The sequence below is a fragment of the Oncorhynchus tshawytscha genome, linkage group LG07, assembly GCF_018296145.1.
Source record: "Oncorhynchus tshawytscha isolate Ot180627B linkage group LG07, Otsh_v2.0, whole genome shotgun sequence".
Lineage (NCBI taxonomy): Eukaryota > Metazoa > Chordata > Actinopteri > Salmoniformes > Salmonidae > Oncorhynchus > Oncorhynchus tshawytscha.
In genome coordinates this window covers 18161146-18233234 of record NC_056435.1, presented here as the reverse complement: position 1 = coordinate 18233234, position 72089 = coordinate 18161146, and the positions used below count along the sequence as shown (strand labels likewise).

General features: G+C 41.9%; 2 protein-coding genes and 1 pseudogene across 2 annotated transcripts; all 3 read right to left on the bottom strand.

Moving 5' to 3' along the window:
- The window catches only part of LOC112255215, a 20312-nt pseudogene extending 16894 nt beyond the window's left edge, over nt 1-3418 (bottom strand).
- Nucleotides 3419-39598: 36180 nt separating this feature from the next.
- Nucleotides 39599-45197, bottom strand: LOC112254097 (gastrula zinc finger protein XlCGF17.1-like). The gene is made up of 2 exons (XM_042325010.1): nt 45110-45197; nt 39599-41636 (listed from the first exon to the last, which is right to left on the bottom strand). Exons 1-2 carry the CDS (start codon nt 45195-45197, stop codon nt 40678-40680), a joined length of 1047 nt encoding a protein of 348 aa, XP_042180944.1. The 3' UTR covers nt 39599-40677.
- Nucleotides 45198-47427: 2230 nt separating this feature from the next.
- Nucleotides 47428-53098, bottom strand: LOC112254078 (zinc finger protein 501-like). The gene is made up of 2 exons (XM_024426312.2): nt 52159-53098; nt 47428-48992 (listed from the first exon to the last, which is right to left on the bottom strand). The coding sequence occupies exons 1-2, from the start codon at nt 52580-52582 to the stop codon at nt 47857-47859; spliced, it is 1560 nt and encodes a 519-aa protein (XP_024282080.1). The 5' UTR covers nt 52583-53098; the 3' UTR covers nt 47428-47856.
- Between the last annotated feature and the right edge of the window lie 18991 nt (nt 53099-72089).

The window sequence follows — 72089 nt, the reverse complement described above, 5'->3', positions numbered from 1 at the left end:
TGCAGACACAGTGCATTCATAATGTTTTCAGACCCCTTCACTTTTTCCACATGTTGTTACGTTACAGCCTTATTCTAAAATTGAATATTTTCCCCCTCATCAAATCTACACACAAAACCACATAATGACAAACCAAAAACAAGTTTTTAGACATTTTTGCACATTTATTTACTTAAGTATTCAAACCCTTCACAATGAGACTCGAAATGGAGCGCAGATGCATCTTGATTTCACGAATCATCCTTGAGATGTTTCTACAACTTGATTGGAGTCCACCTGTGGTAAATTCAATTGATTGAACATGACTTGGAAAGGCACACACCTGTCTATATATACACAGGTAGCAGTGGATGTCAGAGCAAAAACCAATGAATGAGGTCAATTCAATTATCTGTTGAGCTCTGAGACAGGATTACGTCGAGGCACAGATGTGAGGAAGGGTACCAAAACATTTCTGCGGCATTGAAGGTCCCCAAGAACACAGTGGCCTCCATCATTCTTAAATGGAAGAAGTTTGGAACCACCAAGACTCTTCCAAGAGCTGGCCGCCCAGCAGAACTGAGCAATCGGTGGAGAAGGGCCTTCATCAGGGAAGGGAGCAAGAACCCGATGGTCACTCTGACAGAGCTACAGATTTCCTCTGTGGAGATGGGAGAACCTTCCGGAAGGACAACCATCCCTGCAGCACTCCACCGATCAGGTCTTTATGCAAGAGTGGGCAGACGGAATCCACTCCACAGTAAAAGGCACATGACAGCCTGCTTCAAACAAAATGAGAAAGGTAAAGCCCCATATTCTACCCACCACTTGTATGCTCTCGTTGGCTGGCCCTCACTACATATTCGTCATCAATCCCACTGGCTCCAGGTCATCCTTAAGTCTTTGCAAGGTAAAGCCCTGCCTTATCTCAGCTCACTGGTCACCATAGCAACACCCACCCGTAGCACGCGCTCCATATATATATTTCACTGGTCACCCTCAAAGCCAATTCCCCCTTTGGCCGCCTTTCCTTCCAGTTCTCTGCTACCAATGACTGGAACAAATTGCAAAAATCCCTGAAGCTGAAGTCTTATATCTCCCTCTCTAACTTTAAGCATCAGCTGTCAGAGCAGCTTACCGATCACTGTACCTGTACACAGCCAATCTGTAAATAGCACACCCAACTACCTCATCCCCATAGTGTTATTTATCCTCTTGCTCTTTTGCAGCCCATTATCTCTACTTGTACATCATCATCTGCACATCTATCACTCCAGTATTAATGCAAAATTTTAATTATTTCACCTCTAGGGCCTATTTATTGCCTACCTCCCCACATTTGCACACACTACATAGATTTTTCTATTTTTTATTTTGTATTGTGTTATTGACTGTTTGTTTGTGTGTAACTCTGTTGTTGTTTTGTCGCACTACGTTGCTTTATCTTGGCCAGGTCGCAGTTGTAAATGACAACCTGTTCTTAACTGGCCTACCTGGTTAAATAAAAGTGAAATAAATAAATTAAAAAATGACTAATTAATACATGCATTAACAAATTAATGTAACCAAATAACAGGAAGTAACGGTGCATTTACTCCTGGTGACATTTGCAATGGGTCATTTATATGATAAACTCAATCTAAAAGGCAATCAATTCACACAATGAAACAACGAAGGAGCAAGAATTGGTGGAAGCCAGGAGGAGGACATTCTGAAGAGAGACTCACATATCTTCACCACACAACCCTCCCCTTCTCCTTGTCTCAACATTCTAAATTATACTCAAGAGACATTATCTTCACACCTATTTGAGATGCTTTTCACTGACAGCCTCAACTCAATAATCAGCGAGGCCGATTGCCACACGCACTGCCCAAATAGGCATAAGTCTACAAGCTTGTGATTTGAAACCAAACACAGGTATTATTGTAAGGAAGCCAATGATCCCCGATTCCTCTGTGGCAACGTCATGCTTTCTGGTATCTTACATATTTCTGTATAGACAGGGGGAATCATATCATTGGGGACAAATGATTTACCTGTAGGACCCACCACTATGTAATTTCTCTCCTGTTCTATTAGACCCACCACTATGTAATTTCTCTCCTGTTCTATTGGGTTTCATATCAACTTAAGTTAGTTGTCCAGAAGCCAAAAGGCACAATCCTAGTTGTTGCAGCTTTAGACTCCCCCTTTTTAATTTTTTAACAGAGACTTTCATCTCTGTCAGATATGAACCTCTACCAGGTGGACTGTATAGAACGGTGTGTTCTAATAAAAACACTATAGGAGTTGTCTCGAGATGGTTATGCATATTCATGCCATGAGTAGTGGCTTAGCATCTCTCTCCATTGAATACAGGCGGTTGATGTCAACAACCCTCATAGAATATGTAAAAAATAGATTACAATAATAATGTGTCCACCAATCCAAAGAAAGAGTAGGCGAGAGCTAAAGAACCAGCAGTGCCGCTTGTGGACAACGACTCCACTTGTTAGGGCAGAGAGACATCTTGTCAGTATATCCATAATCTTTGGTGTAGCCAACCCAACTCTCATATGACACTATTGGGGGGCACTGTGTGTAGTAAATCATCACTACACGAAAATCACTACATGCCGTGCCCCCCAGTCTGCAGTCAGCAGATAGACCCTTCTCAAATATATATGTTAAGTCACTTTTTGGAAACGGAAAGGGGTAGCTTGCTCTCTACGTTGTCTGATTCTAGACATATCAGTCATCATCCCAGGACCCTCCGTTGAAGATGTATTGACGAGCCAACCCCGAACATCCAAAGTTAAAAACAAATTTAAGGCGGTACTTACTGGTGTTACTCAGATCTACTATCTCCCCTTCATCTTTCAATGTGACAGTAATCTCTCCTTCCTTCTTCACTCCAAAAACGGCATCCTCCTCTTCCTTCACAGTAACATCCTCCTCCTCTTCTTTCACTCTGAACGCGTCTTCCTCTTCTTTCACTGAAACGTCTTTCTCTTCTTCTTTCACTGTAACAGCCTCACCCTCTACTTGTTTTTTAACTGTGACATCCTCTTCTTCCTTCTCCTCTTTCACGACAATGTTCAGCCCCAGAGCTTCTTTCTCGGTCCAGCAGACCGCCTCTTCTTTAGCAGGAGGAGAGAAGTTTAGGAAGCTCATGTTCGGGGATGTTAGCTAGCTAGCTAGCTATCATTAGCGACTAGGCTAGTGCTAACTTAACCAGCCAGCTACTATAGCTGACTAATACAAAATAACGTAATATTAAATTAAATAGGTTAACATGTAGATACGACAGAGTTGTGTCTAAAACACGGTAGCTAATATAGACCGAAAGCTTGAATCTTTCGGCTATGTTGGCTAGCAAGCTGCGGAGGTGGTTGACGAGCTGTTTATGAAGAACCGTCCACTAGATTATACGTCACGCTGGCAGCATCGCCTGAAAGACTCACATTGCCGTCAGCTGACTGGAGTGGAAACGCAGTTGAGAGAAATATTTTATTATCAGACAAATATTATTTTAAATGGATTTAATTAAATAATACTATTATATTGAGACATACAAAGACAGGAATGTGTTGATTGATTAGTGCTATTTTTTTTTTTTTACTACAGCACATTTAAGGCAGTTTCATTCAGTCAAACTAAATCTAAATAAGTAGCCAGCCACTGTCGGTCTATACTGCTCCTACATGGTGTAACAATACATCATGTAGATGCATATAATGAACAGACTAGGTCTATACTGCTCCTACATGGTGTAACAAAAGTTTGGGGTCACTTAGAAATGTCCTTATTTTTGAAAGAAAATCCCCAGAAATTGTCCATTAAAATAACATCAAATTGATCAGAAATACAGTGTAGACATTGTTAATGTTGTAAATGACTATTGTAGCTGGAAAAGGCTGCATTTTTATGGAATATCTACATAGGTGTAGAGAGGCCCATTATCAGCAACCACTACTCCTGTGTTCCAATGGCACATTGTGTTAGCTATTCCAAGTTGATCATTTTAAAAGGCTGATTGATCAATAGAAAACCCTTTTGCAATTATGTTATCACTGCTGAAAACTGTTGTGCTGATTTAACAAAAGCGTTTGTAAACAGTGGTGTTGCATAACAATCAGGCAGTAGAACAACAATAATCATCACCCTCTTGACCAATCTTCCCTCCCCCTAACATTGAGTTTGATTCGAACCCTGTCAGTGTGCCATGTGGACATTGGGTTTGATTCAGATTCTGCCAGTGTGCCAGGTGGTCATTGGGTTTGATTCAGACCCTGTCAGTGTGGCAGGTGGTCATTGGGTTTGATTCAGACCCTGTCCGTGTGCCAGGTGGACATTTGATTTGATTCAGACCCTGCCAGTGTGCCAGGTGGACATTGGGTTTAATTCAGGTCCTGCCAGTGTACCAGGTGTATATTGGGTTTGACCCATACCCTGCCAGTGTACCAGGTGGACATAGGGTTTGATTCAGACCCTTCCAGCATGGCCAGAGATGTATTCCAAGGTCAGTAACTTATAACCACAGAACCACCCCAGACCTTTCAAGCGTGACTAAAAACACCTAAGTATTAGATTTACTGCCATGGTTTAGTATGTCACCGCCTCAGACACCATTCACAATGCTGGCTGATGTACAAGTAAAACATGACATATTATTTCCTAACCATTCACAATGATGGCTGAGGTACGAGTAAAACATGACATATTATTTCCTAACCATTCACAACGCTGGCTTAGGAACGAGTAAAACATGACATATTATTTCTTAACCATTCACAATGCTGGCTGAGGTACGAGTAAAACATGAAATATTATATCCTAATTGTAAAAAAATCCCCACTCCTTTATCAACTAGTCTCTCACTGTTTAACCAGAATAACATGTTGTGTCCTCCTTCAAACTGTTAGACTGTCAGTCCATAATCATATTCAGCTACTTAGATGCCATGTATTGTCATGTTATGTTCTCTATAATGAAACATCACAAAGTGAAATAAAGTTGATAAGAAATTCTTAATAGATATTAAATAAAACATGGTTGTTCAGAAAATATTACTTATCATGTTGCTCTCATGAAATGATCAAAATATTTCACAATCAATACCACTGCTGAAATTCCCAGATAATAATTGCAAGGATCATATCTCAGCATAGTCTAGTTCGATGCTGTTACTATAGTCTAGTTCCGTGCTGTTGCTATAGTCTAGTTCCCTGTTGTTACTATAATCTAGTTCCATGCTGTTACTATAGTCTAGTTCCATACTGTTACTATAGTCAAGTTCCATGCTGTTACTATAGTCTAGTTCCATGTTATTACTATAGTCTAGTTCCATGCTGTTACTATAGTCTAGTTCCATACTGTTACTATAGGCTAGTTCCATGCTGTTACTATAGTCTAGTTCCATACTGTTACTATAGGCTAGTTCCATGTTGTTACTATAGTCTAGTTCCATGCTGTTACTATAGTCTAGTTCCATGCTGTTACTATAGTCTAGTTCCATGCTGTTACTGTAGTTGAGTTCCATGCTGTTACTATAGTCTACTTCCATGCTGTTACTATCGTCTAGTTCCATGCTGTTACTATAGTCTAGTTCCATGCTGTTACTACAGTCTAGTTCCATGCATCTGCTTTTGTCTAGTACCATGCTGTTACTATATTTAATATAGTCTAGTTCCAAGTTGTTACTATAGTCTAGTACCATGATGTTACTATAGTCTAGTTCTATGGTACTATAGTCTAGGTCCATGTTACTATAGTCTAGTTCCATGCTGTTACTATAGTCTAGTCTAGTTCCATACTGTTACTATCGTCTAGTTCCATGCTGTTACTGTTACTATCGTCTAGTTCCATGCTGTTACTATAGTCTAGTTCCATACTGTTACTATAGGCTAGTTCCATGCTGTTACTACAGTCTAGTTCCATGCATCTGCTTTTGTCTAGTTCTATGGTCCTATTGTCTAGGTCCATGTTACTATAGTCTAGTTCCATGTTACTATAGTCTAGTTCCATGTTGTTACTATAGTCTAGTTCCATGCTGTTACTATAGTCTCGTTCCATAGTGTTACTATAGTCTAGTTCCATGCTGTTACTATAGTCTAGTTCCATGCAGTTACTATAGTCTAGTTCCATGCATCTGCTTTGGTCTAGTTCCATGCTGTTACTATAGTCTAGTTACATGTTACTTTTGTCTAATTCCATGTTACTATGGTTACTGTCGGCAAGATACATGTTACTATAGTCTAGTTCCATGCTGTTACTATAGTCTAGTTCCATACTGTTACTATAGTCTAGTTCCATGCTGTTACTATAGTCTAGTTCCATGCTGTTACTATTGTCTAGTTCCATGCTGTTACTATAGTCTAGTTCCATGCAGTTACTATAGTCTAGTTCCATGCATCTGCTTTTGTCTAGTTCCATGCTGTTACTATAGTCTAGTTCCATGTTACTATAGTCTAATTCCATGTTACTATGGTTACTGTCAGCAAGATACATGTTACTGTAGTCTAGTTCCATACTGTTACTATAGTCTAGTTGCATACTGTTACTATAGGCTAGTTCCATGTTGTTACTATAGTCTAGTTCCATGCTGTTACTATAGTCTAGTTCCATGCTGTTACTATAGTCTAGTTCCATGCTGTTACTGTAGTTGAGTTCCATGCTGTTACTATAGTCTACTTCCATGCTGTTACTATCGTCTAGTTCCATGCTGTTACTATAGTCTAGTTCCATGCTGTTACTACAGTCTAGTTCCATGCATCTGCTTTTGTCTAGTACCATGCTGTTACTATATTTAATATAGTCTAGTTCCAAGTTGTTACTATAGTCTAGTACCATGATGTTACTATAGTCTAGTTCTATGGTACTATAGTCTAGGTCCATGTTACTATAGTCTAGTTCCATGCTGTTACTATAGTCTAGTTCCATACTGTTACTATCGTCTAGTTCCATGCTGTTACTATAGTCTAGTTCCATACTGTTACTATAGGCTAGTTCCATGCTGTTACTACAGTCTAGTTCCATGCATCTGCTTTTGTCTAGTTCTATGGTCCTATTGTCTAGGTCCATGTTACTATAGTCTAGTTCCATGTTACTATAGTCTAGTTCCATGCTGTTACTATAGTCTAGTTCCATGCTGTTACTATAGTCTAGTTCCATGCTGTTACTATAGTCTAGTTCCATGCTGTTACTATAGTCTACTTCCATGCTGTTACTATCGTCTAGTTCCATGCTGTTACTATAGTCTAGTTCCATGCTATTACTACAGTCTAGTTCCATGCATCTGCTTTTGTCTAGTACCATGCTGTTACTATATTTAATATAGTCTAGTTCCAAGTTGTTACTATAGTCTAGTTCCATGATGTTACTATAGTCTAGTTCCATGGTTACTATAGTCTAGTTCCATGTTACTATAGTCTAGTTCCATGCTGTTACTATAGTCTAGTTCCATGCTGTTACTATAGTCTAGTTCCATGCTGTTACTACTTAGTTCTAGTTCCATGCTGTTACTATAGTCTAGTTCCATGCAGTTACTATAGTCTAGTTCCATGCATCTGCTTTTGTCTAGTTCCATGCTGTTACTATAGTCTAGTTCCATGTTACTATAGTCTAATTCCATGTTACTATGGTTACTGTCGGCAAGATACATGTTACTGTAGTCTAGTTCCATACTGTTACTATAGTCTAGTTCCATACTGTTACTATAGGCTAGTTCCATGTTGTTACTATAGTCTAGTTCCATGCTGTTACTATAGTCTAGTTCCATGCTGTTACTATAGTCTAGTTCCATGCTGTTACTATAGTCTAGTTCCATGCTGTTACTGTAGTTGAGTTCCATGCTGTTACTATAGTCTACTTCCATGCTGTTACTATCGTCTAGTTCCATGCTGTTACTATAGTCTAGTTCCATGCTGTTACTACAGTCTAGTTCCATGCATCTGCTTTTGTCTAGTACCATGCTGTTACTATATTTAATATAGTCTAGTTCCAAGTTGTTACTATAGTCTAGTACCATGATGTTACTATAGTCTAGTTCTATGGTACTATAGTCTAGGTCCATGTTACTATAGTCTAGTTCCATGCTGTTACTATAGTCTAGTTCCATACTGTTACTATAGTCTAGTTCCATGCTGTTACTATAGTCTAGTTCCATGCTGTTACTATAGTCTAGTTCCATGCAGTTACTATAGTCTAGTTCCATGCATAGTTCTGCTTTTGTCTAGTTCCATGCTGTTACTATAGTCTAGTTCCATGTTACTATAGTCTAATTCCATGTTACTATGGTTACTGTCGGCAAGATACATGTTACTGTAGTCTAGTTCCATACTGTTACTATAGTCTAGTTCCATACTGTTACTATAGGCTAGTTCCATGTTGTTACTATAGTCTAGTTCCATGCTGTTACTATAGTCTAGTTCCATGCTGTTACTATAGTCTAGTTCCATGCTGTTACTATAGTCTAGTTCCATGCTGTTACTGTAGTTGAGTTCCATGCTGTTACTATAGTCTACTTCCATGCTGTTACTATCGTCTAGTTCCATGCTGTTACTATAGTCTAGTTCCATGCTGTTACTACAGTCTAGTTCCATGCATCTGCTTTTGTCTAGTACCATGCTGTTACTATATTTAATATAGTCTAGTTCCAAGTTGTTACTATAGTCTAGTACCATGATGTTACTATAGTCTAGTTCTATGGTACTATAGTCTAGGTCCATGTTACTATAGTCTAGTTCCATGCTGTTACTATAGTCTAGTTCCATACTGTTACTATAGTCTAGTTCCATGCATCTGCTTTTGTCTAGTTCTATGGTCCTATTGTCTAGGTCCATGTTACTATAGTCTAGTTCCATGTTACTATAGTCTAGTTCCATGTTGTTACTATAGTCTAGTTCCATGCTGTTACTATAGTCTCGTTCCATAGTGTTACTATAGTCTAGTTCCATGCTGTTACTATAGTCTAGTTCCATGCAGTTACTATAGTCTAGTTCCATGCATCTGCTTTGGTCTAGTTCCATGCTGTTACTATAGTCTAGTTACATGTTACTTTTGTCTAATTCCATGTTACTATGGTTACTGTCGGCAAGATACATGTTACTATAGTCTAGTTCCATGCTGTTACTATAGTCTAGTTCTATGGTACTATAGTCTAGGTCCATGTTACTATAGTCTAGTTCCATGCTGTTACTATAGTCTAGTTCCATACTGTTACTATAGGCTAGTTCCATGCTGTTACTACAGTCTAGTTCCATGCATCTGCTTTTGTCTAGTTCTATGGTCCTATTGTCTAGGTCCATGTTACTATAGTCTAGTTCCATGTTGTTACTATAGTCTAGTTCCATGCTGTTACTATAGTCTCGTTCCATAGTGTTACTATAGTCTAGTTCCATGCTGTTACTATAGTCTAGTTCCATGCTGTTACTATAGTCTAGTTCCATGCTGTTACTATAGTCTAGTTCCATACTGTTACTATAGTCTAGTTCCATGCTGTTACTATAGTCTAGTTCCATGCTGTTACTATAGTCTAGTTCCATGCTGTTACTATAGTCTAGTTCCATGCAGTTACTATAGTCTAGTTCCATGCATCTGCTTTTGTCTAGTTCCATGCTGTTACTATAGTCTAGTTCCATGTTACTATAGTCTAATTCCATGTTACTATGGTTACTATCGTCAAGATACATGTTACTGTAGTCTAGTTCCATACTGTTACTATAGTCTAGTTGCATACTGTTACTATAGGCTAGTTCCATGTTGTTACTATAGTCTAGTTCCATGCTGTTACTATAGTCTAGTTCCATGCTGTTACTATAGTCTAGTTCCATGCTGTTACTATAGTCTAGTTCCATGCTGTTACTATAGTCTAGTTCCATGCTGTTACTATAGTCTAGTTCCATGCTGTTACTATAGTCTCGTTCCATAGTGTTACTATAGTCTAGTTCCATGCTGTTACTATAGTCTAGTTCCTTGCAGTTACTATAGTCTAGTTACATGTTACTTTTGTCTAATTCCATGTTACTATGGTTACTATGGGCAAGATCTATGTTACTATTGTCTAGTTCAATGTTGTTACTATAGTCTAGTTCCATGCTGTTACTATAGTCTAGTTCCATACTGTTACTATAGTCTAGTTCCATGCTGTTACTATAGTCTAGTTCCATGCTGTTACTATAGTCTAGTTCCATGCTGTTACTATTGACTAGTTCCATGCTGTTACTATAGTCTAATTCCATGCTGTTACTATAGTCTAGTTCCATGCTGTTACTATAGTCTAGTTCCATGCTGTTACTATAGTCTAGTTCCATGCTGTTACTATAGTCTAGTTCTAGGCTGTTACTATAGTCTAGTTCCATGCTGTTACTATAGTCTAGTTCCATGCTGTTACTATAGTTACTAGAGTCTAGTTCCATGTTACTATAGTCTAGTTCCATGATGTTACTGTAGTCTAGTTCTATGGTACTATAGTCTAGTTCCATGTTGATTCTATATTCTAGTTCCATGTTGTTACTATAGTCTAGTTCCATGATGTTACTATAGTCTAGTTCCAGACTGTTACTATAGTCTAGTTCCATGCTGTTAGAATAGTCTAGTTCCATGCTGTTACTGTAGTCTAGTTCCATGCTGTTACTATAGTCTAGTTCCATGCTGTTACTATAGTCTAGTTCCATGTTGATTCTATATTCTAGTTCCATACTGTTACTATAGTCTAGTTCCATACTGTTACTATAGTCCACTTCCATACTGTTACAATAGTCTAGTTCCATGCTGTTACTATAGTCTAGTTCCATGTTGTTACTATAGTATAGTGTCATGCTGTTACTAGAGTCTAGTTCCATGTTACTATAGTCTAGTTCCATGCTGTTACTATAGTCTAGTTCCATGCTGTTACTATAGTCTAGTTCCATGCTGTTACTATAGTCTAGTTCCATGTTGATTCTATATTCTAGTTCCATACTGTTACTATAGTCTAGTTCCATACTGTTACTATAGTCCACTTCCATACTGTTACAATAGTCTAGTTCCATGCTGTTACTATAGTCTAGTTCCATGTTGTTACTATAGTATAGTGTCATGCTGTTACTATAGTCTAGTTCCATTCTGTGACTATAGTCTCCTTCAATGCTGTTACTATAGTCTTGTTCCATACTGTTACTATAGTCTAGTTCCATGCTGTTACTATAGTTACTATAGTCTAGTTCCATGTTGTTACTAAAGTCGAGTTCTATGTTGTTACTATAGTATAGTACCATGATGTTACTATAGTCTAGTTCTATGGTCCTATTGTCTAGGTCCATGTTATTATAGTCTAGTTCCATGTTACTATAGTCTAGTTCCATGTTGTTACTATAGTCTAGTTCCATGCTGTTACTATAGTCTAGTTCCATGCATCTGCTTTGGTCTAGTTCCATGCTGTTACTATAGTCTAGTTCCATGTTACTTTTGTCTAATTCCATGTTACTATGGGCAAGATCTATGTTACTATTGTCTAGATCCATGTTGTTACTATAGTCTAGTTCCATGCTTTTACTATAGTCTAGTTCCATGCTGTTACTATAGTCTAGTTCCATGCTGTTACTATAGTCTAGTTCCATGCTGTTACTATAGTCTAGTTCCATGCTGTTACTATAGTCTAGTTCCATGCATCTGATTTTGTCTAGTTCCATGCTGTTACTATAGTCTCGTTCCATGTTACTATAGTCTAATTCCATGGTACTATGGTTACTATCGGCAAGATACATGTTACTATAGTCTAGTTCCATGCTGTTACTATAGTCTAGTTCCATACTGTTACTATATTCTAGTTCCATGCTGTTACTATAGTATAGTTCCACGCTGTTACTGTAGTTGAGTTCCATGCTGTTACATTAGTCTAGTTCCATGCTGTTACTATAGTCTAGTACCATGATGTTACAGTAGTCTACTTCCATGTTACTATAGTCTAGTTCCATGCTGTTACTATAGTCTAGTTCCATGCTGTTACTATAGTCTAGTTCCATGCTGTTACTATAGTCTAGTTCCATGCTGTTACAATAGTCTAGTTCCATGCTGTTACTATAGTTACTATAGTCTAGTTCCATGTTACTATAGTCTAGTTCCATGCCGTTACTATAGTCTAGTTCCATGTTGTTACTATAGTATAGTGTCATGCTGTTACTATAGTCTAGTTCCATTCTGTGACTATAGTCTCCTTCAATGCTGTTACTATAGTCTAGTTCCATGCTGTTACTATAGTCTAGTTCCATACTGTTACTTTAGTTACTATAGTCTAGTTCCATGCTGTTACTAAAGTCGCGTTCTATGTTGTTACTATAGTCTAGTACCATGATGTTACTATAGTCAAGTTCTATGGTCCTATCGTCTAGGTCCATGTTACTATAGTCTAGTTTCATGTTACTATAGTCTAGTTCCATGTTGTTACTATAGTCTCGTTCCATAGTGTTACTATAGTCTAGTTCCATGCTTTTACTATAGTCTAGTTCCATGCATCTGCTTTGGTCTAGTTCCATGCTGTTACTATAGTCTAGTTACATGTTACTTTTGTCTAATTCCATGTTACTATGGTTACTATGGGCAAGATCTATGTTACTATTGTCTAGTTCAATGTTGTTACTATAGTCTAGTTCCATGCTGTTACTATAGTCTAGTTCCATACTGTTACTATTGACTAGTTCCATGCTGTTACTATAGTATATTTCCAGACTGTTACAATAGTCTAGTTCCATGCTGTTACTGTAGTCTAGTTCCATGCTGTTACTATAGTTACTATAGTCTAGTTCCAGACTGTTACTATAGTCTAGTTCCATACTGTTACTGTAGTCTAGTTCCATGCTGTTACTATAGTCTAGTTCCATGCTGTTACTATCATCTAGTTCCATGCTGTTATTATAGTCTAGGTAGGTCTATGTTGTTGTTTGGTGATATTATGGGTCCTAAAGTAGATCTATGTTGTTGTTAGGTGAAGTTGTGGGTCCTACAGTAGGTTTATGTTGTTTTTTGGTGAAGTAATGGGTCCTACAGTAGGTCTATGTTCTTTTAGGTGAAGTTCTGGGTCCCTTACTAGGTCTTCGTTCTTGTTTTGTGATATTATGGGTCCTACAGTAGGTCTATGTTATTGTTAGGTGAAGTTATGGGTCCTACAGTAGGTCTATGTTGTTTTTAGGTGAAGTTATGGGTCCTACAGAAGGTTTATGTTATTGTAAGGTGAAGTTATGCATCCTACAGTAGGTCTATGTTGTTGTTAGGTGATATTATGGGCCCTACAGTAGATCTATGTTGTTGTTAGGCGAAGCTATGGGTCCTACAGAAGGTCTATGGTAGGTGAAGTTATTGGTCCTATTTTGTTAGGTGATGTTATGGGTCCTACAGTAGGTCTTTGTTGTTGTTAGGTGAAGTTATGCATCCTACAGTAGGTCTATGTTGTTGTTAGGTGAAGTTATGGGTCCTACAGCAGGTCTATGTTGTTGTTAAGTGAATTTATGGGTCCAACAGTAGATTTATGGTGGTGTTTGGTGAAGTTATGGGTCCTACAGCAGGTCTGTGTTGTTGTTAGGTGAAGTTATGGGTCCTACAGTAGGTCTATGTTGTTGTTAGGTGAAGTTATGGGTCCTAAAGTAGGTCTATGTTCTTGTTAGGTGAAGTTCTGGGTCCCTTACTAGGTCTTCGTTCTTGTTTTGTGATATTATGGGTCCTACAGTAGGTCTATGTTATTGTTAGGTGAAGTTGTGAGTCTCTTACTAGGTCTTCTTTATTTTTTTGGTGAAGTTATGGGTCCTACAGTAGGTGTATATTGTTGTTAGGTGAAGTTATGGGTCCTACAGTAGGTCTATGTTGTTGTAAGGTGAAGTTATGGGTCCTACAGGAGGTCTATGTTATTGTAAGGTGAAGTTGTGAGTCCCAAACTAGGTAGGTCTATGTTGTTGTTTGGTGATATTATGTGTCCTACAGTAGTTCTATGTTAGATGAAGTTATTGGTCCTATGTTGTTAGGTGAAGATATGGGTCCTACAGTAGGTCTATGTTGTTGTTAGGTGAAGTTATGGGTCCTACAGTAGGTCTATGTTATTGTTAGGTGAAGTTGTGAGTCTCTTACTAGGTAGGTCTATGTTGTTGTTAGGTGAATTTATTGGTCCAACAGTAGATTTATGGTGTTGTTTGGTGAAGTTATGGGTCCTAAGGTAGGTGTGTGTTGTTGTTAGATGAAGTTATGGGTCTTACAGTAGGTCTATGTTGTTGTTAGGTGAAGTTATGGGTCCTACAGTAGGTCTATGTTGTTGTTAGGTGAAGTTGTGAGTCTCTTACTAGGTAGGTCTATGTTGTTGTTAGGTGAAGTTATGGGTCCTACAGTAGGTCTATGTTATTAGGTGATGTTATGGGTCCTAAAGTAGGTGTATGTTGTTGTTTGGTGAAGTTATGGGTCCTACAGTAGGTGTGTGTTGTTAGGTGAAGTTATGAGTCCTACAGTAGGTATATGTTGTTTGGGGGAGTTATGGGTCCTACAGTAGGTATTTGTTGTTGTTTGGTTAAGTTCTGGGTCCTACAGTAGGTGAAGTTATGTCATGGAAATGTCCTGTATTACCAAATCATGAGTCCATCTTTAATTATATGAGCTTTTCCATAGCCCTGTGACTCTCAGATCAATTCAGTGTCTATAAATGAATTCTCTGAGAGTGCTTACATATTGGCAACTGAGATCCTTTATAGCAAAGACACACATAGCCAGACAGCATTGGCTATAAATGATCATTCAGTTTGGTCTCCTAAACTAAGTTCCTATCTCGTTCTTGGTACCACTTGGGACCAACGCCTTCAACGCCTTTGTCACATTACCTCATCCAATTGCATATATCAAATACACCCCCACCTGGACAAGATCACAGAGAGACGTGACTGGCACACAGACATTGTGGAGCCACCTAACTGGTTCCCCATTAATCACCCCATCCCTTCACATGGTTTAGGAATAGTTTAGACACATTCACAGATAAGATTAACCTGACCTCTCCCCTCTCTGGGCCCAAGTAACATTTTTCCCACATAAGCATGCTTATGAAAATGAATAAAACATCTTATTTATAAATGTTACCTAAAGAATTCTGATTCTGCCACGACATTCCCCTCTCAGGGACATTGTCCCTTCTAAAGAATCAGAACATTAATTACATACTCAATATTTAAAAGAAAAAATCAAATCCATTCAATGTCTAATACCTTAGCTTTTTGTAAGCTTTCTCCCTTCTGAAACTAAGTTTACAACCTTTATTCTACAAGACAAACTTGCACATGTTTAATAACACAGAATAATCCATTTGAGGAAAATAAAAACATAACATAGAAATGCTCCCTAAATTACATGAGAACCAGTATCTAAACACAGACCCCATCAAAACATATAGGACAGGCATCCCTCTAAGTCCTCATGCTCAGAGATGTCAGAAATAGAGAATGGGTCAGGGAAATCGTTCATATTCCAAATCATAATTAACAACCCAACTATTTATCCAACCAAAATGTAGAATGACATTCCTCAGTGATTCAAATTGGTCTTATCACTCAAAGTAAAAACCTCACTTTAACACACATCAATATTAGCTGAATTTACATTCAGTATAATTACCCTTTAATTCTACTATTAACTTTTTTAATCATTATATTTGTTATAATACAGATCAGTATCTCAATGCATTTTTTATCTAAATGACTAAAATGTACATGGTGTAGACCTCTACAATACCACAAAAGTATGAAACTATTTTATTGGCACAATTGACCGACCAACCCCCCTCCCAATTTCAATGTCTCATCTTTACCACTCATGTCTTGTCCATTCGTCAACCAATATACCATCATCATGAGAAAAGGTTAGAACAGATCTCCCTCCATGTGGACTGTTCTCTCACACTCCTGAGAGAAGCATGAAAGAAAAGCAGTTGATAGCTTAGATCGGATACTACACTGATTTCTGGCTTGGTTCCTTTCTCTCAGTACAAGTGGTTCAGAAGGCCTTCTTCAACGCCTTTGTCACTCTTCTTCAGCCAGTTAGAGGGGGTTTTGAGGTACACACACTATTTGGTCCAATCCTGTTTGGTATCTCTTCCATGCATTAAGATACCGTCTGATGTCACTTTTCATGATAACCTCGAAAGAACAGATCAGAACAACAGTTTAGTTCAGTTCATTAACTAAATGATAAATTATTACTTTTACCAATTATTCTTAATACACATATCTAAACATATTTCAAAGAAAATATCAACACATTCTATTGAAACTATTCTTTCAAATTGGCTTATACTTCCCATCTCATTGTCAACTCCATTGTAGAGCCAAGGATCAAGACGTTAGACCTATATCCCCTCCGGAATAGAACAAAACAAACAACAATACAATACACTCAACAATACAATACACTCCTTCACATATCATTCAAGGTGTATAACTTCAATTCAAACTGAATCATCCCCCATTTTTTACACATATCTCTCTGTATGAGAGTAATGTAAAAAAAAAAATTTAAAAAAATACTACTGGAAAAAAAAATTCTAATAACCTAATCAAATTAAAATCACTAAACTGAAAAAACCCCACAAAGAAAAATTATTTAACCCATGTGGTCATAGGAAAATAGACTTAAAGCAGCATACCCTTAGTTAAAAGCAATGCCCTCTCCTTCTTCGCAGTGGTCCAAATTACAAATATGGCTAAGAACTATAAAAATCAAACATATTTACCAATTACACAAATTATCTTGAAAGCAGTATTACAAATGACCATACATTCATTATCCTTTTCAATGCGGGTGATCAAGCCACAACAGAAGGTCATCAGAGATCATAGGTCATACAAAAGCCTTCAAATAAGTTTTTTTTTTACCATATTAGACAAATTATAAACAATAGTCAAATAGTTCCTACATGTTGAATCCCAGGTTCCCAGAACATTCCTTTATCAAAATAATTAACGTGTGTAATTAAAACTCAGAAATAAAAACATTTTAAAAAATCCCATGTGCGTGCGTGCCCCTTTAAGATACCTTTGCACTAAAACAAATGGAAAACTCAAATCAAACATGGTATTTTAAAAACACCAACAAATAGTCATAACAAATGTTTTATGTGTGTGTATTTGCAAAACTTAAGGTAAAAACAAAAACTACCAAGACCTTTTCAATTTTGGTCGTTTATGGCCTCAATCTCACTCACTCTCCCCAAGATTATAGTCCCAGGAAACATTCCAAAGAGAGACAATGAAACACCCATTCTCGCAGAAAAAAACACAAAACACTTTGTTAGTATTCATTACACTACATCGATTCAAACTCAAAAGTGAACTATAAACCAAACCTAATGATAATTCCACTGTACCTCAAATCATTAGTCATACGTTTTAATCAACATCAATGTATATGTATGCTTAATTGAACATGTTATCCTTAGATACAATTATCCTTACTATCTAAATGTAATACTTTTTCCTCTGTCGCAAATGTAGTACATTTCTCAGCGTAAGAAATCAGTATTTAATCCCAGGCATTTAATAAAAATGTAGACGTGTTCTCCCAAGGCTCCTTCAACTTACATATTTAGATAACTTCCATCCATCCCGGAAGAAAGAATCCTACTCAAACGCATCAAATAATACAATGTTTAATTAAGTAAAATCAACACCTAAAATCAAAAATAAACAGCATACAAATAAACAAACCACTTTAATCAGCGATCTAATAATTTCAAAATGTTGATATAAATTTAGCAAAAACTATCCTGATTTTTAACAAATCTAAAATCTTTCAAAAGTTGGCGCTATCTCATCAGCGTAAAAATCAAAACAAACTTTTTTCCACTCATATCGACAAAGTTTTCATTCCCCAAATGTCAATACTGTTAAACTTCTTGCGACTAGCAATCCCGTATCTGGGAGCGTAATCATAGCCTCAAGCGCATTACCATAACGCAACTTTTCCTATTCATGAAAATCGTAAATTAAATTAAATAAATATATTCAAACACAAGCTTAGCCTTTTGTTAACAACACTGTCATCTCAGATTTTCAAAATATGCGTTACAGCCAACGCTAGACAAGCATTTGTGTAAGATTATCATGGCATAATGCTATGCTAGGCTCTGCTGGCAGCAGGCAACATTTTCACGAAAATAAGCAACCAAATTAAATAATTTACCTTTGAAGAACTTCAGATGCTTTCACTCAGGAGACTCCCAGTTAGATAGCAAATGTTCCTTTTTTCAAAAAATATTATTTTTGTAGGCGAAATAGCTCCCGTTTGTTCATCCTGCTTGGCTGAGAAATCGACCGAAAAATACTTCAACTATAACGCCAAACTTTTTTCAAAATTTGCTACATAATAATTGACAGAAACACAGCAAACGTTGTTTAGGATCCATCCTCAAGGTGTTTTTAACATATGTATTCGATAATATATCCGTCGAGGCAGTTGGTTTCTCAGTATTTAACGCAAGGTTTTCTGCGGGAGACACCATGTGACCACATGCCATTCTTCAAGGGAAATGCCTAAAAAGATGTCACAATGCTGTAGACACCTTGGGGAAAACGTAAGCTCATTCGTAGCTCATTCACAGCCATATAAAGGAGTCATTGAGGCGGTTTCAAAAAATGCAGCACTTCCTGATTGGATTTTTATCTGGGTTTCGCCTGTAACATCAGTTCTGTGGCACTCACAGACAATATCTTTGCAGTTTTGGAAACGTCAGTGTCTTCTTTCCAAAGCTGTCAATTATATGCATAGTCAAGCATCTTTTCGTGACAAAATATCTTGTTTAAAACAGGAAAGTTTTTCATCCAAAAAGTTTAATAGCGCCCCCTATATCAAAGAGGTTAAGCACGTACATTAATGATCCTCATTCTGTCTGTACAGGGTCTGAAGTTCCAATGTATGCAGATGATACAGTGATAAATTCATGCAAATAACAAACAAACTACACAAGAACTCACTATTATAATTGCTCAGACTCATGTTTACATCTCAATAAAATAAAACAGTCTGCATATTAAAAGAAACTGATGCCCCTGAGACAGATGTCTATGTATCAGGGGAAAAGCTCTAGGTGGTATCTGATTTTAAGTACCAAGGCATCGTACTTGATTCCAACCTCTCTTTTAAAAAGCAAATAAAAAAGGAACTCAAATAACCAAATTCAACCTAGCTAATTTCCCAAAACATCTGAAATTGTTTTCAACTATAGGTAACAAAACTATAATTAAAATCTATGATACTCCCCCACTTAACATACTAGTTTGGCCCAAGCTTGCTTTTCAACATAAATACCCTGACCTTGTTCCACATAATGGAAACAGATTATAATGTTAGACTACATGAACTTTCCTGCTCAAATGCACTGGTGTTACCTAAACAATCAAACCAAGAATCAATAACCATCGGAATACATGATCACAATGTTTCCTTACACCTAAATCACTTTCAACTTAACATATGCTATTCCTTTTTTCCCAGTGGGCAAAAATATACACTGCTCAAAAAAATAAAGGGAACACTAAAATAACACATCCTAGATCTGAATGAATGAAATATTCTTATTAAATACTTTTTTCTTTAAATAGTTGAAAGTGCTGACAACAAAATCACACAAAAATGATCAATGGAAATGAAATTTATCAACCCATGGAGGTCTGGATTTGGAGTCACACTCAAAATTAAAGTGGAAAACCACACTACAGGCTGATCCAACTTTGATGTAATGTCCTTAAAACAAGTCAAAATGAGGCTCAGTAGTGTGTGTGGCCTCCATGTGCCTGTATGACCTCCCTACAACGCCTGGGCATGCTCCTGATGACCTGGACTAAAGCATCTGCCAAATCCTGGACAGTCTGTGGTGCAACGTGGCATTTTTATTTCACCTTTATTTAACCAGGTAGGCTAGTTGAGAACAAGTTCTCATTTGCAACTGCGACCTGGCCAAGATAAAGCACAGCAGTGTGAACAGACAACACAGAGTTACACATGGAGTAAACAATTAACAAGTCAATAACACAGTAGAAAAAAAGAGAGTCTATATATACATTGTGTGCAAAAGGCATGAGGAGGTAGGTGAATAATTACAATTTTGCAGATTAACACTGGAGTGATAAATGATCAGATGGTCATGCACAGGTAGAGATATTGGTGTGCAAAAGAGCAGAAAAGTTAAAAAAATATATATAAACAGTATGGGGATGCGGTAGGTAAAATTGGGTGGGCTATTTACCGATAGACTATGTACAGCTGCAGCGATCGGTTAGCTGCTCAGATAGCAGATGTTTGAAATTGGTGAGGGAGATAAAAGTCTCCAACTTCAGCGATTTTTGCAATTCGTTCCAGTCACAGGCAGCAGAGAACTGGAACGAAAGGCGGCCAAATGAGGTGTTGGCTTTAGGGATGATCAGTGAGATACACCTGCTGGAGCGCGTGCTACGGGTGGGTGTTGCCATCGTGACCAGTGAACTGAGATAAGGCGGAGCTTTACCTAGCATGGACTTGTAGATGACCTGGAGCCAGTGGGTCTGGCGACAAATATATAGCGAGGGCCAGCCGACTAGAGCGTACAGGTCGCAGTGGTGGGTGGTATAAGGTGCTTTAGTAACAAAACGGATGGCACTGTGATAAACTGCATCCAGTTTGCTGAGTAGAGTATTTGAAGCTATTTTGTAGATGACATCGCCGAAGTCGAGGATCGGTAGAATAGTCAGTTTTACTAGGGTAAGTTTGGCGGCGTGAGTGAAGGAGGCTTTGTTGCGGAATAGAAAGCCGACTCTAGATTTGATTTTAGATTGGAGATGTTTAATATGAGTCTGGAAGGAGAGTTTACAGTCTAGCCAGACACCTAGGTACCTATAGATGTCCACATATTCTAGGTCGGAACCATCCAGGGTGGTGATGCTAGTCGGGCGTGCGGGTGCAGGCAGCGAACGGTTGAAAAGCATGCATTTGGTTTTACTAGCGTTTAAGAGCAGTTGGAGGCCCTGGAAGGAGTGTTGTATGGCATTGAAGCTCGTTTGGAGGTTAGAAAGCACAGTGTCCAAGGACGGGCCGGAAGTATACAGAATGGTGTCGTCTGCGTAGAGGTGGATCAGGGAATCGCCCGCAGCAAGAGCAACATTATTAATATATGCAGAGAAAAGAGTCGGCCCGAGAATTTAACCCTGTGGCACCCCCATAGAGACTGCCAGAGGACCGGAGAGCATGCCCTCCGATTTGACACACTGAACTCTGTCTGCAAAGTAGTTGGTGAACCAGGCAAGGCAGTCATCAGAAAAACCAAGGCTACTGAGTCTGCCGATAAGAATATGGTGACTGACAGAGTCGAAAGCCTTGGCAAGGTCGATGAAGACGGCTGCACAGTACTGTCTTTTATCGATGGCGGTTATGATATCGTTTAGTACCTTGAGCGTGGCTGAGGTGCACCCGTGACCGGCTCGGAAACCAGATTGCACAGCGGAGAAGGTACGGTGGGATTCTAGATGGTCAGTGACCTGTTTGTTGACTTGGCTTTCGAAGACCTTAGATAGGCAGGGCAGGATAGATATAGGTCTGTAACAGTTTGGGTCCAGGGTGTCTCCCCCTTTGAAGAGGGGGATGACTGCGGCAGCTTTCCAATCCTTGGGGATCTCAGACGATATGAAAGAGAGGTTGAACAGGCTGGTAATAGGGGTTGCGACAATGGCGGCGGATAGTTTCAGAAATAGAGGGTCCAGATTGTCAAGCCCAGCTGATTTGTACAGGTCCAGGTTTTGCAGCTCTTTCAGAACATCTTCTATCTGGATTTGGGTAAAGGAGAAGCTGGAGAGGCTTGGGCGAGTAGCTGCGGGGGGGCGGAGCTGTTGGCCGAGGTTGGGGTAGCCAGGAGGAAGGCATGGCCAGCCGTCGAGAAATGCTTGTTGAAGTTTTCGATAATCATGGATTTATCGGTGGTGATCGTGTTACCTAGCCTCAGTGCAGTGGGCAGCTGGGAGGAGGTGCTCTTGTTCTCCATGGACTTCACAGTGTCCCAGAACTTTTTGGAGTTAGAGCTACAGGATGCAAATTCCTGCCTGAAGACGCTGGCCTTTGCTTTCCTGACTGACTGCGTGTATTGGTTCCTGACTTCCCTGAACCGTTGCATATCGCGGGGACTATTCGATGCTATTGCAGTCCGCTACAGGATGTTTTTGAGCTGGTCGAGGGCAGTCAGGTCTGGACTGAACCAAGGGCTATATCTGTTCTTAGTTCGGCATTTTTTTGAACGGAGCATGCTTATCTAAAATGGTGAGCAAGTTACTTTTAAAGAATGACCAGGCATCCTCAACTGACGGGATGAGGTCAATATCCTTCCAGGATACCCGGGCCAGGTCGATTAGAAAGGCCTACTCACAGAAGTGTTTTAGGGAGCTTTTTACAGTGATGAGGGGTGGTCGTTTGACTGCGGATCCGTAGCGGATACAGGCAATGAGGCAGTGATCCTGATTGAAAACAGCGGTGGTGTATTTGGAGGGCCAGTTGGTCAGGATGACGTCTATAAGGGTGCCCTTGTTTACAGATTTAGGGTTGTACCTGGTGGGTTCCTTGTTGATTTGTGTGAGATTGAGGGCATCTAGCTTAGATTGTAGGACTGCCGGGTGTTAAGCATATCCCAGTTTAGGTCACCTAACAGAACAAACTCTGAAGCTAGATGGGGGGCGATCCATTCACAAATGGTGTCCAGGGCACAGCTGGGAGCTGAGGGGGGTCGGTAGCAGGCAGCAACAGTGAGAGACTTATTTTTAAAATTAGTAGTTCGAACTGTTTGGGTATGGACCTGGAAAGTATGACATTACTTTGCAGGGTATGTCTGCAGTAGACTGCAACTCCTCCCCCTTTGGCAGTTCTATCTTGACAGAAAATGTTATAGTTGGGTATGGAAATCTCAGAATTTTTGGTGGCCTTCCTGAGCCAGGATTCAGACACTGCAAGGACATCAGGGTTAGCAGAGTGTGCTAAAGCAGTGAGTAAAACAAACTTAGGGAGGAGGCTTCTGATGTTGACATGCATGAAACCAAGGCTTTTTCGATCACAGAAGTCAACAAATGAGGGTGCCTGGGGACATGCAGGGCCTGGGTTTACCTCCACATCACCCACAGAACAGAGGAGGAGTAGAATGAGGGTGCGGCTAAAGGCTAGATAAAACATAAGCAAAAAGAATGGAGTACCGTGATTATTATTAAAATAATAGCAATTCCATATCACATTGGGTGAGGCAGGTTACCGGAAGGTATAATCGAATTAAACATTGAAAAGAGATTGAAAGTAAATATGGGTCCAGTGAGTGGTTGGGCTGGCTGGGGACGCGGCGATTCAGACAGTTAGCAGGCCTGTGCTAACAAGCTAACAGTTAGTAGGCCGGGGCTAAACAAGCTAGCAGTTAGCAGACCGGGGCTAAACAAGCTAGCAGTTAGCAGGCCGGGGCTAAACAAGCTAGCAGTTAGCAGGCCGAATTAGCAAGCAAGCAGATAGCAAGGGCTAGAAAGTTAGCCTTTGGGGGATGTCGCGATGGGGTTAAGTCTGTTTATGCCTCTTCATGCGGTGACATCGATAGACCGGTCGTGGGTCCGGATATTGTAGCCCAGGAGTAAGCTTCGGTGGTAGTACAGGAGCTCTGGCCGGGCTAGCTTCAAGCTAAGTGGATGGAAATGCTAGCCAGGAGTAGTCATCCGGGGTTGCGGTTAGCTAGTTAGCTAGTTGTGAAGATTCAGATGAAAATGTTCCGTTTGCGGTGGGAATCCGGGGATAAAAATAATAGGTCCGTTATGCATTGGTGGATGGAGCGAGACATGATGTCCCAGATATGCTCAATTGGATTCAGGTCTGGGGAATGGGCGGGCCAGTCCATAGCATCAATGCCTTCCTCTTGCAGGAACTGCTGACACACTCCAGCCACATGAGTTCTAGCATTGTCTTGCATTAGGAGGAACCCAGGGCCAACCGCACCAGCATATGATCTCACAAGAGGTCTGAGGATCTCATCTCGGTACCTAATGGCAGTCAGGCTACCTCTGGCGAGCACATGGAGGGATGTGCGGCCCCCCAAAGAAATGCCACCCCACACCATGACTGACCCACCGCCAAACCGGTCATGCTGGAGGATGTTGCAGGCAGCAGAACGTGCTCCACGGCGTCTCCAGACTCTGTCACGTGTGCTCAGTGTGAACCTGCTTTCATCTGTGAAGAGCACAGGGCGCCAGTGGCCAATTTGCCAATCTTGGTGTTCTCTGGCAAATGCCAAACGTCCTGCACGTTGTTGGGCTGTAAGCCCAACCCCCACCTGTGGACGTCGGGCCCTCATACCACCCTCATGGAGTCTGTTTCTGACCGTTTGAGCAGACACATGCACATTTGTGGCCTGCTGGAGGTCATTTTGCAGGGCTCTGGCAGTGCTCCTCCTGCTCCTCCTTGCACAAAGGCGGAGGTAGCGGTTCTGCTGCTGGGTTGTTGCCTTCCTACGGCCTCCTCCACGTCTCCTGATGTACTCGCCTTTCTCCTGGTAGCGCCTCCATGCTCTGGACACTACGCTGACAGACACAGCAAACCTTCTTGCCACAGCTCACATTGATGTGCCATCCTGGATGAGCTGCACTACCTGAGCCACGTGTGTGGGTTGTAGACTCCATCTCATGCTACCACTAGAGTGAAAGCACCACCAGCATTCAAAAGTGATCAAAACATCAGCCAGGAAGCATAGGAACTGAGAAGTGGTCTGTGTTTACCCCTGCAGAACCACTCCTTTATTGGGGGTGTCTTGCTAATTGCCTATAATTTCCACCTGTTGTCTATTCCATTTGCACAACAGCATGTGAAATGTATTGTCAATCAGTGTTGCTTCCTAAGTGGACAGTTTGATTTCACAGAAGTGTGATTGACTTGGAGTTACATTGTGTTGTTTAAGTGTTCCCTTTATTTTTTGAGCAGTGTATAACCCCTCTCATTTCAACGTTTTTCCTTACCGCTATGTAAGATTTAAAACCAAACTTTATAACTTCCTCTTCTCTTTGCTCTTCACACTTATGAAATGTATCCTATTTCTTTAAAAATAACACACGTAGCGCCAAAATTATAACATCAAGTCAATCTATAAGAATGAAAAACATTTCAGTAATCACTTTCTATCGCCATTATCTCTCCGCTATTATTCTGAATTTCTTTAACTCAGGTAACTGTCTTCTCTATTGATACAGTAATTTAAATATGACTCAATTCTCAATACATTATTCCAGCAGATAATTTAGTGAACAGACATCGTCTTGCATCAAATTTCGCTTTGTTATTATTTTAAGTTGAATTAGTCTATCAATTTAACTTAAACAATCTATTAAAAGTTCAATTTATATCTTATACAAACTAGCGACCATAACTTTCCAGGCAAAATATACAAATAGCTTAATTACAATCAAAAACTCAGATTTCAGTTTGCGCATTGGCTGGGAATGGAACCCGGGACTCCAGCTTGGAAGGCAGCTATGCTTACCACTATATCACTAAAGCTATGTAAATGACTAATATTCTCTGCAAATAAACCCCCTTTACAAATAAAATCAAGACACGTTACTATCGGCAATTCCCAGAAAAATAATAGCCCTGGTTTAAAAGTACAAGCGTTACTCCGGCTATGATTCTCATATGCCAAATGAATAGATTAGCAATCAAAGAATAACATCGACATTTATTACACTAGGAAACAGATCTTGCGCCGTTTAATAAAAGTAGATTATTTTACTTATACAACGTATTTCAATTACTTTACTACATCACATTAATCGCGCAATGATAATTAGTTTGATGGAAAACCTTAGGCTTTGTACGACATTATAAATTACGTTGAGATTCCTCTTAATTCTCTCTTAACTTTATGGAAAACAGTTTGTTCAATAAATCCCGCAACTTCTCTCATACTGGGAAGAAAAAATATAACATTTCCAGACCTTAATATATATAACATGATAGCAGACCTAATAAATGATATACAGCCTCGATCTCCTTTAATATATAAATATATATAACATGATAGTAGACCTAATAAATGACATACAGCCTAGATCTCCTTTAATACACACTAAAAGTTTTAGAACACCTACTCATTCAAGGATTTCTTTATTTTACTATTTTCCACATAGTAGAATAATAGTGAAGACATCAAAACTCTGAAACAACACATATGGAATCACATAGTGACCAAAAAAAGTGTTAAACAAATAAAAATATATTTGAGATTTTTCAAAATAGCCACCTTTTGCCTTGACAGCTTTGCACACTCTTGGCATTCTCTTAACCAGCATCATGAGGTAGTCACCTGGAATGCATTTCAATTAACAGGTGGGCCTTGTTAAAATTTCTTTTGTGGAATTTCTTTATTTCTTAATGCGTTTGAGCCAATCAGTTGTTTTGTGACAAGGTAGGGTTGGTATACAGAAGATAGACCTAAATGTTAAAAGAACAAGTCCATATTATGGCCCAAACAGCTCAAATAAGCCAAGAGAAACGACAGTCCATCATTACTTTGAGACATGAAGGTCAGTCAATCCGGAAAATGTCAAGAACTTTGAAAGTGTCTTCAAGTGCAGTTGCAAAAACCATCAAGCGCTATGATGAAACTGGCCCTCATGAGGAATGAGGCCTCCACAACCACCTGACCTCAACCCAATTGAGATGGTTTGGGATTAGTTGGACCGCAGAGTGAAGGAAAAGCAGCTAACACACGCTAAGCATATGTGGGAAAGTCCTTCAAGACTGTTGGAAAAGCATTCCAGGTGAATGCAAAAAAAGTTTAAGCTTCTGATGGCTTAAACTTAGACAGCCAATAAGAACAAAAATAACTTCTAATTCAGCTGATTATTTGACAAGAGCTAGGTAGGCAATATAGATGCTTCTACACCTGCATTGCTTGCTGTTTGGGGTTTTAGGCTGGGTTTCTGTACAGCACTTTGAGATATCATCTGATGTACAAAGGGCTATATAAATACATTTGATTTGATTTGAGGTGAAGGTTGAGAGAATGCCAAGAGTGTGCAAAGCTGTCATCAAGGCAAAGGGTGGCTATTTTGAAGAACCTAAAATATATTTTGATTTGTTTAACACTTTTTTGATTACTACATGATTCCATATGTGTTATTTCATAGTTTTGATGTCTTCACTATTATTCTACAATTTAGAAAATAGTAAAAATAAAGAAAAACCCTTGAATGAGTAGTTGTGTCCAAACTGTTGACTGGTACTGTATAGTTAAATGCACTAAAGGGGAACAATGGGTACATATTGAAGATGGGCTTGCTCATCCACAGAATAATTGTACGTTTCTACTTTCAAAGGATGAAAAATAGAGAGCATTAACAACTTCATACTGTCCGTGATTTAGAAGAACAGTAGAACAATATGGAAGAACACGAGAACAATGTGGAAGAAAATGGAACGTATTCTACAGGAATCAATATGAATCTCTAAAAACACAACCTTCTGGAACAATCCATGGAGAGCTTTTCACAATTCAACCATAAATTGGTCCACAAGGAAAACTAAAAGGCATAGAAACTGTAAATTACTTGGTAACAGGAAATACATTTATTTCGGTGACAGAATTCTAAAGTAACTTTGGACTACAGTAGATACACTACATTACCAAAAATATGTGGACACCTGCTCGTCGAAAATCATATTCCAAAATCATGGGCATTAAAAGGGAGTTGGTCCCCCCTTCGCTGCTATAATAGCCTCCACTCTTCTGGGAAGGCTTTCCACTAGATGTTGGAACATTACTGTGCTTCCATTCAACCACAAGAGCATTAGTGAGGTCAGGCTCTGATGTTGGGCAATTAGGCCTGGCTCGCAGTCGGCGTACCAATCCATCCCAAAGGTGTTCGATGGGGTGGAGGTCAGGGCTCTGTGCAGGCCAGTCAAGTTCTTCTACACCAATCTCGACAAACCACTTGTGTATGGACCTAGGTCCAGGAGCATTGTCATGCTGAAACAGGAAAGGGTCTTCCCCAAATTGTTGCCACAAAGTTGGAAGCACAGAATCATCTAGAATGTCATTGTATGCTGTAGCGTTTACACCACTCCAGCTGACGGTTGGCATTGCACATGGTGATCTTTGGCTTGTATGTGGTTGCCATGGTAACCCATTTCATTTAGATCCTGACATGGCGTTGCTTCCAGAGGCAGTTTTGAACTTGGTAGTGAGTGTTGCAACCAAGGACAGAGAATTTTTACACGCTTCAGCACTTGGCGGTCCCATTCTATGAGTTTGTGTGGCCCACCACTAAGCGGTTGTTGCTCCTATATGTTACCACTTCACAATAACAGCACTTACAGTTGATTGGGGAAGCTCTAGCAAGGCAGAAATTCGACAAACTGACTTATTGGAATGGTGGCATCGGTGCCACGTTGACAGTCACTGAGCGCTTCAGTAAGGCCATTCTACTGCCAATGTTTGTCTATGGAGAATGCATGGCTGTGGGCTCGATTTCATACACCTGTCAGTGTAGGCTGTGTGTTTCAGCCAGGTGTGGCTGAAATAGCCGAATCCACTCATTTGAAGGGCTGTCCACATACTTTTGCATAGTGTATGTCATGACTGTAAACACAACTTGCTTTAACAATTCAACATTTGCTAAACAGCACCCTGTTAGACTACTGCAGCCTCATTCTAGCAATGATATTAAAATCATTTTTGATAACGCGAAAACTAAACGATTTTGTAATATGGAAGATTGAATAAGTGTGCGTCAAACAGTTATTGGAATAATTTGTAGCCATGTCTCGACTATCTGTGCTTGAGCGTAAATCCAACTCAGTTTCCATATCTGAAAAAACGTGATTCCGTCAAGTCTATTTGCGTACGCAAATTCAGGAAGAAACTGAAGAGCAGATGGCCTGACTGTGTTTTGCGACTGTCGGCTCACTTGACCGCAGTCAACATTGGACTAGGAGTCGCAGTCCAGTGTAGTACAATGGAATTCCAGTGTAAATGAGGGCAAGTCCATTCTGTGAGACATTTAAGTTGTCATTTTGCGTGCAAATCCATTGTTAAAGTTGCTGTTGTTGGCCAGCTTGTTGATGGTATTCACATCTTACAGTGTAGCTTCATCAATTCCTACATTAAAAACGGCATTTAAGCTCAGAACATCAGTAGAATGCTGTTTTAAAACCACGCATCAGTTCAACAACTCCTCTTTTCAAGACAGTACTCACTGGTGATCAGATCTTCTGTCTCCTCCTCCTCTTCTTCACCCTCCTTCAATATGACAGTGATCTCTCCTTTCTTCACTCCAAAAAAACATAATCTTTCTCTTCTTCTTTCTCTGTAACAGCCTCACCCTCAACTTCTTGTTTTACTGTGACATCCTCCTCTTCCTTATCCTCTTTCACGACAATGTTCAGCCCCAGAGCTTCTTTCTCTGTCCAGCAGACCTCCTCTTCTTTAACAGGAGGAGAGTAGCTTAGTGAACTCATGTTCGGGGATGTTAGCCAGCTAACCTAGCTAGTTAGCGACTAGCCAAGTGATAGGCTAATTTATCAAGCCAGCTACCGTTACCTGACGAAACGGAAATATGACATTAAATGGGGAAACTAGTTATATGATAGAATTTTGCTTAAAATACAGAGGCAAATATACACCGAAGCAGTCCGAACAGCTTGAATATTTCGGCTAGGATGCTAAAGAGGTGGCTGACTAGATGTTGCTGAAGAAGCGTCCACTAGATTATACGTCTGAAAGACGCACATCGCCATCTGCTGACTGGAGGGGGAAACGCAGATAAATGTTCATTTTACTTCCAGACAAAAAGTCAATTTTGACATTTATTTCATTAAGTTATAATATAATATTCAGACAACTGCATATTTGTAATAAGTATGAATTTAAAACATACTTCTACATTCTACCAACCCAACAGATGTTTCTACTACAGGGAATATTAACCAATGAGGTGGATCTTTCCACATGCTACCAACCCAACAGATATTTCTACTATGAAGCAACCCTTTCAGGTTGATTAAAGTTGAATTCCCAAATAGCCTATACACAGGTTTGATCATTATCAGGTATTGGAGCGTTGAAAGATGATGCACAACAACGGTTTCTTCCAGGAAACCACGACTCCAATAACCACCACGGTCAAAATAATTGTAAAGTACGTCACCATCGAAACGACTACCGCTACAATCGACCTGTTCGCAATACATGGGCATTGGGATCTGACCTCATTGATCTGTCAGTAAGCTATGTTTACATAGGTATTGGGATCTGACCTCATTGATCTGTCAGTAAGTTATGTTTACATGGGTATTGGGATCTGACCTTATTGATCTGTCAGTAAGCTATGTTTACATGAGTATTGGGATCTGACCTCATTGATCTGTCAGTAAGCTATGTCTACATGGGTATTGGTATCTTACCTCACTTCCGGTGCCGACAGAGATGGCCGCCTCGCTTCGCGTTCCTAGGAAACTATGCAGTTTTTTGTTTTTTTCCACAGACGATGCAAGCCCTAACCCATCTGGACAAGAGGAATACCTATGTGAGAATGCTGTTCATCGACTACAGCTCAGCATTTAACACTATTGTACCCTCCAAACTCGTCATCAAGCTCGAGACCCTGGGTCTCGACCCCGCCCTGTGTAACTGGGTACTGGACTTCCTGACGGGCCGCCCCCAGGTGGTAAGGGTAGGCAACAAAATTTCCACCCCGCTGATCCTCAACACTGGGGCCCCACAAGGGTGCGTTCTGAGCCCTCTCCTGTACTCCCTGTTCACCCACGACTGCGTGCCCACGCACGCCTCCAACTCAATCATCAAGTTTGCGGACAACACAACAGTGGTAGGCTTGATTACCAACAACGACGAGACGGCCTACAGGGAGGAGGTGAGGGTCCTCGGAGTGTGGTGTCAGGAAAATAACCAACGTCAACAAAACTAAGGAGATGATTGTGGACGTCAGGAAACAGCAGCGGGAACACCCCCCTATCCACATCGATGGAACAGTAGTGGAGAGGGTAGTAAGTTTCAAGTTCCTCGGCATACACATCACAGACAAACTGAATTGGTCCACCCACACAGACAGCATCGTCAAGAAGGCGCAGCAGCGCCTCTTCAACCTCAGGAGGCTGAAGAAATTTGGCTTGTCACCAAAAGCACTCACAAACTTCTACAGATGCACAATCGAGAGCATCCTGTCGGGCTGTATCACCGCCTGGTACGGCAACTGCTCCGCCCACAACCGTAAGGCTCTCCAGAGGGTAGTGAGGTCTGCACAACGCATCACCGGGGGGGCAAACTACCTGCCCTCCAGGACTCCTACACCACCCGATATCACAGGAAGGCCATAAAGATCATGAAGGACAACAACCACCCGAGCCACTGCCTATTCACCCCGCTATCATCCAGAAGGCGAGGTCAGTACAGGTGCATCAAAGCTGGGACCGAGAGACTGAAAAACAGCTTCTATCTCAAGGCCATCAGACTGTTAAACAGCCACCACTAACATTGAATGGCTGCTGCCAACACACTGACTCAACTCCAGCCACTTTAATAATGGGAATTGATGTAAAATATATCACTAGCCACTTTAAACAATGCTACTTAATATAATGTTTACATACCCTACATTATTAATCTCATATGTCTACGTATATACTTTACTCTATATCATCTACTGCATCTTTATGTAATACATGTATCACTAGCCACTTTAAACTATGCCACTTTGTTTACATACTCATCTCATATGTATATACTGTACTCGATACCATCTACTGCATCTTGCCTATGCCGTTCTGTACCATCACTCATTCATATATCTTTATGTACATATTCTTTATCCCCTTACACTGTGTATAAGACAGTAGTTTTGGAATTGTTAGTTAGATTACTTGTTGGTTATTACTGCATTGTCGGAACTAGAAGCACAAGCATTTCGCTACACTCGCATTAACATCTGCTAACCATGTGTATGTGACAAATTAAATTTGATTTGATTTTGACTGGTCTGTCAGTAAGCTATGTTTAAATGCGTATTGGGATCTCAGCTATAGTATAATCCAGCAAAGCAGTCCTACCAGCTAGAAGTGTAATGAACCCTGAGCCTGTCGCCTGCAGTCCGTGGAGAAAAGTTGGGTCTTTTATCTCGTAAAGTTACACTGGGTACACAGGCCACATAAATAATGATCATCCAGCACATTGTCTCGGAAGCTACTGTTCCTAGTGGTGCTAGAATGGATTATAAGGGCTGACAATCACATTGTTCCTAGGCCTTCATTGTAAATAAGAATGTGTTCTTAACTGACAATTTAACTGACTTGTCAATTTAAATAAAGGAAGAAAATAAGGAAATATGTTCCATCATCCACTGCGTGTCTACTTGTCTTGTCTATTTACTTTACACCTGCTATGTAAAAGAGACAGAAGAATGCACAATGGTCAATGCTATCTGGGATCCTTGAGACATTCCTACCCTAGACCATAACCTTAACCACTTTTAAATGTCAACTTCAATGGGCTTGGGACGTCCCAAGGATGTATCTCTACCTAAAAATACATTATCTAAGTGATTGATAGTTGGTATTCAGCAGTCATAAAGCCTGATTTACTTTAATGAACTACTAAAATAGTGATTTTGTCAGACAGCATAGACAGCTCCACACTTTATTGACTGACTGATCCATTCATCCTTCCATCCCACCTCAGCCTTCCTCTCCTCTGAAGACCCAGTGAGGGTGGAGCTCAGTCAGAGAGCTGTTGAGGGACTGGTTAGGAAGAACACTTCTACAGCCAGAGAGCTCATATGGTTAAGATGGTAAATATTTATGTCCCCTTAGCGGTTCATCACAAAAGCAAAAGGGAATATGTTCCATCATCTATGTTTATTTACATTAGTGCAAATTGTCCACTGATATTGGTGCAATTTCTCACCCTTTTTGGATGTATGAAAGTTAATTTCCCCTCAAGAACATTTGTTCTTTGATATTTTGAAGGTCATCTGTGTCAAATTTTCTTTCCCCCACTCATTCACCCCATCTCTTTACATTGCTTATTTATATTCAGTGGCCTGGCTACATCCAAACTGTCAAAGGTCCGTCCCGGTATATCTGAACCTAATGCAGCTTGGGAGTGATCAGATGACAGAAGTCACATTTAGGTGTAACTGAGGCTGTAGATGCGCCATATCCATTACTTTGAGTGTTTTATATAATTTGACTAAATGTGTTTCTGTGTTGCAGAAACAAATGGAACAGCAAGGCCAGAAAACATGACATAAGCAGAGTTGTGGGAGACCACCTCAAGCCCCTGTTAGAGCCGGGGGTGGTGTTTACCACTCCTTCAGCAGGCTTGAACAATGGGATTGATCTGTTTGATCCATTTGTTTGTTTCAGTAGTTGAATCCTTTGATGTAATTGTTGATTTCAACATTTTTCATTTTCAACAAATGAACTGGGTTGGTTGAAAAGTGATACTAAACATACATACCATGCACTATATTGACATAGTGGAAGAATTAATACTATTTTTCATACTAAGATGGACCAAGATATGTGTTGCTTTTGCACATATTTGTTCATTTTTCATTGGGTTAATTTTTTCACAATATGTTCAAAACAAGCTTTATTTATACAGCACATTTCAGACATGGATGCAATGCAATGGCTTCACAGGAAAAAAATGTTTTTTAAATAACCAAATGTTTTCCACACAAATGCCATCGATTAAAATAGTAAGAATTGGATACAACATCCAACCCAAAATAGCAGCTTGTTTTCCCACATTGTTTGTTGTTACATTCCCCAGCAGGAAAATCAGAAATGTCCCTTAAAAGGGAACTAACAAAGTCACTGACAACAACCACAACCAAACAGGTGGGGTTTTAGGTGGGGTTCTGATACACTATGGGAGTGTCCACTGAATATTGACTAGTAACAACAACTGGGACCTTAAAGACACCCACCATGAGACCCACTAAATCTGCCCAAGAAGAGGAAAACAAAAGAATAACCAACATCAAACTTAAAGACAGGAAGCAAACCAAAAAGGTGGTGGTTAAAATAATTTATTACAATCAATACCATTCATACTATTACAAAATCATAATTCTCATTCATTCTTAATTAATTCTATTTACAAAAACATCAAACAAAAACAAACCTCAGGGGAGCATCGTCCCTCCCCGTCATACCTAACCAATACCTAACCCTTTCCTATCTCCCCTTCCCTAATCTATCCCCTTACCAAACTCACTCTAACACTCCCAGCCCTAAACCCCCTTTCCACCTCTCCTGTGCCGCATGCTTCCCCCACTTCCTCTCCTCCCTCTTCATCTTCCCCCTCAAATCACCTTCCACCCTTCTCACTATCCCTTCCACCCCCCAATCTCTCCCTGTCTTGACTAAATTCTGCCTGGCTTCCCACAGTCCCTTTTTAAAGAGACTCATGAGAAGCCAGAGCAGAAACCTGTCCCTATCCGTTCCCTTTGCTCTCCCTACGCCTCTCTCTAGCCTAGCCCATGTCAAAACAAAATCACTCCTAACCACACCTAGCATCACCCGTGCCCTAGCCCAGACTAGTCCGGCAAAGGCACAGTCCCAGAAGGCATGGCGCACAGTCTCCCCCCTGCAAAAGAGGATCTTGGACAGGTGGGGGATTGCACCAAACTATACCGGTACAAGATGGCACGTACCGGCAAGCACTTATGGAGGCCCAACCAATTCAGGTCCTTGAGCCTGTTGTCCAGGCCCCGCGCCTGCACTCCCACCCAGACCACTGACGAGATGCCCGCTACAGGCGCAGGACTCCCTGCCTGCCTGACCTCCTCGTACAGGTGCCTGTGGTCTAAACCTACTCGGGCAACTTCAACCTCGGGGTGCGCACGCAGCCACTTGGCCGCATGGCCAAAGTGCCACGGCATCTGTTCCGCCCGAGGACCCGCGTTAGACCACACCATTACGCTTCTCGCCTTATACGAGAAGAACACCCGCAGGAGGTAACCGGACGGGTGTATAACCGGACGAGCAAGCTCCGTCAACAAGAAAGAAACAAAAATGGCGTCCAGCTTGAGGGGGAAATGTGGTACCCCCCTACCTCCCTCCCCGATGGGACAGATCATGCGTGCACTGTCGACCCACTCGCACCTGCCACTCCACATAAACTGAAACACAAGCCTCACTAGAGGCCTCCTCAGACAAGCCGGCAATGGGTAGATGTATGCCAAATACAAAAGAGACGGCAACACATCCACCTTTAGGACCAGGACTTTGCCCATAAAAGACAAATACCTAGCCTTCCACATTGCTAGCTTCCTCTGTACCACTGCGATACGCATGTTCCAGTTTAGCGTCGCTGAGCCGGAGGTCTCAAAATGAACCCCGAGAATCCTCAGGGCCCCTTCACAGAGAGATAACCCCCCAGGCACATCCGTTCTACCGCGCCATCTTCCGAAAAACTTGACGGAAGACTTTGCATGGTTCAGAACTGCTCCCGACGCTCGGGTGAAATCCCCAAAGATGGCAAGGGACCTTGTCAGGCACGAGTCCTTGCACAACAGCAAGGAAGTGTCGTCGGCGTACTGCGTCATCTTAACACGCAGCCCACCGCTTCCAGGGATCAACAAGCCTTCCACCCCTGTGTCTGCCCTAATGGCAGCCCCCAGAGGCTCCATGTACAGAACGAAGAGGAGAGCCGAGAGTGGGCATCCCTGCCTGACCCCAGACGAGAGGTCAAAAACGTCACCTAAGTGACTCTATTTACACTAACTCGACACCCCGCTCCGACATATAAAGTACGGATCCATCCTATAAACTTCTCCCCAAATCCTAATCTACCTAACACCCTGAATAGAAAAGATCTATTCACGCGATCAAAAGCTTTCGCCTGATCTAACGCTGCTACCATTAAAGGCAGCCCTCTATCTTCAACCCAAGCGATGGAATCCCTGATCAACTGTAGGTTCCATCTTATAGAGCGGCCCTCTACCCCGCACGTCTGATCCTCGTGGACGAAGTAGGGAAGGGCTGTGCGCAACCGGTCTGCTAAAACCTTTGCAAGAATCTTGTGATCTACGCACAGCATGGTCAATGGCTGCCAGTTGCCAAGGTCAGTTGCTTCCCCCTTCTTATAAAGAAGTGACAGCACACCAACAGCCATTGATCCCCCCGGGACCCCCGTCTCAAGGATGGCCTTCAAGACTTCGAGAACCACTGGTCCAAGTATACCCCAAAACTTGAGGTAAAACTCAGCCGGCAGCCCATCCATCCCAGGCACCTTCCCTTTTCCCATCCTCCTAAAAGCGCTCTCAACCTCTTCTAGTGAGATCTGGGCTTCCATCACGTCTCTAATGTCCTCTGGCAACCGCCGGGACAAGTGTTCTAAAAACACGTTTCCCTGCTCTACATCTATTTCCCTTTCCTTAAATAAACCTTGGAAATGATCAGTTGTCACCCTGACCATTTCCTCTGGTTTACTTACTATACTACCATTTTCTTCCCTAACTCCCTGCATTACCTTCCTACTCTGTCTGGCCCTAACCGACTTAAAGAACATAGCGGAACAAGTCTCATTATGTTCTAGAAAGCCACTATGCGCACGCTCCAGGAAAGCTCGAGCCTTCTGCTCCTGCAGCTCCCTGAGCTGCGCCTTTAGGGCTGCGAATCTCTCCCAGTCAATCGACCCGCCGAGGTTGCCTGCCTCGTACTCGAGTTCAATTAACCTTTGGATACGATCCACCTCCCTCCTTTCCTCCTTTTTTTTTTCCTTCTACAATATCCTATTATAAAAGCCATTATCCTCCCCTTGACTAAATCCCACCACTCTAACACCCCCTCGCACATGGACCGGAGGCCGTCAAGCCTCCGAAAGAAACAAAAAAATGCGTCAACGAAAGCCTGCTCCTCCAGTATATCCCGATCTAACTTCCAGTACCCCCTACCGAAGAGGCAGACTGGCGACCCCACCTGCAGGAACACCCCGTCGTGATCCGTGAAGAAAACAGGCAACAGCCGCCCAGACAACTGACCCAAAGACCTGGATACAAAAATGTAGTCGAGCCTCCGCGCAACCCCCCTGGAGTTGCGCCATGTAGGACCGACCATTGCCGGAGTAGTGTGCAGGCCACCATCAACCAGACCATGGCAAGCCATTAGCCCAGAGATGGCACCTGCACTGCTATCACCGCCTACCCCTAAATCTATATTAAAGTCTCCTCCTATCACCAAGTGCCTGTTTGTAACACACAGGGGCGCCAGACAGTCCACCATCTCCCTCCTGTCTGCCGCCACCTGTGGCCCATACACCCCAATTAACCTATATCTAGCTTCTCTAAACTTAACATCTATCCCCAAAACTCTACCCTGCATTATTACAAAAGTGTTCTCTATTTTAACCTCTCTATGCCCACACAAAATCCCTACTCCTGTTGAGTGCACCCCTCCTATGCCCCAAAAGATTCCCCTTATCCCACTCCCTCTTAAATCTACACACATCCCCACCATCCCTCAGGTGAACCTCCTGTAAAAAACAGAAATCAAACCCCACACCCTCTAAATAACAAAAAACCGCCCTCCTTTTAACATTATTCCTTAACCCCTAACATTTAGACTAAAAAAGAAACAGAACTATTCATTTAATTATTAACAACAAATAAAACCCCCAAAAACCAAAAAAAAAAAACAGGAGACTCACCCGATGCTCCCCTGGTCCATCTCCACCGGCGGGGACGTCCTCTCCTCTCCTGACGCCCCCGTCCTCCATCCCAACCCATGACCCAGGCAGTGTGTTGGGTCCTCCCTCCCCACCCACCATCCCCCCTCCCTGTTTGCCTCGGGGCTGCATGTAGGGGACCCCATCTCCTCAAACAGGAGTTGGGATCCCTCTAGCAAACAGCCCACCGACCCCTCACTGGAGTCATCCACTAAAATGCAAGGGGCTGAGGCAAACCGGGAGGACAAATTACCAAACCCTCCCCCCCCCCGCCACTCTCTTAGCCCCCCTCCCCCTCCACACCCCCTCCCTCTCACTTCCTGCCAAGCTCCCCCTCTTCATCCCTTTCTTCTTTGGTGAAGGAGGTAGCGGGGAGACACAACGTCCCATCCCCGCTAACTCCTCCACCAAATCCCTCATTTCGACCTCGAGGAAGCCTGGCAGGCTGTCCCCCACTCCTTCCCCCATCTCCCCCCCTCCCCCCCCTCCCCTCCCACCTCCACTCCTCCCTCCTTCTCCGTCACTGTCCCTGTCACTGTCCCAGTTCCCTCCTCCACTCCTTCTTGCAACACTGTCCCACCCTCTCTCTTCTCCGCTCCTTTCCGTTCTTCTGCCTTCTTCTCCTCTTCTTTTCCCTTCTTTCCTTCTTCCCTCTTCTTTTCCCCTGTGCCATCCGTACAATCCGCACGCGTCCTTTCTTTCCTCCCCCCATCCCCCGTTCCCCCCCCAGCTGCAGACGCGTATGACCTGTGACGAGCCAGGCAATCACGCCACAGGTGTTCTTTGGATCCACACCCGTGGCAAGCCTTGGGCTCGTCACATTCCCTGGCCTCGTGCCCCTCCGAACCACAGAACCGACACTTCTTGATGCTGCACAAGGCCAGGGTATGTCCGTAGGCCATACAACGCCTGCAGAACGGGGGCTGACGTGCATAGTAGAGGGTTCCCCTGTCAGCCCCCAGGGAGAACATCGCCGGAGGATGGAGGTAGCCATCCACACTCTTCGGGGACTCCCTGAGTAACGCCTGGAAACCTCTCTTTCCGTTCCAGAAACCCAGGGAGTCCCTGAGGTACCTTGCTGAGGAGACATTGTCCATGTACCTCCCCAGAAAGGCCCTCACTTCTTCATCCTTTACGTGCGGATTGTACATGGTTACGGTGACCACCCTGAAGTTGTTTCTTGCCAGGCTGGTCACCGTGTAATGACACAGGGGACCTTCTTCTTTCCCTTCCGTCACCGTCTTCATAATCTCATTGTGTTTTTCTTCCAAATATAGGGTTACATCAAACCCCTTCTCCATTGGGTTCCCCTGAAGGCATAGCACATCTTTAACCTTCAATTTTAGGTGCCCCATTAGGATGTTCCTCCCGAAGGTTTCTCTCCCCCAAGGCTCCATCTCTTTTCCCCGCCAAGAAAAGCGCACCGTGTTGGCCAGTCCAATTCCCGGAACCGACGGTCCAGATGTACTTTGCGCCATCTCCTCACGGACGATGGCGCACCCGTCCCACCACCTCAAACTTATAAACAGGAAGCAAAATAACCAAAAAGGTGGATCGACTAAAGGTGTTGACTCTCCACATCTATCAAGACAACTGGAGCACTGGGCCAGACACTCTTAAATAGAACCTGGACCAGCTCAGGTGAAACACCTTCCCACTAACGAGAAGGACAAGCCAGCACAGGTGTAACACATACTGACTAACGAGGTGACACCAATCAGTGTGTCCTATGTGCTAACGAGCTATACGTGCTAAAGTCCAACCTCCAAAAATACATGGAAAAACCAAAACCTGTAACACCATCCCCCTTAAGACAACAAATATAGCCTATATTTTTGTTGGCCAAGTTTGCTCACCACCAACAGAAAACAACTTGCTGTCAACAATTAAAAACAAGAAAAAACACATACTTCCAAATGATAATATACAACCATTTAATTTTTGTTCTTTTTCTTTCTATAGAATCCTAAAACTCACTAGCTTCTAGAACTCTTGTCTTCCTGAAACTCACTCTCGTCCCCTTGGAAGGAGCACAAACAAAACACAAATCAAATTGTATTAGTCATGTCTGATTTCAAGAGCAAACTCCTGCAATATCTCGACAGGCATGTTGTTGGATCGGGGCCCAGTCCCCAATGTCATGCTACAGAACATTTGGGTTGGCACATCTGAGAATGAATCCTGATAATCTAAAAGCAGGATCACAATTTCAATATAATTGTACCCATAAATTGTCAGTTGGTTGCATAAATAATGACTAAATGTTACATGAATTGTAACTATGAAATATCAAAAGCAAATGTACACCCCTTTGTTAATATGTATTGGCAATAATTAACTTAAGGGTGAGGCATGGAATGATAAAAAATGTATATTTTGTCAGGCTGAATGTTTGAAATATGAGTAGGTGATTTGATTCATGCCACTTCAGTAGTGGAATAAAGACAATTAGTGCTTGGATGTTGTAAAGAAATGCTGGAGTGATGTAAGATTGTTAATAAAACTGATTATAGACCAATTTATTATACTGCGTATGTGTATAGGCTGCAAGTACCTTGAAATCAAGTTGTTTTCAAGTCATTGAAAAAACGACCAGAAAATACATCTTCTCAACTTTGACTTTCAACCGAACATATATTGGTCATCAGGCATAGTGTTATTTTCAACGTCTTTTCAATTACATTTTGCTCATGGGAATAGTGCAATGTCAAAACACAATAACCAATATGTAGAAACAGCTTGGGATATATTGTAAACCTAAACATTTTGAAGTGTTGCATTTTGATTCAAGTGGGTCACCAAAGTCGTAAGTGTAACACAACTCTATTCTTGTTAAATCTCATAAATAGTACTCTTTCAATTTAGAGCAAACGTTTAGGGTTCTACATTCTGACATTCCTTAAAATACTGCTCCTACAATGTTAAACCATTCTTTATTGTGACGTGACTAAAATACTTCCACAATATTAGAAACATTCTACATTATTTCATTGATATCATGAAACAACTACATGTATTTTCTGATGTTTAGTCAGAGATCTTTTATCAGAGTATCTCTTCCCACATTGATTACAGCTGTGAGGTTTCTCTCCTGTGTGTGTTCTCTGGTGAGATACCAGGCTGCTTAGCTGAGTAAAACTCCTCCCACATTGATCACAGCTATAAGGTTTCTCGCCTGTGTGTATTCTCTGGTGTACAGTCAAAATGCCAGATGAAGCAAAACTCTTCCCACATTGATTACAGCTATACGATTTCTCTCCTGTGTGTGATATCAGGCTGCTTAGCTGAGTAAAACTCTTCCCACATTCATCACAGCTACAAGATTTCTCTCCTGTGTGTGTTCTCTGGTGTGATGTCAGACTGGTTGACTGAGTGAAACTCTTCCCACATTGACCACAGCTATAAGATTTCTCTCCTGTGTGTGTTCTCTGGTGTGATATCAGGCTGGTTGAATGAGTGAAACTCTTCCCACATTGAGTACAGCTATAAGGTTTCTCTCCTGTGTGTGTTCTCTGATGTGTTGCCAGACAGCCAGATGTACCAAAACTCTTCCCACATTGACCACAGCTATAAGGTTTCTCTCCTGTGTGTGTTCTCTGGTGTGATATCAGGCTGGTTGAATGAGTAAAACTCTTCCCACACTGACTACAGCTATACAATTTTTCTCCTGTGTGTGTTCTCTGGTGTATAGTTAGATAGCTAGATGTCGTAAAACTCTTCCCACATTGATCACACCTAGAAAGTTTCTCTCCAGTGTGAATTATTTGATGTATCTTAAGGTCTACTGAAGAGTTTAATATTTTCCCACAGTCAGAGCAGCAGAAAGATTTCTCTTCTGTGTGTACTCGCTGGTGTTTCTTGAGGAGTTCTGATCTGGAGAGACTTTTCTCTGCCTCATCAGCATCATGATGTTGTTGAGGCTCCCCTGAGGATCCACGATTGTCCCGTCTCTCTCCTGTGTGAATGACAAAGTCAGACAGCAGAAATCCACTTTTTATGAGGTAAAAAGTGATGCCCAGAGCATATCCATGAAGTTGTACAATTGATGTCTGTCAAATTATTTGACAATTAAGACAGTCAAGTTAGGAACAAGCCATATTGTCTTGTTTTCACATTAGTAGTAACTAGAAATAAGTTATTAAAGTTGTTGCAATCCTAAGCAGTGTGCCTGACAACTATTGGTCTCCAATATAGGCCTTTTTCTGTGTTTGCTAAAATTGCAGCATGAGGGCAATGCACACACAACTTGGTTGCAGAAACTCCGCCATGCTAATGAGGAAACCACTAGTTATACCAATACTATAGAACAGTGGTTCCCAAACTTTTTATAGTCCCTTACCCTTTCAAACATTCAACCTGCAGCTTCGTACCCCCTCTTGCACCAGGGTCAGCGCAATCTCAAATGTTGTTTTTTTGCCATCATTGTAAGCCTGCCACACACACACACACACACACACACACACACTATACAATACATTTATTAAACATACGTTTGTCACAACTGTGATCTGTGCCTGTATTTAGTTGTCATGCTAGTGAGGGAATCCACTCTCACATAGGTACGTGGTAGCAAAGGGTATCAGTGTCTTAACAGCGCAATTTGCCAAGGCAGGATACTCTGAACCCAGACCTATCCAGAAATTTGGCAGTGGCTTCTGAATAAATAAAATGTTCACAGAACTGCTTGTTGCTATTTCGATGAGGTTTTCTTGTTCAGATTGTGGTAAGTGGACTGGAGGCAGGGCATGAAAGGGATAATGAATCCAGTTGTTTGTGTCATCCGTTTCGGGAAAGTACCTGCAAAATTGCACAGCCAACTCACTCAGGTGTTTCGCTACATCACATTTGACATTGTCCGTAAGCTTGAGTTAATTTGCACACAAAAAAAATCATACAATAATGGAAAGACCTGTGTATTATCCTTGTTAACGGAGACAGAAGAGCTCCTACTTCTTTAATCATAGCCTCAATTTTGTCCTGCACATTGAATATTGTTGCGGAGAGTCCCTGTAATCCTAGGTTCAGATCATTCAGGTGAGAAAAAACATCACCCAGATAGGCCAGTTGTGTGAGAAACTCGTCATCATGCAAGTGGTCAGACAAGTGAAAATTATGCTCAGTAAAGAAAACTTTAAGCTCGTCTCTCAATTCAAAAAAACGTGTCAATACTTTGCCCCTTGATAACCAGCGCACTTCTGTATGTTGTAAAAGCGTAACATGGTCACTGCCCATATCATTGCACAGTGCATAAAATACAAGCGAGTTCAGGGGCCCTGCTTTAACAAAGTTAACCATTTTCACTGTTGTGTCCAAAATGTCTTTCAAGCTGTCAGGCATTCCCTTGGCAGCAAGAGCATCTCGGTGGATGCTGCAGTGTACCCAAGTGGCGTCGGGAGAAACATCTTGTACGTGCGTTACCACTCCACTATGTTCCCCTGTCATGGCTTTTGCGCCATCAGTACAGATACCAACACGAGCAGCAGCTACGTTTGGCTACATTATGGACCGTTAGTGGAATTCCCGCGAGAGAGTAACAGTTAATGTGATTGGATGTTAATTATTTGACTAGGCTACCTGTATTTGACATTGTGTTGTTATAGCACTGAACACTAGATGGTTTAATTTTATTTGCGGCAGTGAAATGAGGCCTCTCAGGTGTTGGAAAATAAAAATGGACTGTTTGAAAATGTGAAGAAAATGTTTTATTTTTTATTTTTTTTAAATGTGTATCACATTTTTATTTGGCGTATCCCTGACGGCATTGCGTACACCCCAGTTTGGTAATACTTGCCATAGACCCATAACTTCACCTTAAAAATAACATAGACCTAGGACCATAAATCATTTAATATTTCAGATGAAACATGGAAACTAAAATGTATTTTTCATGACATTTCATAACCTGATCACCAGATAATTTTGTGAATAATCCCACTAGGCTACTCTGTAATGTGTTGTCATTCTAAATGTCCTGAATAAGAAAATAGCTCTGTGTTGTACAATAGCCTATACATCAAGGAACAGTTCTCTACACATTATGAGCTAAGTATCTATGTGTGCAAACAGACTAACGAGACCCTACAGTAAATCAAGCAGACAATAACATTATAAACATCAATTTGTTAGGGATGTTGGATCCAACGTGGAGCACAGCATAACTGTCTTTACCAGAGTAATGAATGAAGAAGCACTTTGATTGTTGTTGCATGTCGTGATGTTTGTCATGTGACTGTCATTTGAAAATGATTTCCTGGTTCAGCCGATGATAGTTGAACATGTGACTGTAACTAAACAGCTACAGTATTAAGAATTATGTGTAATTATTGAAGAACCGCGCTAATGACAGTATCCATTTGGGTGTTGTCAATAAAGTTAAGGGGACTCTTTTTTAGAGGGTGGATCAGCTTAATATTGCGGAAAGAATGTTGCTTCCAATGCAATTGTCTGCATCATTTCCAATCCCCCATATTTTTTGGGTAAATATATATATCCATACTCACATGCATATATATACACCTATATACATACACATACCTATATAGACATACATACTTTTTTAAAGAATATACCTTTATCATTATTCCCCGCAAATCCTACTGCCGATCCCCCAATTGAAGTAAACTAATAAACGTCTGCTTCTACCTTCAATCCATACATCTTATACACATTCTACAGACACAGTCTACTTTAAGGTGACTCTCAGTTAAAACCATTGGATTTTGCATACTCTGAAATGATTTAGGATTTCTGTGCCCATGAAAACTGTTTCCCAGCGTAATATAAGGAAACACTAAATGTTACGTAGGTAGAGTGCATTTCCGATATCTGAACACAAAAAACTGTTCTAACAGGACAATAACCTAAACCACAAGGCCAAATCTACACTGGAGGAGCTTACCAAGATGAGGAGCTTAGAAGATTGAATGTTCCTGAGTGGCCTAGTTAGTTTGGACTTAAATCCTCTTGAAAGTCTATGGCAAGACTTGAAGCCATAGCTTTCTAGCTCTGATCAACAACCAACTTGACAGAACAGGAAGAATTTTAAAAAGAATAATGAATACTCACATGAAGATCAGTCGCCTATTGGATGACATCACAACTTCCCATCAAGCCAACTCCTTGACCGCCTTAATATGACATCACTCACTCCTTCAAGTTTGCAGTGGTCTAAAAATAAAAAACTATTTTGTATTTATATATCTTTAATGTATTTATATCTCTCTTTTCAACAGGAAGTTTTTTTTTTAAATCACTGGAGGACATCATGAACAATTTCGACAGTACAAAAACATATTCAGGTGTAGAATGCCCTTTTAAAAATCACACATTAGTTCAACAAGTTTGAGTCCTAGAGTTTGTGTCCTTGATTTATAAGACAGTACTCACTGTATGTAGATCAATGTCCCTGTTTTATAAGATAGTACTCACTGTATTTTCTGGTGTTGATCAGTTCTCCAGTCTTCTCTTCTTCGTCCTCCTCTAGTGTGACAGTAATCTCCCCCTCTTCATCCTTCATTCCAAAAAACGCGTCTTCCTCTTCTTCTTTCACGGTAACAGCCTCACCCTCTACTTGTTTTTGTATTGTAACATCCTTCTCTTCCTTCTCCTCTTTCACAAGAGCTTCTTTCTCCGTCCAGCAGACCTCTTCTTTATCAGGAGGAATAGTTTAGTGAACTCATGGTCGGGAATAACCGCTTGTTAGCATTAGCGACTAGACTAGTGCTAACTTAACCAGCCAGCTAGCTGACTTACAACGTAAATATTAAATGAAATGGGGTAGCTAGTTGTTTACACATAAGTATGTTTAAATCACAGTGGCAAATAAACCACGAAATTGTCTAAAGAACTTGAATGTTCCGACTTTGTTGGCTAGCGAGCTACCGAGGTGGCTGCAGTTGTTGAAGAAGCGTTCCGTCCACTAGATTATACGTCACACTAGAAACATCGCCTGAAATACACATATCGCTATCTGCTGTCTGGGGGGAGTAAACGCAGTTGAGGAGGGAAAACTTTTTGTCTTTTTCATTAAATTATAATATTATAAAGCAGTTTAGGGAAACGTTTTTTTTCCCTCTCCATTAAATAATAATATTATTTCAACACGTACAAAGAGCAACAAGTGTTTGATTAGTTCAGATTTTTTATGAGAATTTAAAACAGACTCTACATCAACTCCACATCTGTATTTATGATTCAGTCAAATAACTAGATATCAAAATAAGCTCCTACTTATTGATACCCTTGATAAAGATGAGCAAAAATGTATGTATAAAATAAATCAACTTCATCCACTACCAGGATATTTTAGCCCACAACCTGGTTACCTCTCTGCTAGGAGGCTGATACTTGGCCATAAGTTGATATTCTAGCAAGACACATCAACATCCACGAAGAAATGGTTAATCGGGCACAAAATCAACACTTTCTATGGCCATCTCAGTCTTCGGACTTGAACTCCATTGAAAACCTGTGGTTTGAATTGAACAGGGCAGTCCATAAGCGCAGACAAAATAAATCAAGGACCTGGAGAGATTCTGTTTGGAAGAATGGTATTGCTATAAAATAATATAATTTCCTTTATTTTTTACATACACTATAGCTCAGTATTTTAATTCTTTATTTTATAGAGTCATTGTTGCTCATCTTTATCAAGGGTGTCAACAATTTGTCCATCAATTTTAACCTCCATACTGCTGTTACATGGTGTAACAATACATCATGTAGATGTATATATTGAACAGACTAGGTCTATACTGCTCCTACATGGTGTAACAATACATCATTTAGATGTATATAATGAACAGACAAGGTCTATACTGTTCTACATGGTGTAACAATACATCATGTAGATGTATATAATGAACAGACTAGGTCTATACTGCGCCTACATGGTGTAACAATACAGTGCATTCAGAAAGTATTCAGACCCCTTCACTTTTTCCACATTTTGTTACGCCTTATTCTAAAAATATATATTTTTAGATACTCAATCGACACACAATACCCAAAAATGACAAAGCAAAAACACTATTTTCCTTCTAATTTATTAAAATAATAAACTGAAAAATCTACATAAGTATTCAGACCTTTTACTGCGTATTTTGTTGAAACACCTTAGACGGCGATTACAGCCTCCAGTCTTCATGGGTATGACACTACAAACTTGGCATCCTATATTTGGGGAGTTTCTACCATTCTTCTCTCAAACTGTCAGATTGGATGGGGGAGCTATTTTCAGGTCTCACCAGAGATGTTAGATTGGGTTCAAGTCCAGGCTCTGGCTGGGCCACTCAAGGTTATTCAGCGACTTGTCCCAAAGCCACTCCTGCGCTGTCTTGGATGTGTGGTTAGGGTCGTTGTCCTGCTGGAAGGTGAACCTTCGTCCCAGTCTGAGGTCCTGAGTGCTCTGGAGCAGGTTTTCACCATAGAGCTCTCTGCACTTTGCTCCGTCCATCTTTCCCTCGATCCTGACTAGCATCCCAGTTCCTGCCGTTGAAAAACATCCTCACAGCCTGATGCTGTGCCAGGTTTATATCAGATATGATGCATTCAGGCCAAAGAGTTCAATATTGGTTTCATCAGACCAGGGAATCTTGTTTCTCATGGTCTGAGAGTCTTTCGGTGTCTTTTTGCAAACTCCAATCGGGCTGTAATGTACCTTTTACTGAGGAGTGGCTTCCGTCTGGCCACCCTACCATAAAGGCTTGATTGGTGGAGTGCTACAGAGATGGTTGTCCTTCTGGAAGGTTCTCCCATCCCCACAGAGGAACTCTGTAGCTCTATCAGAGTGACCATCGGGTTCTTGGTCACCTCCCTGACTAAGGCCCTTCTCCCCCAATTGCTCAGTTTGGCCGTGCGAGTCTTGGTGGTACCAAACTTCTTCAATCAAAGAATGATGGTGACCACTGTGTTCTTGGGGACATCCAATGCTACAGATATGTTTTGGTACCCTTCCCCATATCTGTGCCTCAACACAATCCTGTCTTGGAGCTCTACGGACAATTTCTTTGACCTCATTGCTTGGCGTTTGCTCTGACGTGCATTGTCAACTGTAGGACCTTATATAGACAGGTATAATCGTAAACAATATGATTTCATGTGGCATAAACAAAAACACAAATTCTCAGTCAAAAAAAAAAAGTCAGAACACAGCACCTTTATTGTCTCATGTGATTTCAGGTTCTGTGACTGGGAAAATGTCCTTCCACACAGAGAGAGAGCAGTGGTAGGGCTTTTTTGGTGTGTGTCTTCTTATGCTCCTTCAGGCTCCTTAACCAGGGAAAACTCTTTCCACACTGGGGGCATTGGAAAGGCTTTTCTCCTGTGTGTATTCTCTCGTGCTCTTTTAACGGCCCTTTCTTAGTAAAACTCTTTCTACACTGGGAACAATGGAATGGCTTTTCTCCTGTGTGTATCCTCTCATGAGCTTTTAGGTGCCCTGTCTGAGTAAAACTCATTCCACAGTGGGAACAGTGATAAGGCTTTTCTCCAGTGTGTATTCTCTCATGCCTTTTCAGGTTAGCTAAAATGGTAAAAGTCTTTTCACAATGGGAACATTGGAACGGCTTTTCTCCTGTGTGTGTCTTCTCATGAGCTTTTAGGTACCCTAAATGAATAAAACTCTTTTCACAGTGGGAACAGTGATAAGGCTTTTCTCCTGTGTGTATCCTCTCATGAGCTTTTAGGTCCCCTAACTGAATAAACCTCTTTTCACAGTGGGAACAGTGGTAAGGCTTTTCTCCTGTGTGTATTCTCTCGTGCCTTTTCAGGTTAGCTAACACGGCAAAACTCTTTTCACACTGGGAACATTGGAAAGGCATTTCTCCGGTGTGTAGTCTCGCATGCTTTTTTAGGTTTCCTATTAGAGTAAAACTCTTTCCACAATGGGAACATTGGAATGGCTTTTCTCCTTTGTGTATTCTCTCATGCTCTTTTAATTGCCCTTTCTTAGTAAAACTTTTTCCACACTGGGAACATTGGAAAGGCTTTTCTCCTGTGTGTATCCTCTCATGAGCTTTTAGGTGCCCTGTCTGAGTAAAACTCATTCCACAGTGGGAACAGTGATAAGGCTTTTCTCCTGTGTGTATTCTCTCATGCCTTTTCAGGTTAGCTAACATGGTAAAACTCTTTCCACACTGGGAACATTGGAAAGGCTTTTCTCCTGTGTGTGTTCTTTCATGCAGTTTTAGGTTCCCTGACCAGCAAAAACTCTTAACACAGTGGGAGCAGTGGTGTTGTCTTGCTGGTTTGGGCGTCTCTGGGTCTGGTTCCCCTGAAGGACTCTCCCCGCTGTCAGAGTCTGATTTCTCTCCTGCCAAAGACAAACATCTCATTAAACAGAGACCTGAATGAAACCTGCACATGATAAAACTGTCTTCCTATGAGGTTTAATCTAGACTTGATCCCTCAATAAAAGAGGAGAACTGGTCATCACAGAGTGGCTGTAGTGCTTTGTAGGCTGGGTAAATCCATTTGAATTCAATACATTATTGACAGCATCCCTTTTGATTAAAAAAAGCTTTCCTTACAATTTTATCTATGGAAGAAGTGGTAAGAAAGTGACCTTTTGGAACTGAATGCAAAAACATTTGTGAGATATACAGTACCAGTTACAGGTTGACACAACTTATCATTCAAGGGTTATTCTTATTTAAAAACATAAAGTAGCCACCCTTTGCCTTGATGACAGCTTTACATACTCTTGGCAATCTCTCAACCAGCTTCACCTGGTATGCTTTTCCAACAGTTTTGAAGGAGTTCCCACATATGCTGAGCACTTTTTGGCTCCTTTTCCTTCACTCTGTGGTCCAACTTATCCCAAACCATCTCAATTGGGTTGAGGTCGGGTGATTGTGAAGGCCAGGTCATCTGATGCAGCCCTCCATCACTCTCCTTTTTGGTCAAATAGCCCTTACACAGCCTAGAGGTGTGTTGGGTCATTGTCCTGTTGAAAAACAAATGATAGTCCCACTAAGCGCAAACCAGATGGGATGGCGTACTGCTTCAAAGTGCTGTGGTAGTCAGACAGGTGTGAGCCTTTCCAAATCATGTCCAATCAATTGAATTTACCACAGGTGCACTCCAATCAAATTGTAGAAACATCTCAACAATGACCAATGGAAACAGTATGCACCTGAGGTCAATTTCAAGTCTCATAGCAAAGGGTCTGAATACTTATGTAAATATGGTATTTCTGTTTTTTATTTTTAATAAATGTGATTTTTTTTCTCCAAACCTATTTTCTCTTTGTCATTACGGAGCATTGTGTGTAGATTGATGAGGATTTTTATTTATTTAATCCATTGTAGAAAAAGGATGTAATGTAACAAAATGTGGAAAAACTTAAGTGACAAAAAAAATGGGGTTAAAGACATAAAAAATTATATCTATATTTTTTACATCTCTCAGATACAGGACAAACACTTAAGAACAAACTCCCTTTAGATGTTTTGGGGAACTGTTGTTCCATGTTGTGAATGTTATGCAATGCATTAGTATGGGTTATAGCAGTATGGCCAAATATTTTTTGTTGATACTTCCATGGGTCTTACAGTTCAAAATCAAATAGCAAAATTTTCCTTGGTATAACATTCTTAAAACAGTACTGTACTGGGGAAGCCCTTCATGTTGTTTAAACCTTCTTAAAACAATTCCAAATAGCTTAGAATAACCCCCCCCTTTTAAGCATTCTAGTACAGTCACATAGTTAACACACACATGGACGCAGTGGTCGAAGCCACTGCATCTCAGTGTAAGAGGCGTCACTACAGGCAGTATCACATCCAGCTGTGATTGGCAGTATCACATCCAGCTGTGATTGGGAGTCCCACAGTAGTTGTCTGTTATTGGGGTCGAGAGGGATCCCAAATGTGGATAGGAAGATACAAATAATCATTATTACTGGAAAATATTAATTTAAAATCCAGGAATTGTAAAACTTTATCTCTCTAGGTCAAGCCAGTAGGTTGTATCCAAGTGGTTTTATCTCTCTAGGTCATGCCAGTAGGCTACAGTAGGTTGTATCCAAGTGGTTTTTATCTCTCTAGGTCATGCCAGTAGGCTACAGTAGGTTGTATCCAAGTAGTGTTCTCTCTCTGGGTCATGCCAGTAGGCTACAGTAGGTTGTATTTCTCTAGGTCATGCCAGTAGGCTACAGTAGGTTGTAACTCTCTAGGTCATGCCAGAAGGTTACAGTAGGTTGTATCCAAGTGGTTTTATCTCTCTAGGTCATGCCAGTAGGCTACAGTAGGTTGTAACTCTCTAGGTCAGGCCAGTGGGTTACAGTAGGTTGTAACTCTCTAGGTCAAGCCAGTAGGCTACAGTAGGATGTATCCAAGTGGTTTTATCTCTCTAGGTCAAGCCAGTAGGCTACAGTAGGTTGTATCTCTCTAGGTCATGCCAGTAGGTTACAGTAAGTTGTATCTCTCTAGGTCATGCCAGTAGGTTACAGTAGGTTGTATCTATCTAGGACATGCCAGTAGGCTACAGTAGGTTGTATCTCTCTAGGTCATGCCAGTAGGCTACAGTAGGTTGTATCTCTCTAGGTCATGCCAGTAGACTACAGTAGGTTGTATCTCTCTAGGTCATGCCAGTAGATTACAGTAGGTTGTATCTCTCTAGGTCATGCCAGTAGGTTGTAACTCTCTAGGTCATGCCAGTAGGGTACAGTAGGTTGTATCTCTCTAGGTCATGCCAGTAGGTTGTAACTCTCTAGGTCATGCCAGTAGGTTACAGTAGGTTGTATCTCTCTAGGTCATGCCAGTAGGCTACATTAGGTTGTATCCAAATGGAAACGATTATCAACCCAATGTGGAAAGTGTTGAATTTGGTCAACAAAAAAATGAATGGCTTATTTGCTATGTGAGGTTTACTTGATCTAACAGAAGTAATGATGAAGTTATGTGGACACGTGACATACCGACAACTTTAATAAAAAACACTATACGAGTTGTCTCCAGATCGCTATGCATATTCAAGCTTAGCATCTCTCTCCATTGAATACAGGCGGTTGATGTCAACAACCCTCATAGAATATAAACAATAGATTACAATAATAAGATGTATCCACCAATCCAAAGAAAGAATAGGCGGGATCTAGACAACCCGTAGTGCCACTTTGTGGACAACGACTCCCCTTGTTAGGGCGGAGAGTCATCTTGTCAGTATATCCATAGTCTTTGGTGTAGCCAACCCAACTCTCACATGGCACTATTGGGGGGCACGGTGTGTAGTAAAACATCACTACATGAAAATCACTACATGCCATGCCCCCCAGTCTGCACTCAGCAGATAGACCCTTCTCAAATATATATGTTAAGTCACTTCTTGGAAACGGAATGGAGAAAACAAGGGGTAGCTTTCTCTCTACGTCGTCTGATTCTATACATATCAGTCATCCTAGGGCCCTCCGTTGAAGAGGTATTGACGAGCCAACTCCGAATATCCAAAGTTAAAAACACATTGAAGACGGTACTTACTGGTGTTAATCAGATCTATCTCCACCTCATCTTTCAATGTGACAGTAATCTCCCCTTCCTTCTTCACTCCAAAAACGACATCCTCTTTTACTGTAACATCCTCTTCTTTTACTGTAACATCCTCCTCATCGTCATCTTCCAATGTGACAGTAATCTCCCCTTCCATCTTCACGACATCCTCTTTCCCTTCCTCTTCTTTTACTGTGACATCCTCCTCCTCGTTCACTCTGAACGAGTCTTTCTTTTCTTTCACTGAAACGTCTCTCTCTTCTTTCACTGTAACAGCCTCAACCCCAACTTCTTGGTTTACTGTGACATCCTCCTCTCCCGTCTCCTCTTTCACGACAATGTTCAGCCCCAGAGCTTCTTTCTCCGTCCAGCAGACCTCTTCTTTAACAGGAGGGGAGTAGTTTAGGGAGCTCATGTTCGGAGATGTTAGCTAGCTATCTATCATTAGCGACTAGTCTAGTACTAACTTAACCAGCCAGCTGCTATATCTGACTAATACAAAATAACGTAATATTAAATTAAATAGGTAAACAAGTAGATACGACAGAAGTGTGTCTAAAACACAGCAGCAAATTTAGACCGAAAGCGTATAAATAGCTTGAATCTATCGGCTATGTTGGCTAGCAAGCTACCGGGGTGGTTGACGAGCTGTTTCTGAAGAACCGTCCACTAGATTAAACGTCACGCTGGCAGCATCGCCTGAAAGACGCACATCGCCGTCTGCTGACTGGAGGGGAAACGCAGTTGAGGATCATATTTTATTTTCAGACAAAGATTATTTTACATGGATGTAATGAAATAATAGCATTATATTGAGACATACAAAGAGAAGAACGTGTTGATTGATTAGTGCGAATAAAAAAAATGTTTACTACAGCACATTTAAGGCAGTTTCATTAAGTCATACTAAATCTCAATAAGTAGCCAGCTACTGTAGGTCTATACTGCTCCAACATGGTGTAACAATGCATCATGTAGATGTATATAATGAACAGACTAGGTCTGGTGTGGGAAATTAAGGTTATGCTGCTAGTGTGATTTATAATCTAGTGGACGGAACGCTTCTTTCAACAGTAGCAACAGTTAGTCAGCTACCTCGGTAGCTTGCTAGACAAAATCGCCGAACCAATATAGCTCTTTTGTGTATATTAGCCACTTTGGTTTAAGCCCACTTCTGTCATCTAGTTAGTTAACCGATTTAATTTCATATTTACGGTGTTGTTATTAGTCATCTAGCGGGCTGGATAAGTTAGCAATAGCCTAGCTAACATCTCCGACCATGAGGTCACTAAGCTACTCACCTCCTGCTAAAGAAGAGGAGGTCTGCTGAATGGAGAAAGAGGGTCTGTGGCTGAACGTTGTCGTGAAAGAGGAGGATGTCACAATACAAAAACAGGTAGAGGGTGACTGGGCCCTGATTAACACTAGTAAGTAATGTCTTAAATACAGATTCACAAACTCTGCAGTTGCTGAACTGATGTGTGGTGTTAAAGGCGAAATATGCAATAGCTACATCCATATTTAGACTTTAAATTATTTATTTATAGACATTGATTCTTGAAGAATATAACACATGCCTCATGAGCTTAGTTAAACTGTTGTACCCCATCAGAACCCTAAATAAGCTTTTTTTTACTCCAATGTTTAGAAACAATGTAAGCCAACACTGTATAGCCTCAACATGGTTAAAACGATCATGTTGATATCATGGATGGTCAGTCCTTGTATCCATAGGTCTGTCTATGAATTTGAGACCAGTTGCATTTCTCCAGCCCCATCCATCATCATATTATCTCAACAGTGATGTAATTACAACTTTGTTATTGTTTGAACTCTAGATTGGTTGATTGTTGTGTGGCTTTTTTTAAACCAGGTTTTAAACAGCAACAAAATGGCTGCCCAGAGACTTGGTTTGGTTAACAGCTGAGGGATGAAGAAATGTGACCACTCTCACATTAATAGAGAAAGCTATTGTAGCAACCGTAACCCAAAACTTGATTAACCTCGTCGAGAAGTTCAGACATTTTGGAGCAACAGTTATAAGGTGTTGACTTGACAGTTGCTGGACCCAGGTTTGTTCAGCTCAGGGATACACCCTGAATCGACTACACTATAAATACAAGGACTGGCCATCCATAAGGTCAAAATTATAGTTTTAACCAGATTTCGAGGCTATACAGTGCTTTTTTACAAACAGTGGTGTTATACAAACTTATGTTTTGGTTTCTGGTGGGGTAATACAGTTGAAACATTTAGAAGTTATATTTTTCAAGAATCAATCGCTAGATTGGAAATGGGTCTTTCAATAACTGCCAGTGTGTCGCGGTCATCATAATGAGGAGACCAAGGTGCAGCGTGGTAAGCGTACGTACTTATTTAATGAATGACCACTGACCAAAACTAACCTTGACACTAATATGGCTAGTGCAGACAAGCATCTAAACATAGACTAACAACCCACACAATACCCATGGAATATGGCTACCTAAATATGGTCCCCAATCAGAGACAACGATAAACAGCTGCCTCTGATTGAGAACCAATATAGGCAACCATAGACATATAAACACCCCTAGACAATACAAAAACTAAACAAACCACCCCCTGACCTAACCAAAATAATAAAGAATACAAAGATAACTAAGGTCAGGGCGTGACACAGTGAAGATTTCCTGTGGGGATTAAATTGTTACAGCTGTTGACAAGTCATTAGCTGTGTTCACCGTACTATTTGTGACGTGAATTGAGAATATAGTATGCTTATTGGTCATAGTATTATGAAGTTAGTATGCCAAAAGTTCCCGGAAGTCGTACTAAATTCGGCAAAATATGACGTATACACGCAGAGGACATTATTTCTGTACTTTAGGGCCCATAATGCATTTCTTCAGGAATTGGGCGTGGTTTCACAGTAGGCAAGAAGCCACCGGACTGACGCGGTGCCTGATGTGGTTGGTTGAGACTTCACAACGCAGTGGACCGATCCCCCTCCACTCAGTCAGTCTGCAGCAAATATGGATATTCAGAACATCTTCCAAAAGAAAAAAACTGCATCTTCAAATAAAGGAAATCTGTGCTGTCTATTGACAATTTCTACTCCAGAATATCCTCTATGTTGTTGTTAGGGGAAGTTATGGGTCCTACAGTAGGTCTATGTTGTTGTTAGGTGATGTTTTGGGTCCTACAGTAGGTCTTTGCTATTGATAGGTGAAGTTATGGACCAAGGCTGATGGAAAAACTAGCCAAATAAAACTTTACTGGTTGAAGTGTTTTTTTTAAGTATGAAGCAGTTGATTTGCGACAATAACAACATTATATGAATCAGGAGATTCAAACGAGTTATACAGTTATAATCTGATAATGCAATAATATGGTAATATTCGAAATACCTCGAAAAACAAATCTTCCTTCAACATTTTTGCTCCAGGCAGTTACACTACATACATAACTAGCGGTTTCTGCATTAGCAGGGAGGAGTTTGTGCAACCAAATTGCGTGCGCATTGCCCTCGATGTGTCAATTTTATTAAACATAGAAAGGGGCCTACATTGGAGACCATAAGTTGTCATGCACACTGCTTAGGATTTCAACAACTTTAATAACTTATTTCTAGCGACAATCATCGATGTTACTACTAATGTGAAAACAAGACAATTATGACTATTGTTGCTCACTTGACTGTCTTAAGACAATTGTCAAATAATATTAACATTCATTAAAGACTTCAATTGTTGTACAACACCATGGCTACACTGTTGGCATCACCTTTTTCAGTAGATTTCCACTGTTGTGGGCCTTTAACCGTCTGTCTGACTTTTTCCATTCACACAGGAGAGACGGGACTATCATGCATCTGCTGGGGAGCCTCAACAACCTCATGATGCTGACAATGCAGAGAAGAGTCTCTCCACATTAGAACACCTCAAGAAACACCAGCAGAGACCCACAGGGAAGAGAACTCACCGCTGCTCTGATTGTGGGAAGATCTTTTCAAAATCATATACATTACAAGCACACCAGATAATTCACACTGGAGAGAAATCTCATAGCTTTGATCAATGTGGGAAGAGTTTTACTCCATCAAGTGGCCTGAAAGTGCACCATAGAACACACACAGGAGAAAAACCTTATAGCTGTACTCAATTTGGGAAGAGTTTTGTTACATCTTGCTATTTGACTATACACCAGAGCATATACACAGGAGAAAAACATCATGGCTGTACTCAATGTGGGAAGAGTTTTGCTCAGTCAAGCTGCCTGATATCACACCAGAGAACACACACAGGAGAGAAACCTTATAGCTGTGATCAATGTGGGAAGAGATATTCTCGTAAAAGATCTCTGATCAAACATAAGGAAATACATACATGCAGTTGTTTCATGATATCAATGAAATAATGTCACAATGTAGAATGTTTTAACATTGTAGTCAGAGTATTTTAATGACATCACAATGGCATGATAATGATGTCAAAGTTGTCTAATTACCATGTCATCGTATTTCCAGGCCACTATAGTGTCTTCTCAGATAATGGTAGCTAGCTAACTAGCCTTGTCACTGTTGTTTAAGCTGCAGTCAGAGTCAGTCAGAATGTCACAATGTAGAACCCTAAACGTTTGTCCCCTGTTCTATTGATTTCAACATGATATGGATATTAGCCTCAGGGGAAATGATATCGAAGAGTGATGACAAATGTGTGTTGCGTTCCTTTGTTTAGCGACACCTACATTTAAATGCATCACTCCAAAATGTAGCTAACTGTCTTCTGCAGGTTGTCTTCTAACCAGTGAGGTGTTTTTTTGTTGTTGTGTTAATTTCAACAGCATGTAGAACTGATTTCCCCCCTAATCAATGTCAGTGATTTATTGCTACTTGTCAAATGAACAGCATTTTTGGTGCATCCATGGGTGGCAGGGTAGCCTAGTGGTTAGAGCGTTGGCCTAGTAACCGGAAGGTTGCAAGTTGTTCCTAGGCTGTCATTGAAAATAAGGATTTGTTCTTAACTGACTTGAATAGTTCTGTTTCTTTTTTTAGTCTAAATGTTAGGGGGTTAAGGGATAATGTTAAAAGGAGGGCGGTTTTTTGTTATTTAGAGGGTGTGGGGTTTGATTTCTGTTTTTTACAGGAGGTTCACCTGAGGGATGGTGGGGATGTGTGTAGATTTAAGAGGGAGTGGGATAAGGGGGAATCTTTTTGGGGCATAGGAGGGGTGCACTCAACAGGAGTAGGGATTTTGTGTGGGCATAGAGAGGTTAAAATAGAGAACACTTTTGTAATAATGCAGGGTAGAGTTTTGGGGATAGATGTTAAGTTTAGAGAAGCTAGATATAGGTTAATTGGGGTGTATGGGCCACAGGTGGCGGCAGACAGGAGGGAGATGGTGGACTGTCTGGCGCCCCTGTGTGTTACAAACAGGCACTTGGTGATAGGAGGAGACTTTAATATAGATTTAGGGGTAGGCGGTGATAGCAGTGCAGGTGCCATCTCTGGGCTAATGGCTTGCCATGGTCTGGTTGATGGTGGCCTGCACACTACTCCGGCAATGGTCGGTCCTACATGGCGCAACTCCAGGGGGTTGCGCGGAGGCTCGACTACATTTTTGTATCCAGGTCTTTGGGTCAGTTGTCTGGGCGGCTGTTGCCTGTTTTCTTCACGGATCACGACGGGGTGTTCCTGCAGGTGGGGTCGCCAGTCTGCCTCTTCGGTAGGGGGTACTGGAAGTTAGATCGGGATATACTGGAGGAGCAGGCTTTCGTTGAAGCATTTTTTGTTTCTTTCGGAGGCTTGACGGCCTCCGGTCCATGTGCGAGGGGGTGTTAGAGTGGTGGGATTTAGTCAAGGGGAGGATAAGGGCTTTTATAATAGGATATTGTAGAAGGAAAAAAGGGAGGAAAGGAGGGAGGTGGATCGTATCCAAAGGTTAATTGAACTCGAGTACGAGGCAGGCAACCTCGGCGGGTCGATTGACTGGGAGAGATTCGCAGCCCTAAAGGCGCAGCTCAGGGAGCTGCAGGAGCAGAAGGCTCGAGCTTTCCTGGAGCGTGCGCATAGTGGCTTTCTAGAACATAATGAGACTTGGTCCGCTATGTTCTTTAAGTCGGTTAGGGCCAGACAGAGTAGGAAGGTAATGCAGGGAGTTAGGGAAGAAAATGGTAGTATAGTAAGTAAACCAGAGGAAATGGTCAGGGTGACAACTGATCATTTCCAAGGTTTATTTAAGGAAAGGGAAATAGATGTAGAGCAGGGAAACGTGTTTTCAGAACACTTGTCCCGGCGGTTGCCAGAGGACATTAGAGACGTGATGGAAGCCCAGATCTCACTAGAAGAGGTTGAGAGCGCTCTTAGGAGGATGGGAAAAGGGAAGGTGCCTGGGATGGATGGGCTGCCGGCTGAGTTTTACCTCAAGTTTTGGGGTATACTTGGACCAGTGGTTCTCGAAGTCTTGAAGGCCATCCTTGAGACGGTGGTCCCGGGGGGATCAATGGCTGTTGGTGTGCTGTCACTTCTTTATAAGAAGGGGGAAGCAACTGACCTTGGCAACTGGCGGCCATTGACCATGCTGTGCGTAGATTACAAGATTCTTGCAAAGGTTTTAGCAGACCGGTTGCGCACAGCCCTTCCCTACGTCGTCCACGAGGATCAGACGTGCGGGTAGAGGGCCGCTCTATAAGATGGAACCTACAGTTGATCAGGGATTCCATCGCTTGGGTTGAAGATAGAGGGCTGCCTTTAATGGTAGCAGCGCTAGATCAGGCGAAAGTTTTTGATCGCGTGAATAGATCTTTTCTATTCAGGGTGTTAGGTAGATTAGGATTTGGGGAGAAGTTTATAGGATGGATCCGTACTTTATATGTCGGAGCGGGGTGTCGAGTTAGTGTAAATAGTCACTTAGGTGACGTTTTTGACCTCTCGTCTGGGGTCAGGCAGGGATTCCCACTCTCGGCTCTCCTCTTCGTTCTGTACATGGAGCCTCTGGGGGCTGCCATTAGGGCAGACACAGGGGTGGAAGGCTTGTTGATCCCTGGAAGCGGTGGGCTGCGCGTTAAGATGACACAGTACGCCGACAACACTTCCTTGCTGTTGTGCAAGGACTCGTGCCTGACAAGGTCCCTTGCCATCTTTGGGGATTTCACCCGAGCGTCGGGAGCAGTTCTGAACCATGCAAAGTCTTCCGTCAAGTTTTTCGGAAGATGGCGCGGTAGAACGTATGTGCCTGGGGGTTATCTCTCTGTGAAGGGGCCCTGAGGATTCTCGGGGTTCATTTTGAGACCTCCGGCTCAGCGACGCTAAACTGGAACATGCGTATCGCAGTGGTACAGAGGAAGCTAGCAATGTGGAAGGCTAGGTATTTGTCTTTTATGGGCAAAGTCCTGGTCCTAAAGGTGGATGTGTTGCCGTCTCTTTTGTATTTGGCATACATCTACCCATTGCCGGCTTGTCTGAGGAGGCCTCTAGTGAGGCTTGTGTTTCAGTTTATGTGGAGTGGCAGGTGCGAGTGGGTCGCCAGGGCACGCATGATCTGTCCCATCGGGGAGGGAGGTAGGGGGGTACCACATTTCCCCCTCAAGCTGGACGCCATTTTTGTTTATTTCTTGTTGACGGAGCTAGCTCGTCCGGTTATACACCCGTCCGGTTACCTCCTGCGGGTGTTCTTCTCGTATAAGGCGAGAAGCGTAATGGTGTGGTCTAACGCGGGTCCTCGGGCGGAACAGCTGCCGTGGCACTTTGGCCATGCGGCCAAGTGGCTGCATGCGCACCCCGAGGTTGAAGTTGCCCGAGTAGGTTTAGACCACAGGCACCTGTACGAGGAGGTCAGGCAGGCAGGGAGTCCTGCGCCTGTAGCGGGCATCTCGTCAGTGGTCTGGGAGGGAGTGCAGGCGCGGGGCCTGGACAACAGGCTCAAGGACCTGAATTGGTTGGGCCTCCATAAGTGCTTGCCGGTACGTGCCATCTTGTACCGGTATAGTTTGGTGCAATCCCCACCTGTCCAAGATCCTCTTGTGGCAGGGGGAGACTGTGCGCCATGCCTTCTGGGACTGTGCTTTTGCCGGACTAGTCTGGGCTAGGGCACGGGTGATGCTAGGTGTGGTTAGGAGTGATTTTGTTTTGACATGGGCTAGGCTAGAGAGAGGCGTAGGGAGAGCAAAGGGAACGGATAGGGACAGGTTTCTGCTCTGGCTTCTCATGAGTCTCTTTAAAAGGGACTGTGGGAAGCCAGGCAGAATATAGTCAAGACAGGGAGAGATTGGGGGTGGAAGGGATAGTGAGAAGGGTGGAAGGTGATTTGAGGGGGAAGATGAAGAGGGAGGAGAGGAAGTGGGGAAAGCATGCGGCACGGGAGAGGTGGAAAGGGGTTTAGGGCTGCGTGTGTTAGAGTGAGTTTGGTAAGGGGATAGATTAGGGAAGGGGAGATAGGGAAACGGTTAGGTATTGGTTAGGTATGACGGGGAGGGACGATGCTCCCCTGAGGTTTGTTTTTGTTTGATGTTTTTGTAAATAGAATTAATTAAGAATGAATGAGAATTATGATTTTGTAATAGTATGAATGGTATTGATTGTAATAAATTATTTTAACCACCTTTCTGGTTTGCTTCCTGTCTTTAAGTTTGTTGTGGGTTTTTCTTTTGTTTTCCTTTTCTTTGGCAGATTTCGTGGGTGTCATGGTGGATGTCTTTTATGTCCCAGTTGTTACTAGTCAACTTTCAATGGACACCCCAAGAGTGTCTTTCAGAAACCCTCCTAAAACACCACCTGTTTAGTTGTTGTCAGTGACTCTTTGTTAGTTCCCTCTTCCGTTTAAGGGACGTTTCTGGTTTTCCTGCTGGGGAACGTAACAACAATGTGGTAAAACAAGCTTCTATTTTGGGTTGGATGTTGTATCATATTGTTCATGTTTTAATCAATGGCATTTCCTTAGAATGTTCATTAGTCTTTCAGTTGTTAATCTTCTATTTTTTATCCTCTGTTTGTTGTGGTAAATATTTGTTTTATTGTCATTGTTTTTTTTCCTGTGAAGCCATTGTGTTGCATTCATGTCTGAAATGTGCTGTACAAAGCTTGATTTGATTAGAACATATTGCAAATCAATCCAATGACTGACCAATCGACAGACTCTTGCTGAACAAATGTGTAAAAGCAACCCATATCTTGGTCCATCTTAGTATAAATTCAGTCTTCTACTGTTTATAATACTATGTCAAAATAGTGCATAGTATGTAAGTTTAGTATCACTTTTCAACGATTTGTTGAAAGCAACAATACGTCGAAGGATCAATCCCACTTTTCAAGCCTGGTGGAGTGGTAAACACCACCCCTGGCTCTACCAGGGGCTTGAGGTGGTCTCCCACAGATCTGCTTATGTCATGTTCTGTGGCCTTGCTGTTCCATTTCTTGAATGCCCCTGCAACACAGAAATAAACACATTTAGTCATATATAAAACACTCAAAGTAATGGATATGGAGCATCTATAGCCTCAGTTACACCTGGCACTTAAATGTGACTTCTGATCACTTCAAGCTGCATTAGGTCTGGGTGCACAAAAGTCACAATGTGCTGCATTAGGTTTAGATCTGCCAGGATGGGTCTGGCCACCGAATATTCATAGGCAATGTAAAGAGATGTGGGGGAAAGTAAATTTGACACAACCTACCTTCATAATATCAAAGAACAAATGTGTGTGCCTGAGAGGAAATTAACTTTCATACAGCAAAAAGGGGTGAGAAATTACACCAATATCAGTGGATAATTTTCACTAATGTAAATAAACATGGATGATGGAACATAGTGGTTCATCACGTCAGCAAAAGGGACTAAGGGGACATAAATATTTACCATCTAAACCATCTGTGACCTCTCACCTCTCTGGCTGTAGAAGTGTTCTTCCTAACCAGTCCCTCAACAGCTCTCTGACTGAGCTCCACCCTCACTGGGTCTTCAGAGGAGAGGAAGGCTGAGAAGGGATGGAAGGATGAAAGGATCAGTCAGTCAATAAAGTGTAGAGCTGCTGTCTATGCTGTCTGACAAAATCACAATTTTAGTAGTTCATTAAAGTAAATAAGGCTTTATGACAGCTGAATACCAACTATCAATCACTTAGATCATGTATTTTCAGGTAGAAATACATCCTTGGGACATCCCTAACCCATTGAGTTGTCATTTAAAATGGCTGAAGTAGGGGTTAAGGTTAGGGTTAGGGTAGGGATGTCCCAAGGATCCCAGATAGGATTGACCATTGTGCATTCTTCGTCTCTTTTACATAGCAGGCATAAAAGAAACACACACAAGGTGCTCAGGTCATTGTAGTTTAAAAAGTAGCATCTAATTTGCCAATCTGTATGTGGGGTTGTTTGAGAAGAATGTGATTGTCATCCCTAACAATCCATCCTAGCAGCTCATCAGGCTCTGAAAAAGTCTTCATTGATGACTTGCTCCTTCTATTCCAGGGGACAGCAGAGGAACTTCATTGATTCCCCTCCTTCATCAATACAAGCAGTGAACATCTGAAATTCACCCTCACCTTTGATGCGCATGAAACAAGTTATCTGGGCATTTTGATTAAGAGGGAGGGGGGTGGCTTTAGCACAGACTTATACAGGAAGCAGACGGACAGGAATTCCCTGTTTCACGGAGACAGCTTCCACCCTATACCACTAAAAAAGATTTGTAGTACACAGAGTGACTATGACAAACAAGCCGACTGTCTGGATGAGTGTTTCAGACAGCAGGGTTACCCAGAGGAACGGTTGGATGAGTGTTTCAGACATCGGGGTTACCCAAAGGAGTGGCTGGATGAGTGTTTCAGACAGCGGGATTACCCAGAGGAACGACTGCATGACGCAAGGAATCGTTAAAATACAGTGGTGGAAAAAGTACCCAATTGTCATACTTGAGTAGAGAAAATATTTAAAATTTAATTTTAATTTAGTAAATTTAAAACAAAAACAACTGTTTGTACTCATAGGTAACCAGATCTTCAATACAACTAAGTTACTTAACCACATTGTGTTGTTCCACTGGTGAGTAAAAACTAATGCTTTCTACACTTAATCTTGTTGTCTGAAGATACAATCTACATTTTACTCAACTGCGTCCAGTCAGCAGATGGACTAGATGCCACTTAGGCCGCCCGTTGTGACTCCGTCAAGAATTCAGCAGAGCAAGTTTGTATGAAGGTCTGGTTACTAAATGGGTACATAGTTCAATAGTAAAATCCTCTAAAACGCTCTGGTGACAAACTTTGCTGCTCTGTTTCCAATTGTCCACATGGCTGGGAGAACCTATTCAAGTAAGTAAGTAAATCGATGTTGTAAATGTAAAAAAACAAACAATGTAATATTAGCTAACTAGCTACAATGCAGGCTAACTCAAATGAGCTACTAAATGAGCTAGCTAGTTGGCTAGCTATCTAAGCAACTTCACATTCTGTATAGATAGCTAGCTAAAGTGAATGAAACATCACCATCTACCTAACTTCATATTAGCTATCTTGATGTATTTATCACTGTAAAAAACAAACTCCAAATGTAGGTAGCTAACAGCCATGGAGGGTGAAAGGATAGCAGCCACAACTGTCAGTGAGAGAGGAGGCTATTCTGGATAGGGCAGGTACTTTTGTGTTGTTGCTGTCCCTAGTAGTGAGGACGGAGATAATAGTAACATAATATTCAGTGTGGTGTAATTTGACTATAATGAAGTCTGTTTCTTGTGAGGTTTTCTGTCCTAATGTTAGCTAGCCAGCTAGCTGGCTAATGTTAGTTAATCAGCTAGCTGGCTAAATCACGATTTTGTAAATTAACTTTATGATTTAAAAAAAGCACAATTGTTTGTCTCTACATTAAATAACATTCCTGTCAACTGTACATGTTTTTTGCATGATTCGTTATGATGTTATAATCCCTTACATTTGTTCTTCCATCCTAGTATTTCATCTTTGATCCAGTTCAGTTCTGTGTAGGGGTACCCCTCTCTCCTAGTATTTCTGTCCTCCATCTTTGATCCAGATCAGTTCTGTGTAGGTGTACCCCTCTCTCCTAGTATTTCTGTCCGCCATCTTTGATCCAGTTCAGTTCTGTGTTGGGTACCCCTCTCTCCTAGTATTTCTGTCCCCCATCTTTGATCCAGTTCATGTCGTACCCACAGCAACTATTAAAACATTCCCAAACCAGAAACCGTGGATTGATGGCAGCATTCGCACAAAACTGAAAGTGCAAACCACTGCTTTTAACCAGGGCAAGGTGACCGGAAACATGACCGAATACAAACAGTGTAGCTATTCCTTCCGCAAGGCAATCAAACAAGCTAAGCATCAGTATAGAGACAAAGTAGAATCGCAATTCAATGGCTCAGACACAAGAGGTATGTGGCAGGGTCTACAGTCAATCACGGATTACAAAATGAAAACCAGCCTCATCGCGGGACCAGGATGTCTTGCTCCCATACAGACTAAATAACTTCTTTGCTCGCTTTGAGGACAATACAGTGCCACTGACACTGCCCACTACCAAAACCTGCAGACTCTCCTTCACTGCAGCCGATGTGAGTAAAACATTTAAACGTGTTAACCCTCGCAGGGCTGCAGGCCCAGACGGCATCCCCAGTCACGTCCTCAGAGCATGCGCAGACCAGCTGGCTGGTGTGTTTACGGACATATTCAATCAATCCTTATCCCAGTCTGCTGTTCCCACATGCTTCAAGAGGGCCACCATTGTTCCTGTTCCCAAGAAAGCTAAGGTAACTGAGCTAAACGACTACCGCCCGTAGCACTCACTTCCGTCATCATGAAGTGCTTTGAGAGACTAGTCAGGGACCATATCACCTCCAGCCTACCTGACACCCTAGACCCACTCCAATTTGCTTACCGCCCCAATAGGTCCACAGACGACGCAATCGCAACCACACTGCCCTAACCCATCTGGACAAGAGGAATACCTATGTGAGAATGCTGTTCATCGACTACAGCTCAGCATTTAACACCATTGTACCCTCCAAACTCGTCAATCAAGCTAAGGCTTGTTCTTTCTAACTGTGCCAACCATGGTGATCTTCCTCTTCAGGAGCTGCTGGCTAAGTTCATAAGAGGTGAAGAAATTGTCACACATTGTGCCCCCTCAGTCCATCTGTCACATCAAGCACAACCCGCATCCGCTGGTTCTTCTCCGGGCCTCCACTGGTCGGCTTCCCTGTGTAGACTCGACCCCGCCCTGTGCAACTGGGTACTGGACTTCCTGACGGGCCGCCCCCAGGTGGTGAGGGTAGGTAATAACATCTCCACCCAGCTGATCCTCAACACTGGGGTCCCACAAGGGTGCGTTCTGAGCCCTCTCCTGTACTCCCTGTTCACCCACGACTGCATGGCCATGCACGCCTCCAACTCAATCATCAAGTTTGCGGACGACACAACAGTGGTAGGCTTGATTACCAACAACGACGAGACGGCCTACAGGGAGGAGGTGAGGGCCCTCGGAGTGTGGTGTCAGGAAAATAACCTCACACTCAACGTCAACAAAACTAAGGAGATGATTGTGGACTTCAGGAAACAGCAGAGGGAACACCCCCCCTATCCACATCGATGGGACAGTAGTGGAGAGGGTAGTAAGTTTCAAGTTCCTCGGCGTACACATTACGGACAAACTGAATTGGTCCACCCACACAGACAGCGTGGTGAAGCAGGCGCTTCTTCAGGAGGCTGAAGAAATTTGGCTTGTCACCAAAAGCACTCACAAACCTTTACAGATGCACAATCGAGAGCATCCTGTCGGGCTGTATCACCGCCTGGTACGGCAACTGCTCCGCCCACAACCGTAAGGCTCTCCAGAGGGTAGTGAGGTCTGCACAACGCATCACCGGGGGCAAACTACCTGCCCTCCAGGGCACCTACACCACCCGATGTCACAGGAATGGCATAAAGATCATCAAGGACAACAACTACCCGAGCCACTGCATGTTCGCCCCACTATCATCCAGAAGGCGAGGTCAGTACAGGTGCACCAAAGCAGGGACCGAGAGACTGAAAAACAGCTTCTACATCAAGGCCATCAGACTGTTAAACAGCCACCACTAACATTGAGTGGCTGCTGCAAACATACTGACTCAACTCCAGCCACTTTAATAATGGAAAATGTATGTAATAAATGTATCACTAGCCACTTTAAACAATGCCACTTAATATAATGTTTACATACCCTACATTACTCATCTCATATGTATATCCTGTTCTCGATACCATCTACTGCATCTTGCCTATGCCATCTTGTACCATCACTCATTCATATATCTTTATGTACATATTCTTTATCCCTTTACACTTGTGTCTATAAGGTAGTTGTTGTGGAATTGTTATGTTAGATTACTTGGTTATTACTGCATTACTGGTTGGTTATTACTGCATTGTCGGCTACACTCGCATTAACATCTTCTAACCATGTGTATGTGACAAATAAAATTAGATTTGATTTGTTCTGTGTAGGGGTACCCCTCTCTCCTAGTGTTTTTGTCTGCCATCTTTGCTGAAGAAAGTCACTAGTGCAGCAGCAGCCTCCCCCGGTCCTAGTGCTGGCCTGATAGGAAGTTTAAAGTGCTATGGAACGGTTGACAAAAAAAAACAAATCACAGAAAAAAATATATTGACTGATATTGATTTATTTAGGGGGGGGCTAATGAATATTTTAGGCCTAGCGACGTCACTGATTCCTCCTCCCAATCAACACCTGTGATTGTTTTATGCCTCACCTTGCCTCTCTCTAATGTCAATATGCCTTGTATACTGTTGTTTATGGTAGTTATCATTGTTTTATTTTACTGCGGAGCCCCTTGTCCCACTCATGCCTCAGAAAACTATTTTGTCCCACCTCCCACACATGAGGTGACCTCACCTAGTATAACTGGTGCCTCCACCTTTCTTATCGTCACTCAATGCCTAGGTTTGTCCTTGCCGTGTCTGAATCCTGGCTTTGGAAGGCCACCAAAAATTCTGAAATTTCCATCCCATCTACAACATTTTCCGTCAAGATAGAACTGCCAAAGGGGGAGGAGTAGCAATCTACTGCAGAGATGACCTGCAAAGTTCTATTATACTTTCCAGGTCTAAGCCCAAACAGTTCGAGCTTCTAATTTAAAAAATGAATCTCTCCAGAAATAAGTCTCTCACTGTTGCCGCCTGTTACAGACCACCCTCAGCTCACAGCTGTGCCCTGGACACCATATGTGAATTGATTGCCCACCATCTATCTTCAGAGTTTATTCTGTTAGGTAACCTAAACTGGTATATGCTTAACCACTCTAGGGGGTGTGGGACGCTACCGTCCCACATGGCCAACATCCAGTGATATTGCAGAGTGCCAAATTCAAAAACAGAAATACTCATTACAAAAATTCATAAAACATACAAGTGTTATTCATCGGTTTAAAGATGAACTTCTTGTTAATCCAACCACGGTGTCAGATTTCAAAAAGGCTTTACGGCGAAAGCATACCATGCGATTATCTGAGAACAGCACCCAGCAGACAAATCATTACAAACCAGCCAAGTAGAGGAGTTACACAAGTCAGAAAGAGCAATAAAATGTATCACTTACCTTTGATGATCTTCATATCGTTGCACTCACAAGACTCCCATTTACTCAATAAATGTTTGTTTTGTTCGATAAAGTCTCTCTTTATATTCAAAAACCTTCCGTTTTGTTCATGTGTTTTGTTCAGTAATCCAAATGCAATCAAACCAGCCAAAAGGAAAAATACAAAAAGTATCAGTAAAATTCATAGAAACATGTCAAACGATATTTATAATCAATCCTCAGGTTGTTTTTAGCCTAAATAATAGATAACATTTCAACCGGACAATAACGTTGTCAATATATATAAGGTAAACAAGTAAGTCCACTCATTCAGTGGTCTTACAGTCTCATTTTTCAGAATACAAGCCTGAAACTATTTCTAAAGACTGTTGACATCTACGGAAGCCAATACAAGTGCAATTTGAGTCCTAAGTCAATGGAATCCGTGTAGGCAGTCAATGGAAAACTACAAACGTTTAAAAAATCCCACTTTCTGGATGGATTTTCTCAGGTTTTTGCCTGTCATATCAGTTCTGTTATACTCACAGACATTATTTTAACAGTTTTGGAAACTTTTGTGTTTTCTATCCAAATCTACCAAGTTTACTTTGGGCACGCTTTTCATCCGGAGGTGAAAATAGTGCCCCCTACCCTAGTGAGGTTAACCTGTTTGGGCTAAGGGGCAGCATTTTCACTTTTGGATGAAAAGCGATCTTATATCAGATTATCTCTGGTCAAATATCAGAAAATAGATGCATTTAGGAGTTGTTTCATGATATCAATGAATTAATGTCACAATGTATAATGTTTTAACATTGTAGTAGGAGTATTTTAATGATGTCACAATGTAGAAGCCTAAGCGTTTGTCCCCTGTTCTATTGATTTCAGCGTGATATGGATATTAGCCTCAGGGGGGAATATCCAGGCTCTGAATTGAAAGACTACTATTTATGTGCATTCCCCAAGGGATTTATGCAGCATTCCCCAAGAGAGGATGGCTTTCACTTCAGCAGTAATAAATTCATGAACTTCTTTGAGGAAAAGTTCATGATTATCAGAAAGCAAATTACGGACTCCTCTTTAAATCTGCGTATTCCTTCAGAGCTCAGTTGTCCTGAGTCTTCACAACTCTGCCAGGACCTAGGATCAAGAGAGATGCAAATGTTTTAGAACTATATATCTTTTTTTTTCTTTTTTTTTTTAATTCACCTTTATTTATTAACCAGGTAGGCTAGTTGAGAACAAGTTCTCATTTGCAACTGCGACCTGGCCAAGATAAAGCATAGCAGTGTGAACAGACAACACAGAGTTACACATGGAGTAAACAATTAACAAGTCAATAACACAGTAGGAAAAAAAAAGGGGGAGTCTATATACATTGTGTGCAAAAGGCATGAGGAGGTAGGCGAATAATTACAATTTTGCAGATTAACACTGGAGTGATAAATGATCAGATGGTCATGTACAGGTAGAGATATTCGTGTGCAAAAGAGCAGATAAGTAAATAAATAAAAACAGTATGGGGATGAGGTAGGTAAAAATGGGTGGGCTATTTACCGATAGACTATGTACAGCTGCAGCGATCGGTTAGCTGCTCAGATAGCAGATGTTTGAAGTTGGTGAGGGAGATAAAAGTCTCCAACTTCAGCGATTTTTGCAATTCGTTCCAGTCACAGGCAGCAGAGAACTGGAACAAAAGGCGGCCAAATGAGGTGTTGGCTTTAGGGATGATCAGTGAGATACACCTGCTGGAGCGCGTGCTACGGATGGGTGTTGCCATCTTGACCAGTGAACTGAGATAAGGCGGAGCTTTACCTAGCATGGACTTGTAGATGACCTGGAGCCAGTGGGTCTGGCGACGAATATGTAGCGAGGGCCAGCCGACTAGAGCATACAAGTCGCAGTGGTGGGTGGTATAAGGTGCTTTAGTGACAAAACGGATGGCACTGTGATAAACTGCATCCAGTTTGCTGAGTAGAGTGTTGGAAGCAATTTTGTAGATGACATCGCCGAAGTGGAGGATCGGTAGGATAGTCAGTTTTCCTAGGGTAAGTTTGGCGGCGTGAGTGAAGGAGGCTTTGTTGCAGAATAGAAAGCCGACTCTTGACTTGATTTTCGATTGGAGATGTTTGATATGAGTCTGGAAGGAGAGTTTACAATCTAGCCAGACACCTAGGTACTTATAGATGTCCATATATTCAAGGTCGTAACCATCCAGGGTGGTGATGCTGGTCAGGCGTGCGGGTGCAGGCAGCGAACGGTTGAAAAGCATGCATTTGGTTTTGCTAGCGTTTAAGAGCAGTTGGAGGCCACGGAAGGAGTGTTGTATGGCATTGATGCTCGTTTGGAGGTTAGATAGCACAGTGTCCAAGGACGGGCCGGAAGTATATAGAATGGTGTCGTCTGCGTAGAGGTGGATCAGGGAATCGTCCGCAGCAAGAGCAACATCATTGATATATACAGAGAAAAGAGTCGGCCCGAGGATTGAACCCTGTGGCACCCCCATAGAGACTGCCAGAGGACCGGACAGCATGCCCTCCGATTTGACACACTGAACTCTGTCTGCAAAGTAATTGGTGAACCAGGCAAGGCAGTCATCCGAAAAACCGAGGCTACTGAGTCTGCCGATAAGAATATGGTGATTGACAGAGTCGAAAGCCTTGGCAAAGGTCGATGAAGACGGCTGCACAGTACTGTCTTTTATTGATGGCGGTTATGATATCATTTAGTACCTTGAGCGTGGCTGAGGTGCACCCGTGACCGGCTCAGAAACCAGATTGCACAGCGGAGAAGGTACGGTGGGATTCGAGATGTTCAGTGACCTGTTTGTTGACTTGGCTTTCTAAGACCTTAGATAGGCAGGGCAGGATGGATATAGGTCTGTAACAGTTTGGGTCCAGGGTGTCTCCCCCTTTGAAGAGGGGGATGACTGCGGCAGCTTTCAATCCTTGGGGATCTCAGACGATATGAAAGAGAGGTTGAACAGGCTGGTAATAGGGGTTGCGACAATGGCGGCGGATAGTTTTAGAAATAGAGGGTCCAGATTGTCAAGCCCAGCTGATTTGTACGGGTCCAGGTTTGTAGCTCTTTCAGAACATCTGCTATCTGGATTTGGGTAAAGGAGAACCTGGAGAGGCTTGGGCGAGTAGCTGCGGGGGGGGGGCGGAGCTGTTGGCTGAGGTTGGAGTAGCGAGGCGGAAGGCATGGCCAGCCGTTGAGAAATGCTTGTTGAAGTTTTCGATAATCATGGATTTATCGGTGGTGACCGTGTTACCTAGCCTCAGTGCAGTGGGCAGCTGGGAGGAGGTGCTCTTGTTCTCCATGGACTTCACAGTGTCCCAGAACTTACTTTTACTTTTAAAGAATGACCAGGCATCCTTAACTGACAGGATGAGGTCAATGTCCTTCCAGGATACCCGGGCCAGGTCGATTAGAAAGGCCTGCTCACAGAAGTGTTTTAGGGAGCGTTTGACAGTGATGAGGGGTGGTCGTTTGACTGCGGCTCCGTAGCGGATACAGGCAATGAGGCAGTGATCGCTGAGATCCTTGTTGAAGACAGCGGAGGTGTATTTGGAGGGCCAGTTGGTCAGGATGACGTCTATGAGGGTGCCCTTGTTTACAGATTTAGGGTTGTACCTGGTGGGTTCCTTGATGATTTGTGTGAGATTGAGGGCATCTAGCTTAGATTGTAGGACTGCCGGGGTGTTAAGCATATCCCAGTTTAGGACACCTAACAGAACAAACGCTGAAGCTAGATGGGGGCGATCAATTCACAAATGGTGTCCAGGGCACAGCTGGGAGCTGAGGGTGGTCGGTAGCAGGCGGCAACAGTGAGAGACTTATTTCTGGAGAGAGTAATTTTCAAAATTAGTAGTTCGAACTGTTTGGGTATGGACCTGGAAAGTATGACATTACTTTGCAGGCTATCTCTGCAGTAGACTGCAACTCCGCCCCCTTTGACAGTTCTATCTTGACGGAAAATGTTATAGTTGGGTATGGAAATCTCAGAATTTTTGGTGGCCTTCCTGAGCCAGGATTCAGACACGGCAAGGACATCAGGGTTAGCAGAGTGTGCTAAAGCAGTGAGTAAAACAAACTTAGGGAGGAGGCTTCTGATGTTGACATGCATGAAACCAAGGCTTTTTCAATCACAGAAGTCAACAAATGAGGGTGCCTGGGGACATGCAGGGCCTGGGTTTACCTCCACATCACCCGCGGAACAGAGGAGGAGTAGAATGAGGGTGCGGCTAAAGGCTATCAAAACTGGTCGCCTAGAGCATTGGGGACAGAGAATAAAAGGAGCAGATTTCTGGGCATGGTAGAATATATTCAGGGCATAATGCGCAGACAGGGGTATGGTGGTGTGCGG

Excerpts from the sequence above, each read along its gene's own strand:
- LOC112254097 (XM_042325010.1), bottom strand. The coding sequence starts at position 45,197 with ATGAAGGATGAAGAGGGGGAGATTACTGTCACACTAGAGGAGGACGAA. Across the intron at positions 41,637-45,109 it reads GATCAACACCAGAAAATACA|GAGAGAGACGGGACAATCGT; the intron begins GTGAGTACTATC and ends TCATTCACACAG.
- LOC112254078 (XM_024426312.2), bottom strand. The coding sequence starts at position 52,582 with ATGAGCTCCCTAAACTACTCCCCTCCTGTTAAAGAAGAGGTCTGCTGG. Across the intron at positions 48,993-52,158 it reads GATAGATCTGATTAACACCA|GAGAGAAATCAGACTCTGAC; the intron begins GTAAGTACCGTC and ends TGTCTTTGGCAG.